The 64,520-nt window shown below is 38.1% G+C and overlaps 5 protein-coding genes and 1 long non-coding RNA gene across 11 annotated transcripts; 2 read left to right on the forward strand and 4 right to left on the reverse strand.

Moving 5' to 3' along the window:
- Positions 1–14,385: 14,385 nt before the first annotated feature.
- On the forward strand, positions 14,386–20,799 carry LOC103946592 (tetracycline resistance protein, class A). Of its 2 annotated transcripts, XM_009357320.2 has the most exons (15): positions 14,401–14,565; positions 16,517–16,628; positions 17,508–17,620; positions 18,025–18,147; positions 18,241–18,452; positions 18,543–18,618; positions 18,696–18,782; positions 18,984–19,064; positions 19,442–19,474; positions 19,580–19,633; positions 19,734–19,775; positions 19,993–20,071; positions 20,185–20,255; positions 20,339–20,418; positions 20,549–20,799. In XM_009357320.2, coding segments are annotated over exons 1-15 (1,329 nt in total). In that variant the 3' UTR covers positions 20,550–20,799. The 2 variants fall into 2 exon arrangements, with proteins under 2 accessions (XP_009355593.1, XP_009355595.1); XM_009357318.2 differs by having other exon boundaries at positions 14,386–14,565; positions 20,339–20,799.
- A 709-nt stretch (positions 20,800–21,508) lies between these two features.
- Positions 21,509–23,328, reverse strand: LOC103946591. The gene is made up of 4 exons (XM_009357317.3): positions 23,142–23,328; positions 22,861–22,958; positions 22,331–22,585; positions 21,509–21,947 (listed from the first exon to the last, which is right to left on the reverse strand). The coding sequence occupies exons 1-4, from the start codon at positions 23,260–23,262 to the stop codon at positions 21,771–21,773; spliced, it is 651 nt and encodes a 216-aa protein (XP_009355592.2). The 5' UTR covers positions 23,263–23,328; the 3' UTR covers positions 21,509–21,770.
- A 556-nt stretch (positions 23,329–23,884) lies between these two features.
- Positions 23,885–25,098, forward strand: LOC125468763. The gene is made up of 2 exons (XR_007251188.1): positions 23,885–24,217; positions 24,402–25,098. It is a non-coding gene; the product is annotated as an uncharacterized LOC125468763 (long non-coding RNA).
- Positions 25,099–25,858: 760 nt separating this feature from the next.
- Positions 25,859–29,453, reverse strand: LOC103946589 (DDB1- and CUL4-associated factor 8). 4 transcript variants are annotated; one of them, XM_018647313.2, is made up of 6 exons: positions 29,246–29,453; positions 28,421–28,672; positions 28,187–28,330; positions 27,117–27,869; positions 26,327–26,501; positions 25,974–26,223 (listed from the first exon to the last, which is right to left on the reverse strand). In XM_018647313.2, the coding sequence occupies exons 1-6, from the start codon at positions 29,354–29,356 to the stop codon at positions 26,210–26,212; spliced, it is 1,449 nt and encodes a 482-aa protein (XP_018502829.2). In that variant the 5' UTR covers positions 29,357–29,453; the 3' UTR covers positions 25,974–26,209. The 4 variants fall into 4 exon arrangements, with proteins under 4 accessions (XP_009355590.2, XP_009355589.2, XP_018502829.2 ...); XM_009357316.3 differs by having other exon boundaries at positions 25,974–26,226; XM_009357315.3 differs by lacking the exon at positions 26,327–26,501 and having other exon boundaries at positions 25,859–26,223.
- Positions 29,454–34,481: 5,028 nt separating this feature from the next.
- On the reverse strand, positions 34,482–48,115 carry LOC103946588 (serine/threonine-protein kinase ATR). 2 transcript variants are annotated; one of them, XM_048565163.1, is made up of 16 exons: positions 47,827–48,109; positions 47,604–47,748; positions 47,288–47,400; positions 46,801–47,135; positions 46,522–46,646; positions 45,676–45,820; positions 44,968–45,543; positions 44,813–44,888; positions 43,923–44,238; positions 42,214–43,470; positions 38,579–41,981; positions 37,916–38,485; positions 36,862–37,485; positions 36,319–36,513; positions 35,518–35,848; positions 34,482–34,974 (listed from the first exon to the last, which is right to left on the reverse strand). In XM_048565163.1, the coding sequence occupies exons 1-15, from the start codon at positions 47,984–47,986 to the stop codon at positions 35,681–35,683; spliced, it is 8,208 nt and encodes a 2,735-aa protein (XP_048421120.1). In that variant the 5' UTR covers positions 47,987–48,109; the 3' UTR covers positions 34,482–34,974; positions 35,518–35,680. The 2 variants fall into 2 exon arrangements, with proteins under 2 accessions (XP_048421120.1, XP_048421126.1); XM_048565169.1 differs by lacking the exons at positions 34,482–34,974; positions 35,518–35,848; positions 36,319–36,513 and having other exon boundaries at positions 37,041–37,213; positions 37,321–37,485; positions 47,827–48,115.
- Positions 48,116–55,044: 6,929 nt separating this feature from the next.
- On the reverse strand, positions 55,045–59,570 carry LOC103946587 (mechanosensitive ion channel protein 6). The gene is made up of 5 exons (XM_009357312.3): positions 57,375–59,570; positions 56,611–56,734; positions 56,144–56,437; positions 55,854–56,056; positions 55,045–55,724 (listed from the first exon to the last, which is right to left on the reverse strand). The coding sequence occupies exons 1-5, from the start codon at positions 59,267–59,269 to the stop codon at positions 55,436–55,438; spliced, it is 2,805 nt and encodes a 934-aa protein (XP_009355587.2). The 5' UTR covers positions 59,270–59,570; the 3' UTR covers positions 55,045–55,435.
- Positions 59,571–64,520: the final 4,950 nt, after the last annotated feature.

Here is a 64,520-nt window from a genome sequence, read left to right on the forward strand (position 1 = left end):
ATTGGTTTTAGGTCCCAAAAGTGGTAAGGTTTTATTCTACTCGTTGTAAGCTTCATTACAAATTTCATGGAATTTGGTTGAGAAATGAAGAAGATATTGAAGTTTGAAGTTTTTCCTAGTTTTCGACGAAACTTTGAGTTGCAGATGGTGGCAACCGGCGAGGCTCACCGAAGAATGAGGCGAATATTCTGTCAGAGTTAACGGAATATTCTAACGACGTCAGGTAACGGCCGTTAACGGAATATTCCACACGCGTGCCAGGCACGTGCTTGCGCATGGTCGGGGCGTCTGGCAGTGCCTTGGCCAGCGTGTGAGGGTGCGTGAGACCTCAGAAAATTATTTTAAAATATGGGGTTATTCGTGAGATTGAGTAGAGCACGTTGGTATATTCAAACACCCTAATTGAGCAATATATGAGAAGTTATTACCTAAGGTTGGTTATGAGCGTTAGTTGACGGTTTTATAGTTGTTTCGCATATAGGTGAGGACTATCCGGAAGACAAGCACAACCACGCGAGGCTCGAGGATCATAACCCTTCTACGTATCAGTGAGTGGGCTTTTGTTTTCAGTATATATATATATATATATATATATTATGATTGGTATCTTTCCAGAAATTACGTTTTAATGATTTTATAATCGAAATAGTTTATAATTAAAATGCCATGTCGAATATCGTCGTTATTATTATTGTGATTGTGTTGGTTATGCTTTGGTGCCGCGAATGCTCAAGTAAGTCAGGTGAGTATATTGTTAATGATAGATGTGGTGTTGATAAGATTGAGTTATAGCTTATATTCCTGCACCTCGATGATTGTGCTCCACCAGAGTAGGGCCTAGCCTTCACGTGATCGTTCACCTCCCGCACCGTACGCTCATCTTGGATCCAAGGCAGGTGCCAGCCTATCGTATAGACCATTATAAGTGATTCTGACTCGTAGGTGACTCGCTATACATCGCACAGCCTTCACGTGATCGTAGCACTGAGCGTAATTAGATACACCAGCCTATCGTACAGACCACTTTAGGTGGTTCCGACTCATGTGCAGGATAATGGTTCATGAGCTATAGTTTCAGCCGTACATATCACTTTAGGTGACTCCGGCTGACGTACTGATATTATCGGTACATTTTGATTGTTTTATCTCACCTGCTTGATGCTTATACAATTTGTTTAGATATTCTAACACGGCATATTCTGGCATGGTATATTTGAGCTTTGTCATTTTTAGCATGATTTGATATACGAGTACGTATAATATTTTCTGGAAAGTATACGGGTTTTACAGAGAGGGGTTATTACTTGATATTGAAATTGGTTTGAAAAACAAACTTTGTTTTTGCTCACTCATGTTTTCTGTTTTGTGCCCTTCCAGGTTTTAGGTAGCGAGGATATGGGTGACGAAAAGGCATCGAGGCATTTCTACACAGAGCACCCTCCATGTAGGATTTTCTAGTTATCACTTGTGTAGTGTTTGTTTTTTCTAGACTGCACCTAGGATACTTGAACTTCTACTTTGCATTTTTCCTTATGTGTTTGTCACTAGCACTCACTAATCTTTTTCTTGTAAATTATTTTATTGACTTTATTTCTTCCTATTTTCACTATTTTACTTTTGCATTGCGCACTTGGCTACATCACCCTCACGTGACGGCCAGCACGCCCCAAATTTTGGATCGGGGTGTGTCATCTAACCCTGTTAGACTGCCTACGTACCCTTGAGCAGGATCAAGCCTTTCGTAGTTCACCATTCATTTTTAGTTCATTTCTGAAAATATTCAAGTCACTCTCTAACCAATGTAGGCCCGCTAGACTTCACTTAGTCTCTTGTAGTACTAATTTTAGTATTTAGAACGTTTTGAGACATGTTGACCAAAAGTTAACTCTCCGCCAATGTTAGGGTCCACAACTCTCCGTAATTCAATCTGAAAGATCCGCATGTCAGATTTTAAATCTGTAACGTCCTAAGGTCCTCATTATGCTCATAGAACATCATATTAAAATCTTACCATGATCCGATGGTTAAATCTTTACCAATCACAATTTTCAGTGGCAGTCAACGTTTTATTTTACAAACTTACAAATCCAATTCGGGAAGATCCATTTCTTGGATTCCAGATCCATAAGTTTCTATGGTCCTCAAATATTATTTACTATAATATATCAAAGTTTGGTGACGATCCAACGGTCAGATCGTTGATTGCTATAGTATTCAAGTGTCAGACCTTAACAAAATTATACTCAAACAATGGAATTTCGTTCATCAGATGGCAAATATGGAATCAGGGCATCAAAATTTATCTTGGGGTGGTTAGGGGATGCCTTGACCCACGCGCCGCCGCACATGGCAGCCGGCCGCTCCGACTCGTCGGAAAATTCAACTAACTCCAAAAATTATAAAATTTTACAAAATTGTATATCTCAATGAATAAAGCAAGTTTCATACCTATGACCAAGGCAATTTTGCCGGGAAAGTCCCCAATTTCACTCGAACTTACCGGAAACCCTAGAAATGGATAGCTTCGATCCGTCACCTCCGGTGCTCCGCCACCGCTATAGTTGTTTAGGCTTTGTTCCAGACCTTATGAGGAGTAGTTTGATGGTGGTGGTTAACTGTACTACCTTAAGAAATGGAGGAATTTAGTCGTACACTCCACGAACCTGCTGGTGAGTTTATCACGAAATCAAACCAATTTAACTCGATTTTTTGATGAAATTGGAAGAGGAAGGGGTGCCAGGTCAATTCCAAGTGGTGTGTGGCTTCTAATCACCGGAGAAATCGCCTGAAAAGGCGTCATAAACCATGTATTTCGTTGGGTCGAGTCACGCGTCAAGGGATGACCTAGTTTGGCTAGGTTGTTACACACCCTCCCCTCGGTTCCTCTCCTTTCTCTCCTTCCTCCTGTCTGTCATTGGTCCCTCCCTCTTCTCTTTCTTCTTCCCTTTTTCGTTTATTTTTTTCTTATTTCCCCTCCTCCCCCCTTTTCTTTTTATTTCTCCTTTTTTTTTTTCTAATTGGTCCTTTCCCAATTTAATGGGAACCCAAAAATATTAAATTTTATTTAAAAACTTCTAATATCCGTAACTTTTCGTTTCTCATTCCAACGGACAAACAGTTTTTGCCTAAGCGCTCATAAGATCGTCCTCTATCCAAATATATCAAGAATATGATCAAATATATGAGGATAAAATACGTCATATAATTAAATTGAGCCAACTAGGGTATTTTCGTCTTTTCACTTATCGAACAAATATCCACTGTAAATATAAATGTGTCATAACCATTAATACGACTACAAATTACTTAATTTAATAATCAAAATCAGGAACGGGATTTCACATTTCCCTATTGAAATATTCTTAACCATTTAGTGATTCATTTCCCTACTTTGCCCACATATTCATAAATATGAATATCAATTTCAAATACTTAAATTTTTCAGGATATTACAGGGGATATCATATCCTCAACACACACATTCCCCTACGATTCTACTAACTCATCTCTCCTTCTCTCTTTTCCTTTGCTATCGGCCCTCTCTCCTTTGTCAGATAAAATAGGCTACAACACGTTATCAACACGCTCTTACCGCTGCGCTTAGGAATCTGACGTTGAAGTTTTTCTACATCAAACCAGTTCATCCATATCATCACGTAATCAGGTTCTTCCAAAACAACGGTTTTTATCTCGATATTTTTGTAGCCCTAATAGCATGACCATTCACCATAATGCATGACCCAACTTTACGTTTTTCAAATATTAGATTCTACATAAATTGTGTATGCATTATATTCATAAATGTTGAATTATGTGAATTTTATATTGCCATGAATTGCATCAGATATATGTACATGCATTACACTATTGAATAAAATTGAATATGCATCAAATTGAATTGAATTGAATTGTCAAGAAAAAAAAAAAACAAACAAACAAAATTGAAATCGGCAGCGCTAGACCTTGATTTGTCCAGGCTCGTAGCTTATGTGGCTGAGCCGAGCCAAGCCAAGCCACTAACCGAGAGCCAGTAGCTTTCCCTTTCCCCAAAAAACCTTCACTCGCCCACAGCCGAGTTCCGACATCAACGCTGACTTCCATAGAAAAACCATTGTAGACATCGAAATTTCAGTAAAACAAATGTTCACCAATGCATTAAAGTTTTGACGTGTCAAGGCATACATGGCATACGCCACGTGTTGTACAAATTGTACACATGGCGTGTGACTCAACAAAATAGGAAGAAATACCCTTGAAGGATTAAACAAGTTTTTCTTCTCATTTTGGGCAATGACAAGGCAAGTACATTTCAATCCATTGAGGATCAAAACAAGTTTTTCTTCTTATGTTGGGCAATGACAAGGCAAGCACACTTCAATCCATTACGGATCAAAGCAAGTTTTTCTCATTTGGGCAATGACAAAGCATACACATTTCAAGTTTAAAATGGTGTTAAGTGGGAAATTAGGCCATAAGTTACACCACTTCAAGTTTAAAATGGTATTAAGTGGGAAATTAGGCCATAAGTTACACCACTTCAATTTCAATATTGCATTAAGTGGGAAATTAGGCCATAAGTTACACCACTTCAATTTCAATATTGCATTAAGTGGGAAAATTAGGCAATGGTGCTTGGAAAGGAAAAAAATATTTTTGTGGTGGTGATTCATTCTCAAAGCCTATAAATAGGCTTCTGCATCAAGGTATCAAGCATCAAGGAATTCACAAATACATTTCTCTACTCCAAAATTAGAAGAGGAATTCCCCAAATCCTTGAAGCTTTGAAACTCCAAAGCTTCCAACCATCCAAATTCCCAAGAATTCCGAAGGATCAAGAAAGCTCTCTTCGTTCTTCGTTAAATCCTCCTTCAAGATCAAGCCCAAAAGCCCTTGAAGAAATCCACACAACCATTATTCAAGATCAAGCCCCGACAGCCCTTGAAGAAAGTGTTCATCATCCGTTCATCCTAAGATCAAGCCCCAACGGCCCTTTGGATCAACAACATCAACAAACCTATACATCCAATCGTTCTTCAAGATTAAGCCCAAAAGCCCTTGAAGATCCGCTCATCCATCAACCTTCAAGATCAAGCCCCGACGGCCCCTTGAAGAAAGTGTTCATCATTCATCATCCGTTCATCCTAAGATCAAGCCCCAACGGCCCTTTGGATCAACAACATCAACAAACCCATACATCCATTCATCCTAAGATCAAGTCCCAACGGCCCTTTGGATCAACAACATCAACAAACCCATACATCCAATCGTTCTTCAAGATTAAGCCCAAAAGCCCTTGAAGATCCGCTCATCCATCAACCTTCAAGATCAAGCCCCAACGGCCCCTTGAAGAAAGTGTTCATCATTCATCATCCGTTCATCCTAAAATCAAGCCCCAACGGCCCTTTGGATCAACAACATCAACAAACCCATACATCCAATCGTTCTTCAAGATTAAGCCCCAACGGCCCTTGAAGATCCGCTCATCCATCAACCTTCAAGATCAAGCCGAAAAGCCCTTGAAGAAATCCACACAACCATTATTCAAGATCAAGCCCCGACGGCCCTTGAAGAAAGTGTTCATCCGTTCATCAATTGTTCATCCTTAGATCAAGCCCCGACGGCCCTTTGGATCAACAACTCATCCACAAACCTACACCCTACGAAGATAGAATCAGAGGACCAAATTTGAGAGAGATCGTAACCCCAAAATCATTAAACACAAAATATTATTTTGTACACGTTATTCTTGTTTCTTGTTTCAAGGAACTTTCGTGTTCACAACCATGACCTGAAGTTGTGATTTTTACGACAAATTCATCGTCTTCAACGATGTTCTTTGAAATTCCCGATGAATTTCATTAGGTTTTCAAGGATTTCGACTCGAAATCCCTATGGTTTTTCACACCCAAACATCAAGAAATCAAATTTTCTCTGTTCAATATAGGGTTCCAGGTCGAACACATGCTTCCCCCGACCAATATTCACCCAAAAAATGGCCATCAACATTGGTAGCGCTCCGACGACCTTACCTAGCAAATGCTGGGATGTTTTGGTTCTGACCCAAGCCCACTAGGGCTCAGCTGCACTCGGTCCCAACACCAGCCATTTGGGCTTTAGTGTTTTGTTTGAAGTCCATTGGAAAGACATAGCAATCTGGGCTCCTAGATTGCAGCCCATACATTAAAACCCGGCCTAAGCATGACACAAGCCTGAGGGCTATGGTGTCCCATCCGCTGCGACGCACTGGATCGCGTCCTCCCTCGATTTCACTATTCACACTGCACCAGATCGTACCCTTTCATGGGCTCCTTTTTGGATCTAACCCCTTTCTTTTTTTCTCTATCGCCTTTGGGCTTGCAGCCCAACTAATATTAACCCAGCCCAATCTGGGCCTGGACCTCAAGGCAAAATACTTGCTCAGCCCACTTATGGGCTTTGGCCTATAGTTTTGGGCCCCGAGCTTTGATTGTTTAATATTTTTAGACAATTTAGGTTTTATATTTTTCACCCACACTTTAATTTTGGCCCGAAGTCCAAATAATTAATTCAATTATAATTTTAGAACTAGAGTTCTATTTGCATATTTCTGTGTGTATATATATATGCGTTTGTCTGCAAGAACATATGAACCTGAAGTTCATAATTATTTTGAAACCTGAAGTTTCGATAAACACGCCTTGTTTGAAAACCTGAAGGTTTTCATTACAAATATCACCCATAAACCTCGAAGCTTTTTCATGCGAATTTAACCAGTACATGTCTATTATAACCTGAATGTTCTACTCCTATGTGAATGGATTGATTTTTTTTCTCCATTGCACTAATCACATCTTGTCCTTTATTTTGTGATAGGAACATGTCAAATTTGAACAAACTCAACTTCACCACTTCGGAGGTTTTTGGAAAAAACTACCTTAAGTGGGTCCAAGATGTGAAGCTCCACCTTACTGCAAAAAATTTGCGTCCCGCCATTGAAGATGAGACAGACAACCATGTTGGCGAAGCTAAGAAGGCCACCGCTATGATCTTCATCAAAAGACATATCCATAATGCCCTGCAAACTGAATTTCTTGCTGAGGATGATCCATGAGCACTATGGGTCTCTTTGGCTGATCGTTTTGATCACCAAAAGGACATCTTCTTGCCTGAAGCAAGACATGACTGGCAGCAGTTGCGCTTCCAAGATTTTAAGTCTATGAATGAATATAATTATGAAGTTTGTCAAATTTGATCATTTCTCAAGTTTTGTAACGAAACTTTGACACAAGAGGATCTCCTGGAGAAGACCTATTCAACCTTCTCTGCTACTAATATTGTCTTGTAGCAACAATATAGAGCTCAGAAGTTCACTAAGTTCTTGCATTTGATATTTGTTTTATTTCTCGCAGAAAAGCAAAACTAGCTGTTGATGAAGAATCATCAAGCTCGACCTAATAGGGCGACTGTTGTGCCTGAAGCACACTATAGTACGAACCAAGACCCAAAACACAAAAAGAGACATGGTATGTGCCGTCCTAAGCCACCTCGCCAAGGTCTACAGAGCCAAGGCCCATCTAAAGGAGGAAACAATGCCCCAAAGCGCCCAAACCTCGCTCTCAAGGCCCCAAACTTCAAGAATAAGGCAAAGCACCTGAAACCATGGATGCGGATATGTGTTATCATTGTTGTTCAAATGACCATTGGTCCCGTGTTTGCCGAGCTCCCCAAAAAGTTGTAGCTGAATATCATTCTAAGTTTGAAATAAACATTATGCAAGTGGACAAACCAGAGAGTTCGAAGATGGAGGCTTCTGACTTTTAAGAGGCTATCAAACCTATGGAAGATTAGAATCTTAGACATAGACTTATTTTTTTTAGTTGAAATAAGACCTTGGGGCTGAATTCCATAGTAGTGGCCGAACCCCCTTGTTTTTTGGTTAATTTTGAACAATTTTCCTTTATGTTTGGATTATTTGTTGGTGATTTATTTGTGGATATTAAGTTTTTAATTAAATTCCATCCTTGAATACTTAAAAATTATTTTGAATGGATATTTCTTTTTTAGAACTTTTATGCATGTGACCGATTGAAATTAATTTTTCATTCTAGGTATGACTAGTGGGATAGTTAGTTGTCTAGCAAATAGTGCAACCACACACACCATTTTCCTTGAATGCATCTATTTCACTAACTTCATACCCAAAAATGCACCCCTGACAACCCTCTAAGGCCCGTCCAACTTGATCGGTAAGGCACGTATAATGTTGTCCAATGATACAATCTTGACCATTGATGAGGCACTTTATTCTCCATGTTCCAGAAGAACGTTGTTGAGCTTTAAGGACATTAGATATAACAATTACCAAGCTAAAACCCACGTAGAAAAAGGAGTTGAATTTATGTGCATAACTTCCTACGAATATGGCCATAAGCGTATTCTAGATAAGATGGAGCATATCTCGAGTGGTCTGTATACTACGACTATACGCCCCATAGAAAGCCACTATGTGGCCAGCCTTATCTCTAGGACCGCGCATGAAATTACACTCTGGCATGATCATTTGGGACATCCTGGACAAATAGCTATGCGCCGTATCCTCAAATTATCACATGGGCATCCACTAACCCGAAGTTTAGGTTTAATTCAAGGAATCGCATGTCAAACATGTTCTATGGGAAAGCTTATTACTAAGCCTTCTTATGACAAGATTCATTTGAATTTTCCCATTTTTCTGCCACGGATTCAAGGGGACATTTATGGATCAATTCCCCCTCCATGGGGATCATTTAGACATTATATGGTTTTGGTTGACGCTTCCACATATTGGTCACACGTATGCTTGTTGTCCACAAGGAACGCTGTATTCTCCAAACAGTTGGCTTAGGTTATCAAGCTCAGGGCTCACCACTCTGATTATCTGATCAAATCTATTCAATTGGATAATGCTGGAGAATTTACATCTAGAACTTTTGATGACTATTGCATGTCAGTTGGGATTGAAGTTGAACATCCAGTACCTCATGTTCACACCCAGAACGACTTCGCACAAGGCATTCATTAAGCGCTTAAAAATGATTGCTCGATCATTGGTCATACATACCAAGCTTTTGATCGCTACATGAGGCACGCAGCCATGTTGGTCCGCCTGAGGCCTGTTGCAACCTAACCATATACCGTCATTTAGTTAGTTACTTGATACAAACCCGACATATCACATCTGCACGTTTTTTGTTGTGCGGTCTATGTGATGATTTCGCCGCCCTTACGTACAAAAATGTGGCCTCAGCGAAGGATGGGAATCTATCTCAAATATGATTCTCCTTCGATTAATCGTTACTTAGAACCTTTGGTGGGCGATCTGTTTACCACTTATTTTGTGGATTGTCACTTCTATGAAACAGTATTCTCATCGTTAGGGGGAGATAAGAACCTCAACGTTCTTGAAGAACTACGTGAATTATAGTGGACAACTCCCACTTTGTCTCATTTAGATACCCGCACCGCTCAATCTAAAACTGAAGTGTACCACATATTAGATCTTCATAACATAGCCCAGAGCATGCCAAATGCTTTCACCAATCTAGCGTGCATGACAAGATCACATATTCCAGATGTGAATACGTCTGCAAAGATGGATGTACCAAATGTACGACGAACTTCCCTCTTGGAGGCCCGAGATGCCAATCTTGGTGATCCATATACATTAGCAGCTAGCCAATCATCTACCCCTACACAAAAGTATGGCAGACCTCTTTGTTCAAAGGATTCACACCCTCGGTAAGATGAAACCCATGACACATGCTTCTAAAAAGCCTATTGTGAATCCGACTGTCGTTTACTTTTATCCAACTCATGAGGAAATTCTAGATTATATAAACGTCTTGAAAAGACGAATCCACCTTCCGAGATTCGTGAGATTTCGATCCATTATGCTAGCTTGAATGATGTTCGGTGTAGAAATGAGATGATCGTTGATGATGCATTAGCATATACAGTAACTACTAAGATCATGTCAAATTAGAAACAAGCAATCTAAGTCAAACTCGATTCGCTTGCGAAACGTAAGGTGTTTAAACCTATAGCTCCTACTCCTCCACATGTGAAGCCTGTTGGCTACAAATGGGTTTTCGTTCGGAAGTGTAATGAGAAGAATGAAATTGTGCGTTACAAAGCTCGTCTTGTTGCGCAAGGCTTCTCACAATGCCCCAAGATTGACTATGACGAAACTTATTCACCCGTTATGGATATGATTACTTTTTGTTACCTTATCAGTTTAGTAGTTTTCGAAAAACTGAGTATGCAGCTGATGGACGTAGTAACTGCGTATCTCTACAAGGATCTTGATACGCAAAGTTCCCGAATAACTTACATTGACTGGATCAAATATTTCTAAACCCTGGAACACGCTCTTAATTCGACTGAGGCGTTCACTCTACAATTTGATGCAATCCGAAAGAATGTGGTATAAATGTCTGAGTGAGTATTTGACTAATCAAGGATATATGAACAACGAACTATGCCCTTGTGTGTTCATTAAGAAGTCATATTCCGATTTTGCGATTGTTGTAGTTTATGTCGACAACATGAATCTCATCGGAACTCCTGAAGAGCTCACGAGAACTGCCGAGCATCTGAAGTTGGAATTTGAGATGAAATATCTAGGAAAGACTCAATACTGTCCTCGGTCTCGAGATAGATCACTGTTTAGATGGAATCTTAGTACATCAATTGAACTACACCCAGAAGGTGTTGCGCCCCTTTAAAGAGGATAAAACAAAGCCTTCGAGTACTCCTATGGTCGTTCGATCGCTAGATGCAAAATGAGATCCCTTCCATCCGAAGGAGGATGATGAAGAGATTTTGGAGCTCGAAGTTCCTTATCTAAGTGCGATAGGCACTTTATTGTACTTAGCTCAATGAACTAGACCCGACATCTCATTCGCTGTTAATCTTTTGGTAATATACAGTAATGCACCAACACACAGACACTGGACTGGTGTTAAAGACATCTTCCACTACCTTAAAGGTACTACAGATTTGGGCATAGTCTATCTCTACAGATCCTCGAGTGATGCCACACCCCCTTATCTCGAGTCGATTCTCGCCTTGTTGGTTATGCAGACCCATGATATTTATCTGATCCGCACAAGGCATGTCCTCAAACGGGTTATGTCTTTACCGTTGGAGGCACAACAATCTCTTGGAGGTCAACTAAACAAACCTTAGTTGCCACTTCGTCTAACTATGCTGAAATTCTCGCCTGACATGAAGCAACTCAGGAATGCTTTTGGTTGAGAGTAGTAGTGGGCTGTATTCGAAGCTTCTGCGATCTTTACCCCGTCGTTTATGTCCTGACGACGATCTATGAAGACAACGCAGCATGCATCGAACAGCTTAAGAAGGGTTACATCAAAGGAGACAACACCAACTACAGTGCGTTGAAGTTCTTCTTCTCACATCAACAACAAGAGTATCGAAAGATTGAAGTCACACAAATCCGTTCACAAGACAATTTGGCCGACCTCTTCACCAAATCACAACCGAATGAGATGTTTCAGAAGCTTGTTCAAGGAATTGGTATGCGTAAACTTTCTGAGTTGTAACATTGTTAGTTCTCTTTGGAATTATGTCAAACTCAGGGGGAGTATCCTAAAGTATACTTGCTTGATCTTAATGTACTCTTTTTCCCTACGATTAGGGCATTTTTCCCACTGGGTTTTTGCTACCTAACGAGGTTTTGACGAGGCACCCACCTTGGGTTGATCATATCCTTGATGACAGCCCGTAGACATTTCATTTGATTTTGTATTTTTCACACATTTTTCCTTAGACTATGGATTTTGTCCCTACTCAGGTTTTTACCATAGCCATAGGTTTTTTGTGAGACTTAGTTCCTTATGCAAGTTCCTACCTTATTTGAGAATAGCGTATTCCCAGAATCAGTGCCGACAAGTCGACTTCCTCAACCTCTCCATAATGTTGAATTTACTTGAGTATTTACACACTCAATGGGGAGTGTTATAAACTTCTTATTTAAATGTAATTGTGTAAATCCTAGATTATATTTTATTTTAGTTATTCTTTTCTATTTGGACTTGTATTCCTTGGAAGAGAAAGATTTCTTCTCTCTTATTATTATAAATAAAGGCACTGTGTAAGGGAATAACATATCCTCTACACAGCTCTACAACACATATATCTCTTTGTATTTTTTATGTGTCGTCGGTCCCCTCTTCCTGTCTGTTAAATATAGACCACAACAGTTACATATTTATTATAATCATTATACTATATATGTGTGTATGTATTAATATTATAACATATCTATTTATTAATGTCAACAAATATTTATCAAAGATTAAGGCTAATGGGTTAGTAAAAATTGTCCAAATGACACGTGAACTTGTTAATTTTGTGTATTTTTATCAATATTTTAACCAAAACATGCGCTTTGGCGACTTTTTAAGCCCTAAAGACTTTCGCACTTGCCCTCCAATTTTTTCGTTCTCATTCCATCACATCTTTAGACGTTATGAGAATGCTCTTGAAAAACGAGTGTTGCTATCGTCACATGCCATTAAATAATGTAAAGTCGAATGAAAGTGCAGTTAGTCGGTAAATTGTAACACAATTTGAATTTTGCGTATAATTTAGATAGTTATTATTACACAACATTAAGAAAAACTAAGCTGTTACATGAATTAGTTTTGTTTGTCGGGGTTGCGGATTTGTTGTCCTCAATCATGTGTTTCCCTTATGTCTTCTCATCTCTAGTTTTTTTACACATGTTCCTCTCCTTAACTTTGAATTTAACACTTTATTTTGCAGTAGTTTAATTTAAAAACTGAAAAATTAAGGGAAAACAAAAGGCGACTGCAAAAACCTGACAGCAATACCGAACCTCCCCACCATTCATTTCGGACGAGGGCTCTTCCTCGTCGGGGCAAAACTACTTTTTCTCTCTTTCTATATTTCTCCCTTCCCCTCTCTTGCTGGCAAAGCTGTTATCGACATTCGTCACCGTCGCGTATCGATCGATTAGATATCCCCAAACTTCAAACTTCACACACTGTTTGTTGTTTGATGAGATTAATGGATCTATCACGATCTAGTGTGAGAATTTGAAGATAAAGAAGGGAAAGGAAATAAAGCTTTCCCAACGGCGAGGAGCATCGTCAGCGGCGATGGGTTGGTGTGGTTGGGTGGTTATCAAGTGTTGTTTTTTATTTTCTTTAATTGTTAGTTTTTTGTTTAGTTTATGAAAATTTAGCAGTGTTAAATTTGGTGTTAAGTTGATGGACAAGTGCAAAAAATTTAAAAAATAAATAAATAAAACATAAAAGAGGCATCAAATTGGAGACACCCCAGCCGTTTGTTGGATAGTCTTCATCATATGTAGATAAATTGAGTTGCGCGATCAATTTATTTTGGGTAAATCTCAGTTTATTATTCTTAAATTTAATGGTTTTTAATATTTAGCACATGAAATTTTTTTTTGTCTCAGAATCATATCTAAAATGTTAATTTTGAGACAATCTCATACATTCATTAGTCTGAGTGTTAAGTTTCCCGTTAATTGATGATGTAGTGCCTATGTGAATTATGATTGGACATCATGTGTCATTAAGGATCCACGTGAAAATTATAAATTCAAAAAAAAAAATTCTCGTCAAAATTTAAAATATTAAAATAATTAATTAAATAAAAATATTAAAATAAGGGGTGCGTATTTCTCCCTGGCCCTAACGACTCTTTAATTCGTTTCAGTTTTGTTTGTCAAATAAAAGTATTAAAATAAGGGGTGCTTATTTCTCCCTGGCCCTAACTACTCTTTAATTCGTTTCAGTTTTCTTTGTCATTGACTTGTTTGGTTGTATTTTTTGATTTGGTGATTGGTCGGTTAAAATAAGGTCCCCACAACCTTATACATGGAGGACTTTGATTGTCTGCCCTCCTTATTCCATGTCCTTCTATTTCTGTGATCACGATTAAGCCACATCAACATTTTATATTTATATTACTTTTATCTTATTATTTCTAAAAAAAAATTAATATAAAATATTAACATAGTTTAACCATGATTACAAAATATAGAAGAGAATGGGAAGAGCATGGAATGGAAACGGCAGATAATCCAAGTGCATGTATGGGGACCTCCCATCTCCTTATATATGGGGACCTCCCATCTCTCTCTCTCTCTCTGTGGCTGCCCACTCACGGTAAAAAAACAAAGCCAAAGTAAAAGGCAAAAACACAAGCGTATGCTTAAAAGCAAAGCACAATTAGCGTGTTCACTGTTCAATCTTCATCACCGTTAAGAAACAAGAGAGAGAGCCACACTGCTTTTTCGCTTTTAAGCTTACGTTTACTGTATTTGGGATCATCAGTGAAGTGGTAGTTTCGAGAGAGAGAGAGAGAGAGATGGAGGGCATTCGAGGATTGTGGCATCTGTTTGTGACCGTGTTTTTTCATGGGTTTGCAAGCTTCGTGGTGGTTCCAGCCATAACTGATATCACCATGCTGGCTCTTTGCCCTGGTCGAGATGAGTGCTCCCTTGCCATTTACCTCTCTGGTTTTCAACAAGCGGTATGTAAATGCATATATATAATTATATATAATATATATGTTAATTAATTTCTCGTTGCCTTATGGTTTCCTTTTTATGTATAATATATGCTAATTCTTCATACATATGCATCATGGATATATATTAATTTCTACTTTCATCTCCCTTAGTTGATCCCTCTTTCAATTGATTAAATCCCTCTTTCAATTTATTAATTCCACCGATGACATCGAAGAGGAGCCATATATAAAAAGTTTTGATTTTGATTTTGATTTTAGCGTTTGTATTTATCAATATACTCGAAAATTTTCTATGCTCTCTCTCATGCCTGGTCATGTATGGTCATGATATTTAGTTTAATCCACCGATGATATCATAAAATTTCTTAGTTAATTTTATGGGTTGGACGTTGCAAATCCATTTTATAAAAATTATTCATTAAAAAATAGGTAGTGCTATTCACACTTTTTTTTAACCTCCAACACTGTTAATTTCTATCATTTTATTATTTTTAATTCATTCGATTGGACAGCCGACAATTAAAAAGTGTGTGTGTGAAAGGTTAAAAAGGTATATGGATAGCACTATCTTAAAAAATAAGTGGAATCAATTTCATTAAGCACAATTTTATATGTTAGATGGTTAAAGTAACTAAGCACATTAATAAGAAGAAGAAAAAAAAGTAACATAAGAGAAAACATCAAACTTTTGGTAGGGTTCAATGGATTTTTTTTTCAACCTTACCTTGTTTAGGAAAAGAGTAATAAGTTACCCTTATTACTTTTACCTGTATTTTTATTATTTCAACAAAATAATTTTGTTGATTTAATGCATAGCTAGATTTTTATCTCAACTGGATAAGTAATTAGATGCGTGCCTCTAATATTAGTCTAAACGTGTGTACGTGAACTGAAGCTTGCAAACTCTAAATACATCTTCCCAACTAAACTTCATACCTACCAAACCGGCTGTCCATGTCCATACGTTTCAGTTATGTAATCGTTAGTACATTTAACCATTTGAGCTCATGAATTACTTTAAATATTACATGCTTTTCTTTTTTTTTTTTTTTTTTTTTTTTGAAAGATACATGCTATTTAATTAGATACAAACAAACGAAGCGTCGTCAGCACTTTGCTGGCAACCAAACAAATCTCCGTCGCGGTCCTAATAATGCTGCAATTTCTAATTTTTGTGTGTACTACTTAGAGCCTATGTGTTCATATATGAGATGTGTTATCCACACACCTTTTTTTACTTCACATATATCTCTTGTTAATTTCTGTCTCTTGATCTTCTTCAATTCATCTGATCCAATGACCGAAAATTAAAAGGATGTATGAGAAGTAAAAAAAGGTGTGAATATCATACCCCTTTATATATATATATGTGTGTGTGTGTGTGTGTGTATGGTAAGTAAAAAAAGGTGTGAATATCATACCCCTTTATATATATATATGTGTGTGTGTGTGTGTGTGTGTGTGTGTGTGTATGGTCAATTAAGGTAATCCCCCATCTTGAAATGAGGAGTAAAGCAATGATAACACTTATAGATCACAGTATTGCGTGGGAGTTATGTCCTCTTAAGTCGTTTAGCAGTACATCGGTTTATATGATTTTGATTCTTATATAAACAAATCAAGCTGTATGAGTTTGATTTCGATAACAATGTTTTTGTTGCGTGCGTTTCTAATAGTTGTGTGAGACTTATTAAATTAAACGATTGAACTCCCCCTTATTAGACTCAAACTCAAGATTTCTAACCCAGTATTTTGGCAAACAAAGTTAATGTTAATCGGACTATCAATTACAAGATTCAACGCAACGTTTAGACAAAAGTGAACTTAATTAATAGTTCAAATACACTGTATCGCAACACAAAAGATTAATTAGACATAGTCGAATTAAGGACTGTGTGAAGATATTTGGTGTAAACTAATGGGCATACGCGTGTGTGCGTGTTGGATGCAGATCATAGGAGTGGGAACGGTGGTGATGACTCCAGTAATTGGGAATCTGTCGGATGTGTACGGGAGGAAGTCGCTTCTCACGATCCCAATGACATTATCCATTATTCCACTAGGTTTGTATTCCACTCATCAGTAATTTTTATGTGTATAGTTTCTTTGATTTTCTTCCTTTCTCTTTTGCTTGATGATAACTATGTTTCGTTAGTGCTGGCCTTTAAGGAAAATTAACGAAAATAACTTGAAAACTTTGAGTTTTAATCAAAATGACAAAAATGTGTTGTAAATGAATAGTACCATAAGTGAATTTTTAGAAGTAAAAATATGGTTTTTCATTAAAGTGAACAGTACCAGGAAATGTGTTGTAAATGAATAGTACCATGAGTGATTTTTTAAAAGTAAAAATATGATTTTTCGTTAAAGTAAACAGTACCATGAATGTTTCGTTAAAACTCTCCATACTTTAACTGTGGTACCAATGTTATTTGAGCTAAGAATCTTCCACCTCTTCACTATATTAATAATTCCTACTCAGTTTGAATTCACATATTAAAAATGTGTACTTTAATGTCTAATATTAATAAATTAATACAAGCATGATGTGACAATTTTAAAACAGTCTCAAAATATTTTTGACATCTTAAGAAGAGTGATGTTATCCATACCACACTTTTTATGTTTCATACATTCTTATTTAATTTTAACTATCAATTCAAATGCATTAAAGAAGATTAAAAGATAAAAATTAACAATAATTACGTAAAAAATAAATGTGTAAATAACACTATTAAAGTTAAGAATCTAGTAGATATTTGTTTTGGCTAGACTTTTGTCTTTATTGTCGGGTAATGGTTATGCTGGTCAAACACTCAATCTCACTGTCCACTTGTTGGTGGGCAGCGATGCTCTACGTAAATTTTATTTTTTGTATTTCAGCAGATGGCATTAATTCTGGGGTTAATTATATGCCCTTTCTGGATCTTCTTTTTTGGTAGTGATAATGGCGTGTAGCAGGGAGACAAGCTTCTTTTATGCCTACTATGTGCTGAGGACAGTTACCGCCTTGGTAGGCGAAACCAGCATCAACTGCCTCGCTCTTGCTTATGTGGTAAGCATAAATATGCATTCCCTAAAACTTGTGTTATATTACTATTCAAGCAATTGATTACTTGAGTGTAATATGTTGGCCTTAATTAATTGAGCAACTTCATATTTGAGAATCTAGCGCTTGTTTAACATACTATTATAATTCTGGTTTAACGTGCAAAATTAAAATGTACTAAAAGAATGATATCAGTTTGATATACATTGTTGTCTCATTTCTTGACATGTTAAGTTTTTTGAAAGTCAATTAGTTGCGTAAAGCAAACAAATCCATGATATGATGTATGATTAAGCAAGTTATTGCACATTGTTTTTCATTAGTTATGAGCCATGACATAATTTGACGAGGGGCATTAATTTGATCTCTCGTTGCTAAAATGACATATAAAATTGCTTTCTTAATTCCAGGCCGACAATGTTTCAGAGAGAGAACGAATATCTGCATTTGCAATTCTTGCTGGTATTACTTCAGCAGCAATTGTATGTGGAACCTTAGCAGCTCGTTTCCTCACCACCGCGTCAATATTTCAGGTTTCCATTCCCAACCTCTACCAATAAGTCCTACTATACCAATTAATCTTCGTGATAATTCTAATTAATAATCCTTGTTTATGTATGGTTTAGGTTGCTGCCTTTGCATCAATACTGTCAACTGTCTACATGAGAATTTTTCTCAAGGAGAGCTTGCCGGGCGGCGATAGTTCTTTGAGGCAGCCTATCTTGAAAGGAGGAGTATCAGAAGTTGCTGATGAAGGTGATGTCCACTCACCGAAGACGATACAAGTATTTAAGAAAATTCCATCTCCAGGAGAGTTGATTTCCCTACTGAGGAGTAGGTAAGAGTTTTGTAAATTTGTGTCAAAAATCATCGTAATAAAACCCCGTATCTTACGAAGCTATAACTTGTAAAACCCTGTGCGTTGCAGTAAGATTCTGTCACAAGCAACAGTTGTTTCCTTCTTTCAGAGCCTGGCAGACGGTGGCATGCAAGCTTCATTATTGGTACAATTTTCATTTACCCTAATTTCGAACTTTCTTAGTCTTTTTAGTTGCTCAAAATCCAAATTTTTACCGTGCAGTATTTCTTAAAGGCTCGTTTCCACTTCAACAAGAATCAGTTTGCTGATCTAATGCTGATTTTTTCGATATCAGGGGCCACATCACAGGCTAGCAATACCTAACCTTCTGCTGCTACATTATACATATAATATATATATACACACACACATACACATATATATACATATAATATATATATATACACACACACCTACACATATTTATACACATATATTGTATAATATACATACATTTTTATATACTTCTTATATATAGACTCCTTAATTTTCTGTTTGTGAATTCTGCAGTTGCTTTTCATGCCTATGTTTGCAACTGCTATAGGAGAGGAAAAGCTGCTTACAATTGGGCTCATAATGGGCAGTATGAGTGTATGTGCCTTTGCTCCAATTCTTCCTTACGATCCTATAATTAAATGTGTCATTGTGAAGTGTTAACTAATGATTTTGAGATCGTAACATAGGGTGATAAAAATGATAAACCCTTCTATCCCAAAATTGCTAAAGTCAGTCGTCCATGCATGTTTGCACATGTGACTTATGAGCATAGATCGAATGTGGATCCCATAGTGATCTATGGTTAGAAATTGCCATGTGCATGTGTGATTTAAGGTCAAGCATGATTCCATAGTGATCTACAATAAAAAATCACACATGCGCACGTGGACGACAGACGGCCTATAGCATAGCTCTCACTATATATATACTGATTCAAAACATTTCTGACTCTTAGATCTGGCCTTGTGCAGATGTTTCTTAACAGCATTTCATGGGCAGTTTGGGTAAATCTTCCATTGCTGAATTTGCAAACTTCCTTCATGTTTCTTCACATATTTGCGTTTCCTCTGTTTTATAAAGTCGTTGAAAGAGATGTTCAAATGTTGCAGGTTCCTTATGCTGCGACTCTGTTTAATGTTTTCGGATATTTAGTGCAGCCAAGCGTATGTTTTTTGCTTTAATCTTTGGTAAAAACTATTTTCCCCATCTTCGCTGGTTGAAGAACTATGACTAGTTGACGGTGAAAATCATTTACTTTCACAGATACGCAGCATTGCATCAAAACAAGTTGGACCCCATGATCAGGTAATTTTACTAAGAACTTTAGTCGACTTTTAGGGCATGTACGAAGCACTTCTCCTCATAAGCTCATTACGTTGGAATTTTTATTAAAACCCTGAAGAAGAAAAAAGCACTTAAAAGTGCTTCTGAAAAACGTTCCAAAAAAATGGTTTTTTTTTTCTTTGCTCATGTTCATATATGTTTAAATCGACTTATTTAAAAAAGCAAAACTCATGTTCAGGGAAGGGCTCAAGGATGCATTTTAGGCATAAGCTCCTTTGCCAACATTGTTTCTCCATTACTTTTTAGTCCTCTAACAGGTATTTGTGGAATTTATCATTTATTATTATTTTTATTTGTGATTTTTGGGTAGATAAATCCTGTAATCCAAAATTTGACCAATTTGTCCTATCAAAAATACATATATATCCAGCTTTATTCCTGTCTGAAGAAGCTCCATTTAATTTCCCTGGCTTCAGTATTATGTGCATTGGCCTGGCACCGGTACGTATAATTTCCGATGGATTTTCTTGACATGTATAATTTCATTTTTCATTTCATATTTATTTATTTATTTATTTGTGCAGCTGATTGGCTTCGTTCAGAGCCTAATGATAAAGGCTTCTCCTAAACAAACCATCACCAACGTCTGCGTGGAATCTCCCTAGTAAGAATTCAAATTATACATATTTCTTACTTACACCAATACCTTTTCTCAACAGAGAGAGAGGAAAAAAAAAAAAAAAGTTTTATCTTAAAAAAAGTTTTATCTTATGGAGCCCTTTAATTCATACAAGAAACCTAAGAACAAGATAAAGCTCATGCCTACCAAAATCTCAAAGATAATGGGCGGCCGGAACCCGCAGCGCCGGCCTTGACAGAACGGTGTGGCATTTTCACGGTAAATGAGATGACGCAGACATATATGGTTAAATTCAGTAAAAAACAGTTTGTAACCTGGTGTTCTTGTATACTTCTTTCTTTAGTGTTTTTGTAATTATAATGTTACAAAAATTATTATATATAAGTTGGGATTTTATCAGATAAATTATTTCTAAGAAGGCAAATTCAGTAAGTGATCTCTGTGCAAGAGAAAACAGGAACATAGAGGATTATATAACCAAGAGGAAGACTAATTTATCTGCAACCAGAAAACTCGAACTAATCTGATTTCCGAAGGCAAGTATACAAACAAAGAAACATTATAGCTGGCGAAGCTCTTTTGGCAGTGTATAATACATTGGCCTCTATAAAACGAATTTCTATCAACCGTGGATGGAACTCTGTGCGGTAAAGGATTCAGTCAGTGATATAGATCATTGGGTGGCCTTTACGCCGATGCTGGAGGGCCGTGATTCAACTCCTAAATGCAGGAAACTGAAGTGGGTCTGGGTGTTGAGGTTGCGCGAAGGATTGATCGTGCAACCATTGAGTGACATCGTCTAGCAAAGTTGGTCAAGACGGTGATGGAAAAAAAAAGCAAAGAGAGAAGAAAAGCCTGCTCAGTTAAAGAGGATGGGAGATCTCAACCAAGAAAAAGTTTGTTCTTTCGAAGAAGTGGATGTCGGAATGGAATCATTCAAATAAAAGGCAACGAAATCATGCAATAAAAATAGAAAATAAAAACACCTTAAGTTAAAGACAGCACCCACAACGAATTGCTCACGTTTAAATATATAGCACAACAATTTGCAGCAGACAATCACACAACAGTATACTAAATTAGGATAAATCATTCCACAGGTTAAGAAGAGTCGTTGAAAATTCAGGCATTGCATTCAGATTTGCACATTGTTAGACTATACTATACATAAGCTCCAAATAAGAATCATCTTAATAAGCGTTTCTGCCGTTCAAACATCTCCTAATAAGCCGTAAATAATCTAGAGAATACAATGCTGAATTTAGAAATGTGACATCAAGGAGAGACCCAGACAGTGACATATACATGTGAAGACTAAGCAAAGGTTCCAACACATTAGCCTAGAATATACATACTCCTGAAGCGGTCGATCCACCTCATTGGATGGGAAATATGTCATCATTACCTTTATCATCATCCATCTCCAGATATTTGAAGTTAACAGCTTCCCACCCGTTACCTTTGTAATTAAAACCTGGACTCACATAGCACTTCATCTCATGAAACAGGTTCAAATGATCCACAAGCTTATGAAATGCATTGCATCCACAACACTGCAGAACCAGAAGAAAACAAGCATAACCGTTAGCTTCTTATCAACCATATCTTTTCCTTTAGTGCAGTACATTCATAATACTTGATTAAACGCTTAATTCAACTGCAATATAATTTATTATTAAAAATTCCAGAATTACTTGTCCAAAGTCACAGGCAAAAGATGTTCAGTAACGTATTATATACGTCTACCCCAAATTTGATACTCACCTCCCCTGAATTGCATTGTTAAAAGTTCTAAACCAAATCTTCTTTTTTTTTTTGTTTTTCACCTTTGCCTGCCTAACTTTTCCCCATTTGAATCATATTAAATACACAAAAATAAGGACTTAGAAAATAATCACTCAATCTGCAGCACCATGATTAAAGCCTAAGTTACTACCTGCACAAAGACGGTGCCATCAGTGTAAGCATGGGGGTTAATTGCCCGCGTTGTCCTTTGCCCACAAATGTTACAAGTGAAAGCTACAAGCATCCTCCGGCGAGGCGATTTGGTGAAGAGAGACCAGGGAAAAGTGGAGACATTCTCTGTGCTTTGTGTCTGAACCCCAGCAGGGGCAGGAGGGCCTTCCATTCCAGAACCCGTAGTCCACCCTCTTCCTGTCGCCGCACCCATCACCAGTCCCATTGCTGCGTCCTAACATCAGGTTTTCGACGAATCAATTTTCATTCAACACAAAATGCACAATCAAAGCTTTTACACAACAAAATTCCATCACCTCAATCACTCAGACAAGTTAATTTATTATTAAATGCATAATTTTGCAACAAAAGCACATACATTTTGTAATGTCAAACATCTGACATGAATTTGGTTTCTGATCTTTCCCTGCTTTCCTCCACCAATTTATCCAAAAGAAAAGTTTCAAAAGTAAAAGCTTGTGAATATACATATATATATATATATAGTACCTTGGAGAGTGGTGAGAGGGAGAGGTGGCGATTACTGAGAATCGGAAGGCGATTGATTTCTTTGGAATCCGACTTCGGATTTGATTCATTCTCGTTTCCTGAAACCGAAAATTTCCATTCCAATCAGATAAAATAACAAATTGCCGCGTTTGGTTGCCGGAAAAAATCCAAGGAAACTCGGAATCTCGAACCGCTCTCATAAAACTTGAAAATTTTGGAAATTTCATCGATCAATTGGCAACCAAGCGAAGCATAAGAGGGAAATAGAACGAAGATTTTACCTTTGGAGGCGAGCGGAAGCTGAAAGGGCCGTGAAGGGAGGGACTTTCGGGGAGAGAAAACGGAGAAGGAAGAAGCGGACGACGTGATTGTAGGAGAAGACGAGCTAATCAGGGCTTCCATGGGAATCTGCAGAAAGCAGCTGATTCCAGAATCTCAGACGAAGACGATGAAGATCGAAGAGGGCTCGGTGAGTCGAGTCGGGGTTGATAAAACTCGTCGTTGAAAAATATCGCGGGAGTTACGTGGACGGGAGGATTTAGCATCAGTTAGCTCTTCCTGGACTGGATCTGTTTGGGTCGGGTAGGTCCGGTTCTCTGTCAGAATTGGAGGCCTAACCGGCTCATTTTGCCTTATTTAGGTCATTTGACGTTTCATATATCCGATCTCCGATGCTGAGTTCATTGAAATACTTAAGGTACAAGCGTCTTACTCAAATTTTTTTATTGATACAAATGATATTAGAGAAGAGGAAAGTCGAACACAAGACCTAGATGTAAAGGAAGGGCAACCGGCCCTAAGAATGGGGCAACAGTGGTTAGTGCATAACTAGGAAATATCAATGTATGTTTTGATACAAAACATACATTGATTTTTTTTTTTATTGTTATTATTTTTTTTTTTTAACAAACGATAGTATCTAAACTAATAACATAAATTGATATTTCCTTTAGAATTACATTGTCACTGCTTCCCATAACGTTTGATATAAAAACTTGAAATGTTTTTGGATGATTGAAGCACTTTCTGAGTTGTGCTTCTAATGAAACTGCTTATGAGAAAAAGTACTTCTTGTACAGGCAGTCCCATACAAGCCCGGGTTTTTTAGTTAAAGATTTAAGCTTTTTGGCAATTGAGAATTGGGATCTTTCATATTTTGGGTCTGCCCAATTGGGCTTGATTTTTCATGGATTGTTGTTTTAAGGGAGTATCAGACTGGAGACAACATAAAGCCATTGGATTGGACCCCAAACCAAAAGTGTGCAAAGCGTTGTTCATATCCACCAAGATATGAATGTTTTACAGTCAGCCCTACCCTTTTGAAGGCCTCCAAAATTACACCGTGTTCGTCTCACAGGTTTGATTTTGTTCGCTTCTTCCTTTGCTTCAAAGTATCAACTTTTAACTTTTTAAACTTCAGAGCACGAAGAATTACAAAGTTGGGGTTGACTGAAATGAATAAGCTTTTAACTTCCCCAGCATAAGTTGTGATGGAAATGCGAATCTTCTGATAAGTTGATTTAATTTCTGTTTCGATGTAGGGTTGAGCCGACCACATTTTATTTCTATACCTGCAACGAGTGAAATCCACCATTTTCAGGACGGACCATGCCAGTTTCTGGTCCTCGGAGCTACCAGGAGAGAATAGCCCAACTACCACAATAAATCACTTGATAAGTAACAATCCTGATCGCGTTCTATCGATTGGTGATGTTACTTATGCAAACCTCTACCTCACAAATGGAGCTGGCTCCGACTGCTATTCTCGCTCATCTCCAAACTCTCCAATACACGAGACCTATCAGCCTAGATGGGATTTCAAGTTTGTGTAGGTATATGCAGAGTTTAGCTTCCAAAGTTCCAATAATTTCGGTCCAAGTGAACCATGAAATAGAACAACAGGCTGAAAATAAGACATCTGAAGAAAGCAGATCCTTGTCCACGTTCTACTACTCATTTAAAATGCTTGGAGCTTACATTGTACCTATGGCGTTGATACAGTTTTCAGTTGCAACATCACGATCAAATCACTCAGCGCAATATTTGTTCATATGGGGACCCGAGTTCATGAAGATCCTGTGACTGACTAGAATATCGTCGTTGTGTTTTGTGTAGCAGACATACAGGTCTAGGCTGCGGTCTGCAGAGAATGTATGTACTAGAATTATACTAGTTTAACCACCTGGATTATATTCTAACCGTGGGATTCAATGTGCATAACTTGCAGGTGAAGAATGAGACTTGGGCTTTATGGACAATGGTACACTGCATTTATACACACACGCACGTACGTATACAGGCCTTTTAAGATAAGGGATCTCAATTTTTTTTCAAAAAATATAGATTAGTTGTGAGATTCACTCTACATCGAACTTCAACGATCCAAACGGTCTATTTTGTAAGTCTCGATTCATAGATCATCTTTACAAAAATTCAACTCAATCCAAAATCATTTGCCTATTTAATTATCACGATGAAATTTCTATATTTCTTAGCAAACAAAGTGTTCGTCAATTTCTTTAAACTCAATTAAATGCATCAAATATTTCCGATTTGGCTAATATTTTACAAGGAGCAACTTGAAAAATAGATAGTTCGAATCGTTAAATTTCGATGTGATGTGAACCCCGCAAATAATTCTCTTTTTATTAAAAATCGACATCCCTTCCATTAAAAAGCTTCCTATCTAGAGAGAGAAGCAGAAGAATGGGATGACGGTTACCAGTGCACCGCTTGGTCCTCCCTCTCATTTTCTTATTTTCTTCAACTTCTTAATGTCTTAAATGCAATAAGGGTGTCCAAAGAACTCACTGATATAATTCACCTGCTAAAATCTTTAAGACTAAAATGAGATAGGACATTCTCTCTTCTAATCCTACCATTGTAAAGAGAATTGAAAACGATAAGTTTCCTTATTGGTAAAGTGAGACACTCAAGGAACGCTAGATTAATACAGAAAACAAATACATAATCTCAAAACTCATGCACAAATAGAAAATATTAGAAAACCACTTATGAATAAAGAAATAACATGAAATATAAAGATCCAGTACACATGATAATTATCCAAAGAGTATAACTTAGAACCTAATTATGTACAATTACTATCAACAATTCATAGGCTTCATTGCCACTCATGACTCAACTAAACACATCATCCAGGCTTGCCGCGTCTCCTTCATCGCCTGAAGAATCATCATTGTTTGGCTCAAATGAAAGTATTAGCTCTAGAAGGTCCCGACCGGAAGATGAGTTCTCCCCCGTGCGATCTGGGCTTTCACTCTGCCTTTGCAGTGAAAATAGTTGCATCATCAAATCCTGGGGGGATGATAAGCGGTACATCCAGCCCCTAGCCTTCGGTTTCTTCTGGACACAATTATAAAATTACGAACATCATTAGCATCATGATAACCATCAAGAAAACTTCTAGCGTTGTATCATCAACATGACATTCAATCGATGCCACCTGCATGGTCATCTAAATCATCATCGTCATCTTCGTCGCCATCATCATCATCGTCATCGTAGTCGTAATCATCATCATCAAAAATATTGTCTTCTGAAAAATATTCATCATCATCCTCATCCTCCTCCTCCTCCTCCTCACTAGCATACCACATTATTCGGCCAGGTATCACGACCTTTACCACACAAGTAACAGCAGAGAAATCAGTTCCTCTGCTGCCCATATAGGTTCTAGCATCGGTAATATAGCCCTAGTCTGTATCTAATTGTTTATTAACATCATAGTACCAACATTGGCATACATACAGGCGTTTCTAGGACTACCTAGTAGGGTCAGCAACCACGTGAAGCTGCACCAAATCAGCTTTATAGACCCCACCTGAATCTCTAAGCGATATTGAGGTTTAGAAAGAAGAGTTCTCTCCAAAGCATGTATTAAACAATAAATGCCTAAATGTTGAAAATGCAAATTATGGTCTTTTGAGCAAACACAAAATAAAAATTACCGCAAGTAACAAACAACTAATTTTTTTGGAATAAATGAAAATGCCATGTCCTGAGCCTCCCACTCCCATCCCATTTTCCACTTTCCCTTGAAGAGAAATGTTAATTTCAATGCCATCAACATCATCATCCGAGACTCAAAAGAACAGGTGATGCAAGCACCATATAAAAGAAGGATGAGAAAAATTTACTTTTCATAGGTCATGCAAGTTGGTCCATGAAGCAAAATCTAAACCTTAAAAAGAGATTTTAAAGTAAACGAAATAGTTTAGAATAACAAAGCATACCTGCTCGATTTTCTGAGGCAGAATAGCTCTCTCATTGGCCTTGGGAGTCCACATCTTTATGTCATTTTCAATTCCACTACTTGCAAGAACTGTGGTGTGAGGATGAGACTCGATGCAATTTACCACATGCTTATCTGCTTCCATAACACGAATCAGCTCCCCACCCTTTTTCTTCCATATGAATATCCGCCCACAATCAGACCCGCTCACAACATACTCACAATTAGGCCCAAAGAAGTTCACACCTTTTACTGTCTCACGGTTCATATGACCCTTGTAATCTTGAGGACCAAATCTTTTATCAACATCCATAGTTGATGGAGACTTTTCACACTGATGATCACCACTCGTTTCACTTGCATCACTTCCCATAGAAACTGGAGAGGATGGAATTGGATTAGGTCCCAATCCCATATCTCGAGTAAAAAGATATATGAACTCATCATTATATGAGACAAGAAGTTCGCTCTGTTCTGAGAAGGCCAATCCTGTAATTCCCACTTGTGCATCATCAATCAAGTGTGGTGGGCAAAAGAAATCTGTGGGTTGGCCAACATCAGATGACCCATCCCAGTTATACTTACGGATATCAAAAAGTCGTGCACATTCATCAGCACCTGCCACTGCAAAGAAATTTGGGTTTCTTGGGTCAATTGCAATTGCATTTAGATGGATGGCTGGCATGTAACTCCTCCTATTATCAAGAGGTTTGCACGTGAAAAGTTCTGTGGCAGCATCAGTCCTCAGATCAAACTGTAAAGTAAAACCCAAGTCACATGGTTGTATAGCACAACAGAACAAGGAAAAAAAAGCCAAACATTTAAAACAAAAGCACTACCAACATCACCACCATCATTAAGAATTGTAAGAGATTACCACATAAATTTGCTCATTCTCATCTAGAAAGACTCAATGAGCCATTAAATTTTGAAAGTTTTGAAGTCAACAAAATGCTAGAAACGGACCTCATCCTCTTGAGTACAGTTTACCAATTTTCAGGAACACATAATATCGCAAATTAAAAGATTCCATATTAGTGTTTACGACTAGCAAAGGAAATTATTACTCACATGTTGCACCAATCCATCTTCACCACAGGTGTAAAAAATATGAGGACTCCCAGGCTCAACGGCCAACTTATGAGCGCGGCCCATATGTCTGCCCAACAATGAAGTATTCACTTGTCCCCGCTCTAGAATTTGAGAACGTCTCACCTATATACATCAAATACACATACTAGGATTATTTTAATGAAACTTGGATGTTCCATGGCATGATGACACTGCTTTAAATAAACAAAGTACCTGCCCATCAGCAGCACAAGTAACAATTGTGCGATCATCGGTATAAGGCATGATCTTTGCTTGGAATATATTATTATTATGACCTGAATGGAAAGAAAGCTGAGCTTTCCCAGTTTCCCAATTCCATAGGATAACCCGCCTGTCATCAGAGCCCGAAACCAGAATATCACCATCGGCATTGAAGCTTACAGTGTTCACACATCCTTTATGCTTCTCTAGCTTCCGATAGATTTCCAATCGGAGCACGAGATCCTGAAAAATGATATCCACAACCTTCAGTACAAAACTGATATGAGCCTCTTCAACTCCATGCATGACACACCACACTCAAATTCTCCTGAAGAGATTAGAGCAAGAACTCATATCCACTACCTTCAATACAAATTTCACAGCCATAACACATCGAATTTCGCTACTATCAGTGAGTTCCTCAATATAACATAGCAAGAAAGAATAAAAATCCAACTTTAATCTAGCATCACACAAATATGGTCTTAATTTTATCCATAAAAGCAAAACACACATAATCCAAAAACCCAATGCATGAATTAGCCTATCATTTCAACTCCCATATCAGAAATCACTAAACCCAAAAGAAAAGAATAAGTTAAATATCAGAAGCCATAGAGATTGTTCTTTTTGTTCAAAAAATGTTCAAACTTCCACTAGCAAGGAGACGAAAAGCTTCTTCTGATTTTGAGGAGTGAATCTATATCACTTCTTTTCCCTTGTCAGAAATAGATCGAATTACTTCCACTGTAAATCCGATAATGATAATGATAATAAAAAAAATGGCGGGACAAGATTATCCAGAGGATGAGATACCTCAGAGCCGGCGAGGCGCTGCTTGAAATTTCTGGCGGAGAGCTGGCCGACCTCCCGCTGCCAAACATTGACGACAGCCTTGTCGATACTTGTTCGATGCCTCGTGTTCATCGTCGGAACTCGCAGCAGCAGCAATCAAATCACTCTGATCGAATTGATCGATGATCGGTAGATGATGACTCGGTGGAATCGGAGCGAGTCGCGATTGATGAAGGAGAAGATGAGATGGCCTGAGGAGAGAGAGTCACCGGAAGAGATGAACTCACCGCCAAGATGAGAGACGAAGTCGCGAGAAAAATATGAGGGTAGGGGAAACTGGAAACAAAGAGACGCTGAGAAAGATTGAGATGCTAGACTAGTAAAAAGTAAAATACACAATAATAATAATTTATATATATATATATATATATATATATATATCATGCCCTTTATTCAAAAGGATTTTTATTTTTTTAAATTGGAATTATATGTGGATCTCACTCCACGTCAAACTTCAATTATTGTAAGTTTCGATTTATAGATTATTCTTACAAAAATTCAATTCAATCTGAAACTATTTGCCTATTTAATTATCAAGATAACATTTCATTATTTCTTGTATAACAAAGTATTCGTTACTTTTTTTTAACCCAATTAGATGTCTTAAATATTTCCGATTTAGCTAATATTTTGCAATGATGATTTATGAGGTGTAACTTGAAAAATAGACGGTTCAAATTATTAAAGTTCGATATAGTGTGAACCTCACAACTAATCTCTATTTTTAAAGAGAATGTGTATCTTTTTACCTAAAAGCTTCTTTTATATATTCGGTACCACCGGTAATGGATTTTATCTTTTGTATACCCTTATGTATAGTTTGATACGAATACTTTACCATTATTAGTTGGTACAAATTTTTTCACAAATTTAATATAATATAGTTGGTAATTCGGTTTATACGATAATTTGACAAAAAATCTCACCCCTAATTGTACAAAGGGCACTTGATAGTAGGATCTGTGACCCTTTATTGTTAATTTAGTTATCTATTGGACTAGTTCACTTATGAACTAGAGTTTATTTTTAGTTGTTATTACATTGATTATTTGATGTATCCTATGTATGAATTTCATTTAATTCGAAGCGCTACATTTACTCGTCAATCCTTAATGTCTTTCTTTATCACGCTCATAATTTGAGTTTATTTTCAGTTGTTATTTAATTGATTATGTGATATTAGGGATGACAATTCAACCTGTTAAATCCTATAACTATGGATAATTGTCCGAATAGGTTGGATTTGGGAATGAAAACTTAATTATTTTTTGGTTATGGGGAAAAACCGTGAATATGATTCGGTTACAGTTTTGAATATGGTTATACAGGTTCTCAATCTGTATTCATCCCTGAATCCATCCCAAATAATATATATATATACACACACACACGCATACATATATGTATATTCACAAGTATTGAAATTATTTGATAATTTTTTTACCATGAACACTTCCATAAAATATTGTTATGTTTTTGGTTGTTTGGATGTGGATATTTGATGACGGGATTAGTATCTATTAAATTATAATGCATAAGTTGAACAAATAATGTTTTTCTATTGACGAAGATGGATATAACCGTTAGCTGATAGAGAATCTGTTACCTGGTGGGTATGGTATGGATAATCCACGATGGTTAATTTGCAGCTATGAATATGATTAATTTTCAAGTTATGAGATGGATATGTCATTTCCGTCTCCAAACCAACCATTGTCATCCCTATGTGATATATCTTATGGAGGAGGCACAAATGGAATGAGGATCCTCTCCAGATCTTCATTGTGAGGATCTGGAAATCCTCAAATCGTGTCTGTTCATCATACATCGTGCTGTCATAAATCATTTTAAATACTTTTATTTAAAATTAAATATGAATAGTATCTGACGAAAATTGATTACACGATGTATAATGAACGGACATGATTTAAGGATCTTTGATATCCTCACAAAGAAGATCCGAAGAGGATCCTCATGGGTATGACCGGAGTATCATCATTCTGATATTTTGTCTTTTGCTTAAGCGACATCATTATTATTATTCTTGGTTACAAGTTAATTTGCGCCTCGTCCTCCTATACAATTAAACCTTTATAAATGAATAGCCTTGGCACCAAGAAAAATCTATTAATTTAGTGAATATTAAATAACTGATAATTAATTAATTATTAATTCATTCATTAAATAAAAAATTGGGTAAATTATATTTTATTCTTTCATGTTTGAGTGCAATTGCAATCTCATACAATGTCATTTAAACATATTTCAATTGTATATATTTACCAACTTGTTCTTTATTTTCTTAAATATTGTAAATTATTTTTAGTTTCTCGTTTCATGAATGAATAATTTGATGTATTCCTTCTCAAAAAAAAAATTGATGTATTTGTTTAACTAAGTAAAATTCGTAATCTATTTATCTTTTCTAAATATAGATTGTTTATTGTATCAGGAAATTATTAATTCATATATTACGTGAGATCTATATGAATTTTTTATGATGAATTATCTTATAAATTTAGCAAATTATTAATTTAGGACGTTATCTCTAAATCAAGAGTGGCCAAAAAAATTATTTGACTGACGTTATTAGTATGTTGGGTATTAAATTATCGAGGTTATGCTGTATTATCCACACCATTTCATCGTTAAGTGAATCACAAGTTTATCATTTTTATCCTTGTGGAATGTATATGGCATGTCAGCCTGAAATTCACACTTACTTAGTGAGATAAAGAAATATAGTAGATATTTAAGTATTCTATATGGATCACAACATACAAGTAATATTAGAGAAAATGTTCTTCGTTTCTATAGTTGTTTCGTCTATTAATTGTGATGGTATTGGTGTCAATTTACATTTGTGATGGTATTGGTATCAATTTACATTTGTAATGGTTGTAGTCGTACAATACAAGATATGTTGGAGGAGACCAAAAAGATTGCAGCTAATTTAGTTTTGGCACAATGTTCTGGAAGTAAGACTCAATACGCACGTACGAAGTATCATGAACAAATCATAAACTCGTCCTTTTCTGTTTTCAGAAGTATCACTAGATTAAGGAAACAAACAAAGAGCTCCTACAAGTGGCTTCAGCACAATGTTCTTGGAAAAAAAGAAAATATTTTTGAGTTGTAACTTGTAAGCACAATCAAACTTCTAAATATGCCAAAAAAACACAACAATCAAAAACAGCAAATCCGTTGTGTGAAATTTACTATGTTCTCACATTGGGACTCCAATCAATCAAACAAGCCAACCCAAACACTCAACTCACCAATTCCGAAAACTCCAACCTCAACCAGAAGAGGAAAATGAATCCTAATTTATGATCCAATAAATTCAATACCAAATTTTACCCAATGACAAAAAGTAAACCACTCCACAATTTATCGCCAACCAAACCCATAAATTCGATCAACCAACAAACTAAAATTAAATCTGTTGTTCGGGTATCGTTAAGTGTAAAAGGAAATTACTTTGCATAAAGAACAATTTACATGAAAATAATTCAGAAGCTGACAATCATTTAAGACAAAACCATATTCATCGAGGTCTCAATTTCGTTTTTCATTACAAAGTAACACTTAGGTTACCAAAGAAAATAATAGTAGTTATATCTTGAGAAACAGACTGTATTTTCAGCAACCTAACGTCTTGTCTAATGATTTTCGAATATCTAACAGTTTCTTCTTGGCTTTTCTACGCAAATTTCTGTCATCCAAACAAGAAAGTAGAATATGTAACTCCAATATTCTATGAACAAGAAAACCGTTCTGATCAGAAACAACAAAGTTGCTTGAACATCAAGCGCAAAGAAAAACTAAGTTCATGGTTTCACGTCTGCTTTTTTCTGATGCCCTTTTAAAGTAGAATGGCCGGCGAAAACTTCATAAAATTGCTCCTATAACACAAATGTGTTAGTCCACTCAAATAGATAATCCAATTCAAAGACTGTTGTTGACCACTTGATTGAGCGGACTAACACATTTGTGTTATCTATTTGAGCGGATGAACCGAGAAGCGCCGATGAATTCTTGATCAACTAATTGTATAGCCAGACTACCTGAGCAGTATCAAAGTAACAAAACCCGACACCCACGAGACTTTTCCCTCTATTGACGAGTAAAAAAAAGCATTCTTAAACTCTGGATGCATAGCGCAGATCCTATCCGAGAGGAGGGTAAAAGGAAAATGCCTTTCCTCTTGCATCTCACTCGAATCTGAAGAAATTAGGACCAGAAAATACAGTTTGTCAACTTCCAAGGTTGAAGAGTAGATAGACAACATATTTACCATACTTCGCTGATAAGGACTTGGCAGAGGTTAAATTAGCAATGTACCTGCTTCTCACCTGTTTCCGTCACTGACCACAAAATTCATCGGTTACTCTGACTTGTAGGCCAAATAGGAAGAAACAGCAAGGTGTTCGTAAACATTACAATAGCAACATGTGTGCTTCATATCCACCAGATTGGCACATGATAAAGCGTTCACACTAATCATCAAATCTCATTGTATAACACTACATAAGCTGGCCGCAATGGTTCTGTGGCTCCGAAAAATGTAAAATGTGAGCCTTTCCTTTCTCTATTAGGACTTGCAGTTCGGTCTTCAATTCCTGCCCTATGGTCATGGCAATGCTACAAGACTCGAAGGTGTTCCGTGTTCAATTGAAGAACTCAATGGGGTTTCGAATGGTGATGAGGGTACGGTGGTTAAAGAGTTGGTTGGATCAACGGTTTTGGAGGAGTCGATGGTGTGGGAGTCCTTGGAGGCCAAGTTGGATTTGCATGGTTTGCATTTGGGTTCGCTTTACTTGATAATGTTGGAGTGGTTTGAGGCAATGAGATACAAGTTTAACTGTGGGGAATGTGTGATCCCGACAGAGGTTGTCGTCGTTTACAGGTTGGGGAAGCATAACAGTGTTAGAGGGGAGCTGCCGGTTAAAGTTCTGGTTAAGGTGATGATGCAGGAAGTCCGATGAGAATCAACAGGAAGAATGTTGGTTGTTTCATTGCCAAGGGGAGAGCTGTGAAGTGCTGGTTATGTTTGAGTGGAGTTGCTCTTGTGGAAACTTATAAGTGCTGCTGCTAAAAGTACTTTCAGTAGAAACAAATCCAAGCAATTCCTTGAAGAAGCATCTAACAAGTGCTTTTTCGAAGAGCACTTCAAAGTGGTCCTTAAACACCTCTCTAGTTGAAAATCTAATCAAGCTTTTGATACAGAAATATTTACTCTAGAAGTTGCAGTAAATTACATGTTTGCATCCACAAAAATTGGATAGCAAAACTGGCTTTTTCAGCTTCATCCAAAAATACCATCAAAGGAGCTTGATAGGGATACATGTAGTAATTGTCAAGTGAAAGTACGCACGAAGTATACACATTATCGTCGATATCTCCAAAACAACATCACATATGCAGAGAATGGTTTATGCTCGTCGAATCCTAACCCCTACACCACACAAAATGGCTACTGAGCAAGCAAGCTGTCACAGTAAGGGGATGATACAGAGCACATTCATCTGTTAAGAGTGGAAAAACTGTACAATTGAGGCCTCTTTTGATGGATCTACTGAACCATAAAGCCATAATACCACCCAAACAATAATCTCTGTCTAGTTTTTTGCCGTTGGCCAACTCCGGGGTTGTCAAGTTCAGTCGGGCCGTTCAGATTCCTCCAGTATCTGGTAGCAAGACAACACGAGAATGGCATTTCTTATCACAAAGCGTCATCATAGCAGAATAGAAATCAAAAACTCATTTCCGAAACAGAACATCATTGTAGCGAAAATGCAAAAACAGAAAGTTTAAGGAATACCAAAGATACATTAAATATTGTCTTCCATGTGGAATGGCGATGCCACATTTCTTGGTTAGTTTGTTACAAGCCCTAGTCTCCGATAACATTGTAAGAAAATTGTATTTTGTGCGCCTACAATCTATTGGTGTAGCCTCCTTAACCGCACAGGCATCAAATCCTGATGCTAATATTACATTGATACCATTCCCTAATCAATTTTACTTCAATTAGCTATAAACAAAAATTCATGATCTGTTAGTCATCCACGCTGATCTAATTCCTTCACCTCATGTGTGATTAATGTAAAATAGTACAGCAAACAACACTATGAACCTAATGTCTTCCGCATTCCATTGTCGATATCAAAGTCATTATAGCTATAATAGCATTGAAAAAAGACCTTAACAACAGAGAAATAAGAGCATACCTGAACAAAAAATACGCTGGAGGAATCTTTAGCAACGAACCCTTGAAAAGCCAACTGCATATTTCTAAGATTTTTCGTAAGGCTGCTTGAGAAAATATCTGATGAAGCACAAACGCTTCGTTGATTCAACTATAAAACAGGAGAACCCTTTATCAATTACACTTCAAAACCAAGGCATCCACCAGATATACATCTTTCCAAGATTTTTGTGGGCGACTGCTTCGGCTATTAATCGACGAGCCTGACCTTCTACTGCCAGTGGCAAAGATGGTGCCGCTCCGACACCAACAACTACTCCCTGCAACCTTGCCTCAATGTTACTGATTGCTCGCTGAAATGTTGATATATATAACACAATTTAGTGATTGTTTCACAAACCATGGATCACAAATGCAACTTCTGATCTTAAATCCCTATGCAGGGAACTTTAAAGAAAGGGACATCAAAACTTATCAATTCGGTTTAAACGTGCAACGGAACAGCATCACTACCATAAAAAATTCCTTACTCCCTCCCAACCCATTAATATCTTTCCACATTCATCAGTTGGATATTATTTAAAAAAGATGCATAAAATTTAAGAAATTTCAGATTATAGTTCAATACCAATGGCCATTGCATAAAGAAAATCCTTGCTCCCGTTCTATCAGGCGGATATTGCTTATGAAAGAAAATCCCAACTTAGATCAATTATGAAATTATAAGTCAAAGCCATTACTAACTTTACATTTAAAAAAAAATATGATGGTTAAGGTAAACCTGTCACAACAACGTCAATAGGAGATAACGAAAGATTGAAACCTGTGCATGTGGATTCTGAACCTCTACTCCACTGGACTTGTGTGATTTTGTCCATTCCACAAGAGGATCGTGGACAAAAGTTTCAAGAACGCTCATTAAAGTCTCCCTATGCATCCTCAGTACCGAAAGTGTGATTTCACAGACCCTCAAAAAGATTCCCTCATAACCAGTGATGCCCAAGCCATCAATCATATTCTGCAGGTGTCATAACAGTCCCCATGAAAATAAATACCAGTAATAAGAAACCATTAAGACTGGATATGATTATATAACAATCATTAGTGGATGAAGTATTAACTGTGCTCAGACTACAACACTCTAGTCATGTTACATAATTTTGATAACCAGCACACAATGACTTTATTTTTATTTTGGATACAGATGTTATCTTTTTATTTTCTTTTTGCAGAAGGAGAGGTACTCATCAACCAATGTATAAACAGCCCAATAAAATATAGTTTACTTTTTTCCTCCAAGAAAAAAAGAAAAGTATTAGAAAACTTGCCACAGGGGAAACAACATTTATGCATACGCTTCTCTCACCTGAGTCAACCTAAAAGGCACCAGCTCAGGCTTCTCTAACTGCAAGCCTTTGTCAAATAAGCAACTGAAATCAACATGAACACAGTCTCCTGTTGTAGAATCAAAAAGAATGTTTTCACCGTGTCTATCACCCAGCCCTACAATATGGCCAACCATGGACCAAACTGCAGTGGTATGTGCATAAGCAATCCGAGCCCTAAACCAAGCAGCTGGCTCAGAAAAAGTGGTCAAGAACCATTTGTGGAATACTGGGGGGAACATTGGAAGAATTTTGTCCTTCAGCATCACATCTTCTGGTATTTTACCTTGGCATTGATCATAAATCCGTTTGATATGAGGATTTGTCTTTTGCCTATCAAATTTTCCACAGTTTATGTATATGTCTTGAAGTATATGCCGAAGTCCACGAGTGTGAGGCACCCATTCTATCATACCACAGTCCTCTGTCAAAGGAATTACCGCAAAGGTGCGAATGTAGAGTTTCCTCAGACGGCTTTCTGGGTATTTAGACAGCAAACGGTTTATCATTGCAGTGAACTCCATCATGCGGGCATCTTTCCTAAGGTCATCCTTGGGTTTGCAGAGGAATGGGCGTTCAATGCCATCACTGCCTAATAAAACAATCTGAAATGCCAAAGAGAATGATTAAATATTACAAAGATGATGTGTAATGACATACATAATAGACAGTTCACAGGACATGCCCAAGAGACAATAGGAAAAAGATAACTCGCCAGAAATATTCTTCAAATCCACAGTTTTTGCACTTTACCACAAGTTATTTTAGAAATCTATCCGGTCAGTGTTTGGACTCTGCACGTAAATTTAGAATTGATTTCCAGATGGTGATTGGTGATTTTAGCTTTTTATTAAGTTAGAAAAAAAAGGGGTGGGAGGGTTTATTCTGCTAGTTCATAATTTTAACAGCATTTAGGAGGGCAAACCAGCATGCATAAGAAATTTGGTAATATGATGCCTTCTCAATATATTCCCTGCTATGGCATACCACAGATTAATCACTTGAATTACAAGTATGATAAGATATAGAACCTACTTTTTTAGGCCGTTGAAGAGATGAAAGAATCTCAGCCTCATCACCAATTCCTGATATTGTAGGAAGATCAGTCGCCGAAAAAATATCAGATCTAAGTGAGTCACTGAGCTTCCCGTCATATGTTGGTAGGCTAACAGTTAGAGACTGCTGAATTGGCATGATAATGCCCAGTGGCATCATCCTCTTTAAGGCACTAAATTCAGTTGAGATATTAATCGCTTTTGCCTTTGACTGACCAGGATGGAAGCACAACTTAATTAAGTGATCAATCAGACTTGCAAACTGAACAAATAGATTGCTACCCGTATTTCCTTGGGTGAACCCTTTTCGTGCAGCCTGTAGGATTTCTGCAGCTGCCTCCCGCCTTGAAGGAACAGTCGATTTTGAAACTGCCGCCATAATCCAGAGCGCTTGTTGTGGGTATTGCCGGAGAACAGTTGTTATTATGTTTTTGACCAATCGAACAACTTCCTCATTCTGGTGGCAAATTCTGGAAACCAACTGGGGTAGTACTGTTAACCACTGGTACGTTGGCAAATCCTTCAAACATCCTTGCATGATTTTTATTACCTAAACAAAATAAGAAAGGAACATACAATGGAGAAATCAAAGTTTAAATGTAACTAAACAAATTTAAGTTCGTCTTCGACATACAATAGTTACCTTCTCATGAGTTTTTTTCAACTCTTTACTGGATGCTGTGCCACATGTTAGATACATACTTCCAAAGTCAAACCATAGGGTTAACAATCTTGGAAGTGCTTGAAAGAGATTTTTGTGACCCTTAAGAAGCCCCCTTGCATAAAATAACAGTACATCAGGTACATACGACCACCAAGGCTTCTCAGTGCTTAAATTTGGAGAACCAACAATAGCACTATTTGATGGCATTTTCCTTGCACTGAGTTCTATATTTTCTTCCTGGCGTTTCCTGGCATCAGCAAGCAATTCCTCACAATACTTAGCAATGTAGAAATATCCTTTCTCCCACTTAGGCTGCAGTTCCCTCACCCTCGTATAAAGACATAATACATCTTCTTTCTGCTTTTGCCTAGTGTGTTGGATCCACCTAGTATAGAGGAGTAGGGTCTTTGCAATATCTCGATTCTCATTCAAAGCTTGAGTATCACAAACTAACAGCGGCTGGTTCAGTGGAACCAGTGAAAGACTAGTAATTGATGAAATTGCAGAGGAACCAACAATCTCTACAGGCATGTTCAGGAGAGACTGCTGCAACTGTGCAATGGCACCATCAGATCGCCGGGTGCTCCATAGAAGTTTAGCCTTCTCCATGTGGACATTAGGTCCACCTGTAGCTTGAGCTTCTAGAATCGCCTGGTTTGCTGTCTCATAATGACCAGCCATGCGACAGAGCTTTGCATATTGAAGCCAGCAGTTCCCAACTTGAGCACCCAAAGCACTGGCAGCAAAAACTAATCTGCGGAAGGCCAAAAGTGGCTCTCTTGCCCAGAGTGATGGCTGTGTAAACCTGAGACGGTTTTCCCAGTTCTCCATCAACTGGGAGAACCCATGATCACCCAGTTGAAATGATTTCTCCAAGAAAGAATCATCAACAAGAAGAGAGTGAAAGTCCTCAAGCTCTCGTAGAAGGTGAAGTTTTACAACAAATGGGTAGGCCCGTACATAGGAATCCATGCCTGCAGCAGCGAGAGGAGCAATGAGCGCTTGCTTTGAGAGGGCAATTTTTTCAGCAACTGAGAACTGATCCTTCTTCATCATTGCCTGGAGAATCTTTGCAACATCCATATCAAATGAGGCATTACTTTCAGAACTGCTACAAAGTAGACCTTCTTCATCAGCTCCACTAAGATATTCATCCATCAAATCCCACCTGCCAAGCCTCCATGCTGCCTGCACACCTTGCATGCACCATGTTTTCTTGTACTGGGGAACCCTAGAGATTAAGCCATCCACATGAGTAACCATTGCCTGAAGGTGACACATGTTTAACAAACAGTTAAGGACATCAGAATGCCTTTGAACTGATGTTGGTTCCATTTGCAAAGCTTGTTCACAAGAAGTTAAAGCCTCTGCCCAGTTTCCCGCTTTTTTGTTTATTAAGAGCTGGTCCTGTAATTGTAATCCCATAGATTTACGTAAACATGCAAAGCCAGAAAGACCATCAGGCTCATCTAGGCAGCTGTATATTTCCATTAGATATGTAACGTCTTCATCATCAAAGATGCCACTTTTATCAGATGCAGGGTTGAAAGAACCTGACTTTCCCCTCACGTATGACTCAAAGTACATTAAAGACCTTGCATAAGCCTGGCACCTGAAGGAGGCCCTGGCAAGGGTTACCTTAGGAATTGCTGACAACAGTTCTGAAACATATTTACATTGTACAAGGAGATGCTCCTGATCTGCAGAAGAGTTACGAGTTTGATCCCTTGTCTTGGATGCTTGTTGCTTAGAAGCCAGTGATTGAGAAGCCTGGGAAAGAGCTAATTCTTGTTTAATGTCATCCACCCATTGACCAAGATTATCAAGGAGAGTGAACACAGCTTGAATGCAAACTTCAATTTTCCCACCCTTCACTCCATGAGCTCCATCCCCACTGTTATCAGATGCTGCAACATCAAGAACATGTAGGATTTCTTCTGTTATGCCATGACGTGCCTCCTCCGTGCCATGACAAACAGCATTAAGAACCAGATATGGAAGCAGATATATTGCTGTCTGCATATCATGACGCACAATACCTCGACAGGAATTGAAAATGCTGCTACGAGAACCAGTGGCATGTGCAGTCAGCTTTCTTATCCAGGAGAATATCCATCTCCTGAATGACATAGATGGCCTGTAAATTGGGCCGACAAATGAAGAATCAGCAAAATTGGGAAGTTGAAACCTAGAGGTTAAGCAAGGGGCAATTATCTCCTTAACATAATTGGAGAATCTATCCCATAATCTCTGACCCCTTCTATTCATCTCACTGCTACCATCAGTACCCTTAATCCCAGATGCAGCAACATTTAAAGGCTCTTTGCCCTTAGGAGTCTCTGATGTGGATGAAGAAGCATTCTCATCTAAAGAGGCCTCACAACCTGCAATCTTTAACAGTTCCTGTATAGCCAATGCAGCTGAGTCTTGAATTACAGTGTCAGGTGCAGCTCTAAAAGCCCTTGCAAGGTGCTTGTGAATTAACTCATATATAAGGTCATCATCGGAGCATTCAATTTTAAAGCGTTGGCATGAAAATCCTTTCAGTTTAGCAGGATCAACCGCTCCCAGGGCCCCAAGGCAATCAGCACAGACCAACTTCAGCCGCTGTCCAACTGCGGTCCTTGATTCTTCTGCGCATCCTCTTAGTAAGGATGTAATTAAAGAACTCAAAATATCCATATCTGTACCACCTTCAGCAGTTATCAGAGCTGTAACCTCTTCCTGTTTCAGGCTCAGCAACTTGCTCAACTCGCAAACTACCATATATCTCACATTTAAGCTCTCATGATTCAAACCATCAACGACATCACGCAATCGATCCTTCAATTTCATTGACCCTCGCACTTCTTGTATAGCTTTGTTCACTTCTATTAGAGCTGAAATGCTGGGCAACGGAGGGAACTCGCGTATATGCAGCTTTAGAACGGCCCTGTTATTTAGTACAAGTTCTTCCAAAATGTTTACCACTTTATCTAGATGTATAGGATTTTCGTCATGTCTCTCTAAAAAAGGAATAAGGGCAGCAAAAACTTGAGAGATAACATGTTTAGTGCTATCTGGCGATATTTTTACCAGCTGCACAATGAAAAAATGCAGCACAGAAAGACCCTCACTCTGGAGGGCTTCTTTACCAATAGCATGCATGAGAAGAACCATCAGTTTAGGCACATAAGTAGTAAGGTGAGAACCCATCATTTTAATCAGCATCTCAATACGTTGTAAGGCTTGTTTATGCAATGAAATGTCTTCTGCATGGAGCATCTTTCTGTCAATACTGTTAAGAAGGCCAACAAAATGATTCCTCAAAAAGCTTGGAAGATCTTCACCACCAGTCAGAACTCTAGCAACCTCTTTTATCATCTCAGGAACTCTTGCTAACCTGCAAGCATATATGAAATGTTAATACGTTGGCAGAATTCTTGCATCTGTTGCAGCACAGAAAAACTGTACTAATACATATCCCTGCAACAGATATTCACAATTTTGCTAGTTAGTAGCCGAAAGCAATTAAAATTTAAAGTATTGAATTGCTTCGGCATATCTGAGTGAAAAGAACATTATAACCAACAGGATGCACTTGCAAAAACAACGGGGGAAGTACAACTCTATACCTTCTGTTTATCTCATCTGAATCACCTCCATCTAAAAAGCATATGAGTTCGTCCAAAAGGGCAGGTAATGCAGCTGCGAAGATTTCTTGTTTGTCAGAACCAGTCTGCGTATGGTAAAACTGCAAAGCAACAACTAACTCTCGTGCATCTACTTGATGGAGAGCAAAAGCTAGCACTTTTGGTAGCCAATTAACTATAAGAGGCACCAAATCAGTGTTTAAACACTTGGCCAGTTCATATAATGTTTCAAGTGCTTGATCATCACCCTGCTGAGACACTACAAGTTTCGGAAGAACAGTAGGAATCATTTTCTTGACAAGTTCTTCTGTTGCAATACCAAGAACGGATTCTGTAAACTCTTTGACCATAATTGGACGGCTAGACAGCCTCACAGATAAATAATCAAATAGTTCATTTCGAACATGAACAACTTTTGAAAGGATTAGTTCAAATCCTCCTTTAAGATGAAAGTAGCAAGATTTCTTTATCAACTTTGATGCCATCAGTCTCACTGTCATGTGTGGATTATCAAGCTGATCAACCAACAATAATACAGAAAACAAGAACAATTGACTGTGAATGTCAACTGCAATCATTATTTCTGCTGTAGATTCCAAAAGAGTCTCAAAGATTTGGGGATCTTTAGTTTCTGAAAAGGCATGCTTCATTATGTTAAAAAACTCTTGTTCTTTACTTTTATTCGATGCGTCCTCAACAGGAAATAAGCAGCTCAAAAAAGAATCCTCAAGGAATGAACTAATCTGAGTGCAGAATGCATCCCTTACAGCCTTCTTCCCATTAAGGAGTAAATATTCCACACATTTAATCCATTCAAATCTAGACACAATCAGATTCCTTATGCTCCCATGTACAAATATTCGGCGAATATTTTTCACACAAGCAACTTGGACCTCCTGCGATGATTCATCATAAAGAAGTTTGAGAAACAGAGACTGCAGATGGGCAAAATCACAATCCAAACTCGCTTCTCTGTTGTGCATATCAGGTGGATATATCACTTTTGAACATGACTCAGTATTGAGTTGAACACTTTTGTCACACTCCGAACACCAGAATCCTTGCAGAAGATAATCCACTGTTTGGCTACATTTCTCATTATTCATATTTAAAACTAATTTGCACCGACTTCTATTCATACCATCTCCATCATTACAAGAACCAAACAGGCATGACAAAAAACCAAGAGAAGAGGGAATAATATTCTTAACCTTCTCACTTCTCTCTCCCCCCAAGAACCTGTAAGTGCGATAAAAATGTAATTTAAGGAACAGCAGAGTTAGTATAACATTATTACTTCTATAATCACATCATCAGGACTCTAGAACTTATTGTGCAAGTATAGGGCAAGCCAAAACTACAAAGGCATTGCAAAGCATTCCACTCCCAAATACCCCAAGTAGTTAAACAGAATACCATTCCAAATACAGTTTACATAAGACTGTAAGAGTTGCCAGTTTCCCTGCATATGGCCATCCCTGATAACCCATTTCTGTGATTATTTTTCAAGCAAGAAGAGAAGTTTCATAATTTTCTCTTTTTTCACCAATGAACATTAATTATAGAGTCCCATTTTCTATCTCCGGGCATTATCAATGTATTCATACATTTAAGAATTTTAATTACATATATTACTAATAATGTATGTGAAAATGCAAGACAAAATAAGTGAACTTATAGTGTTCGCTTACTCAACAAGCCTTCTTGATATATGTGGCAGCCAACCAACACCAGACCACATGACAATCATAGGCATAGAGATTATAGCTTCAATAATAACTTCTTCAAATTCATCATGAAGGCTCAAATCCAGGACTTCAAGCTGAGTTTCAGTACTTGTTATATTACCAAGTTTGCATGCAACTTGAACAGAGATGCATTTAAGTTTCCACAGAGGATGTGGGTCAGGAACTACACGAGGATAGGTCCACGGAAGCTTTAGGATGCATACAAGGTCTACAGCAACATTCTTATTTTTGAACCCCATACTCTCCATCATTAAGGGACCTGGATACAAACATAAAACTATTAACATTCACAATGATGGAATCACAACTTATGCCTGGAACTCCAGTATTTAACAGTCAAACCCCATAGAATGGGGTGTTAGTAAGAATACAGACAAAAGAAAATTCAGTGCAACAATAGCACACCATTTCCCAGCATCACTGAAAGAGAACTATCAAACACACACACACTGGAGTTCCATATGGGAGATCTCGGTCATTGGTGCATCTCTGACAACTAAGACTCATCTTCAGGGGAAATTTTAACCAAGAAATGAGATTAATATCCAATGTGAAATCATGCCTCTTTTCTGACTTCAGAATGGGTACCATTTATTAACCAAGAAGGTGCACAAAATGAGATGATCAGGCTTGGATACTCAGCATTTACCAAAAGACAACACCCAATGTACTTCGAGAAAAGATGAAAGAAAAGGAAGAAAGACTTCATCTGGAAGAAACATAGAACTCTCATAAAAGATTATCAATTATCTTGAAATAATTTAAGAACAAAAACTGAGGTAACACATCAATATGGCAAAAGCAAGACCCTTCTTGAGGACCCATCTACTTACTCTGCAAAAGCAGCATGCTGTTAATTCCTTCCAGGTAGATGGAAATATCAAGTGCAACTGAAATTCCTTGCTTTGCCTACATAATATAACTCTCATTTAGTAGTAGGTGAAAATGAGTACGCTAATGAAAAGTCCACAAATCTAAACCAACATACCTGCTGGAATACCCGTGGCATCCATGTGTACATCTGACGAAAGATGCTTAGTGACAGGTTGGTCTCTGGATAACTACAGAAGGCAATGCAAAGCATGCTAAGAGCTCTTAATGCGGCATCTGGTCTTAAAGAATCAGGATGGACACCAGGAGGTTCTAAAGATTCAACAAAAGAAAGTACCGATTTATGCATATAATCTGCATAATTCTCTCTTTCACAAGCAACTGTATGAGTACGCTTGTGCTCCCCCTGAAAATTAGAATGCAAACTCATAATATCTTCATCTACCCTTTGCCGTTTATTCTTGAAAGTGTCCAAATCGTCTATAGGCCTTTTTTCTCCAACCCTCAAGTTTTCATTTGATTTGTCACTTAGTGATGATAAACTCTGACAGTTACTGTTTGTAATTCTCCATCCAACAAGATTGGGACCAAGTATAGAGAGAGCTACTTGTAGGCAATCTATCAATGAGAAGCAGGGTTCTGGATAAGAAAGCACATAAAGGAGAGATTCTGGCCTCCAGATATTAGGAGAGCATATTTTTGCAATCCGTATGTATGCATTGCACAGCGCAACCTGAAATAGAAATTATTTTCAGGACCCTAGAACAAAGCAATCCCTCAGATCTGTTACCAATCCACAGGGCATGAATGGGTCAAAAGAATAAATAATTTTCTCAAAGACAGCAGACGAAACATGATTATTAACCTTAAGCTCCTGGCTTTTGGTTCTCCCCATTGAATGAGAAAAGACATCTACTAAATCGGCAGCTGTTAGCTCAACAACATCTTCAGGGCAATTACAGTGTAATGCATCAAGGCAACCACCCAAGGACGAATCATAAACGATGTTTCTGCAATGTAAGCCCAAGTGTTGGCATGCCAAGGTAAAATTAGAATAAATACTGGATGTGAGGATTTCATTTATAAGTCACATATACAACAAAATAAAATTCCCCAAAAATAACACTTATTATGCCACAAAGACCACTAATACATAATAATGACCAAACGCACTAATGACTCTTTGAACCATGTGCTACAGACCACATAAATGCCTGCAGGTTTGCCTATCTATTTATGATATCTGCCACAGAACATCATGCATTACCTGTCTTTACAAGTCTAAATTCACTTCTCTTCTGTTTCATGCATAATCAACTTGAAACCCAGCACCGTACAGAGTGTCCCTAAACATCAAGATTGTGTACAAACCCAACTCGGAGACAAGTGCTTCTCAATCATCGAGAATTTTAATGGAAAAGTTCAGCAGTAAACTCACAAGACCCTAAGAAACTCACAAGACCCTAAGAACTACACATGATGTTTCTAAATGCAAAAAAGAAGATGAACTAATGAGAGAGGTCTACAACACCGTGATGTGATTTAATGGGATAAAAGTTAATACTAATCAATTTGACCCAAAATAGTATCATAATTGTAACAAAATGAGAAACATTGCCTTGAAAGTTCATTCAACAGGGTGATTTTCACTTTGCACTCCAATAAAATTTTAATAGCAAACAATCAAAGTTTTGAGCATTCAAAGACAGACCTGAACACAGGAAACCCCTCTTTGTCCTCCCTTAAGATAGTTGATATCGACTGAATAATATTCTGGTGAGGAAGGATGTCATAATTTATCCCTGATCCAACGACACGTGCAAATTCAAAACATGCCTTGCATAAAATTCAAATAGTTAGAATTTTGCAGAACAAGGCTGCTTACATATCTGAAACTGAATCAGCTTTATAATATTTCTTTCATGTTGCACCAACACCATAAATTTGAATTCTATACTAAGAATGCCAGCATAAAGCAATCAATGCTCACCATCTGCAAATCAGCATCCCCATAACATAAGAGGGAACATGCGTCCAGAACAAAAGGCATATTAATGAGTCCTTCCACATACAGAGTTCCTTCGGTTAAGCATTTACCAAGAAGCTTTATCATCCAGGTTGCAAAAGGTTGCCATCTTGTTTTGCCCGTAAGGTTAATCAAGACACCAATCCCATCATCCGGTTTATTACTTGCCGGAAGATCCCCAAGATGATCAGGGTCATCAAAAATTCCATTGAAGGACTCACAAAAACACCTTAAAGTCAATTTCGTCAAATCCGTAATATTTGAAGCGTCTGCACAGACTGATGCCACACACAAAATATCTGAACAAAGACAAAGACATATGAGCTTTCTTGTGTGCATACAAAGGTCCAAATCCCAAACTACCCCATCTAATGGATCAGTACGAAAAACCAAAAAAAACTTGTTAAATACTCAAACTATAACATCTTGTTGAACAACATTGCGTTCTTACCTCGAACAACAAGCATGGAATCAATGAAAAATTGACGGTAGGCATCCCGTTCTCCAGTACGAAGTAGCGCTAAAAGTGGTCCGACAGTCTCAAATATTACTCCATGCCTAGAACTAAAACAACAGAAACTACTCTTCAGCATAAAATCACAAAGAAAAGCGATCTAAATAACCACAATCACATACTGTTCGCGCGGAATGAGCTCATTTTTCAATCCCCAAATCCGTTTTCGCAGTTTTCAATTTCCCAAATCGAAGCAAAAGAGGCTGAAAAGCAATTAAACATTGGTGAATGAAAATTGAAATCCTTCGCTTACCGGAACGAGGGCTCTGCGAAGAAAGGCAAGATGCGACCGAGCAGAGGAAGAATTGCGGTGGCCTTTCCATGATAGAAAACTCCGGGCAAATGCCTAGCAGTGATAACGATGAGCTTCAAAACAGCTATCACTTCTCGCTCGTTCGCTGCAAACAGTGAAAAGTTACACTCAAAACGCCGTCGCATTGTACTTTACTACAGAGAGAGAAGGTGGGAATAGGTACCTGGGGGAGATGGAACGACGGAGGCACGGAGGAGGTCAGGGAGGACGGCGCGGAATCGGATCACCAAGTCGTCGTCGTAACGGTTGCTAGGAGGAGTGGAGGAGGCCGCTATGCGCTCTCGGAGTTCGTGGACGAGGCTCGACAGGTTCGCCATTCCCATTCTCTCTCATGCCCTCTCTCTCTCTCTCTCTCTCTTCTTTCCCTCCTAATTTCGAAGTGAACTGCAAGAGTAAAGCCACCCGCTTCACTCTCGCTCTGTCAGAAATCAGCCGCCTCCCTTGCCATTGGACGGACCCATTTGTTTGTGTATCTGAGTTGGCCCAGACCAAACTGATGACATCATCTTTTTTTGTCACCCATGGATTAATTTTGGGGTAGATTAGGTCCAGGTTCGAGGCCTGGTGTGGGTGGGGTGGGGTGGGAAGGGAAAAAAAAAAAAAAAAAAAACCACTATTCCATCTTCCTATCAAAAAGAAAAGAAAAAAAAACCATTTACTTAGGATTGTTTTAATAAAAATATTTGTTTTTCCACGGATGTGTGGTTCGGTTCTGACAGGAATGCAACTTCGAATGTCTTTTGCGTGAAGAACTAGAAGGATTGGCTATGTAGGAAATTATGAAATTTTGACACAACAATCGTCATCATCTTAGCTTTTGTCTCCAACTGACTTTGTGTCAAAATTCATTTGGGAAGTTAGTTGTTTTGAACAAACAATATATTCAACACTAAAGGGGATGGGGATGGGGATGGGGATGGGTTTAGCCTTACAATGAGCTAGCAATAATGTGGTCTAAATTCACCTTTAGAGAGAAACGAACTTAAGACCTCTTCCTTACAAGTGAAGAGGAATACCGCTAGATTGTAGTACTAAGTGGCTTCAGGAAATCAGTTGTTAAAAATCATTCGAGTGTGCGGAAACGGGGTTTAGGCATGATTACATTGCCCCCAGTCGAAGTGTTTGAAGGACTTGGGCTGAGTTGCATGGAAAGTTGATTTTAAACTTCAGACGAGAAGTCCATGAGTCGAACTTGCGAGGTGTTGATCTGTACAGAGGCAAACCTGCCTTTACTTCCTGGTTGGGGAGTATGATCGTTGCTTTATTTTGGAGTTGATGTTTGTGCTTTTTCTAGGGGTGACTTGCCCCTAGTGAATTTCTTCCCATCAGACTTTGTCATTCCCGTCGGATCAGCCGTATCATTGTTGGAGTTACTGTCTCCACCAGAATGATGTTTGACTGAGTTAGTCAAACACTGCAAGATGTGAAAAGAAGAAGGGATGTGTAATCAGCATATATCCCTTTTGTAAGACGATAACAATTAGTCATATTGTGTTCTTAGTTGTTTCATGATAAAGGGATTTAAATTTTTGAAAGCAATAAGATATTGAAATCAAATAACTAAAGGTATTAGAAACCCTCCTTTTTTGTATTTGCTGGGAAAACACAGTCCTTGATCATGGACAGTAGTAGCAACAAATCCATACAAAAAGCATTGTTTGTGTGAGTTATCATAATTGGTAGTTGTTACAAATTGCAAGAGATTTGTCCTCTGGAGCATTAATCAAAGGTTCCATCTTTAGAATTTTTTTGCTTTCATCGTCGCTCGTGGCAGGGGTCTCTATCTAGGGGAATATGAGTTCATTCTCAATGAAAGCACCAATTGTTGGAATCAAAATCGCACACATCTGCAGACGAAGGCGAGATCTAGTTGGGAATCGCCCATGATCTCCAGCGAGGGAAGAAAAAGGTTGATTAAGGGTGTGATTGAATCTTGATCGGACTGCCCACATATCTCCAGGAAAGAGAATGAAGTCGCTAGTGCAGTTCTAAGAAAGAATGGTATGATGTGCAATACATCCTAAACCATCCTTGATGAATAACCTATGTCGGGGCGTTAAGGAGATGATGATGTGTCTACTCATAAACAGCAACGTATATGAGAGATAGTATGTGTATGGTAGTCTTGCAGATCGTCTTATAGACAATAATATACTAGAAGGAGATGTGAGTGTGACTGCAGCTATGTTTGATTAGAGATATAAATGCCCAAGCTAGGGTATTTGTAGAGATCTTCAGAGTCCTTGTAGAGAAAGTAATCCTAATTAAATTGGGAGACTATTTAGGAAGAAATCTAGGATGAGATATCCAATCCTCCTAGGATTGTGATTATGTTGTCTAATCCCCAAGATATCCTAATTTAACTTTAATTAGGATTTCCTTACTTGGGAGACAAGTAATACAGGTTGCAGAATGACTGTTTGTGTCACGTCTCAATCCCGACATACGTCCATAATTGACATGTGACGTCACCAAAAATCCTTATCTATCATACCCCATCCTCCGGAATATGGGCAAAGCACAACTCAATAATCGAATCACATAGTAATTTTTTGTATACTTTATGGCTAGATCTAACCTCCCCGTTAAACTGCCTACGTACCCTAAACACGGATCAAGCCATTCGTAGTTCATCATGCACAATAATTGACATATACCACAATCCGATTAAGTCGAAAGGCATAACATTTCTCAATCAATCAATAGAACTTGACAAGCATGAAATTACTAGACTCAGGGTTACATAACAAACCCACCTGAAAATCATGATTTCCCCTTCATCTATATATAGGTCATTATGTCGCAACATGATACCGCAATTCACAACATATATCATTTCAAAAAACCAACGAAGCACAATACCATTCTCTAGCCACATTTATCAACAAGTCTAATCATAACAATAACAACGATATCCAACATAACAATCCTACATGACGATTAACATTTCCACTTCATCTATCACATAATTCATCACGTTTCCCACATAAAATCGCATTTCATAGCATGTAACATATTTAAGAATTAACAAAGTACATATTTTTCTCTAGAAATATTAATCAACTAAAATACTTATAATAACCACACTCATATCCAACGTCATTCCACAATCCCGTCAATTAATCAATTCATGAATCTAAGATGAACGATCTTAGCATTTAATTACGTTAATCAAACAGTGCGATAACATAACATTTCACGAATTAATCAAGAAACTCTATATAATTCCCCACTTGGATTATGAGTAATAAACATGGTAATTCTAATTTATTTCACAATATCTATTGTGGGTAATTCTCATCTACTCAATTTAGGATTCTAAGATCACCTTATGGAATGAACAAGAGCAAAGATTCCGGACCACTCAACGGAATCCAACAACATCGGGTTCCGGACCACTCAACAGAACCAAAATATTAAGCGGTTTCTCATAATCTACCCAGACCTGTTATATGTAAAGTCAATGCCTACATTATGGGATTGGTGCTCTGGCAAATCAGGCACTCAGATAAGCTGCGAGGCTCGGGTGAGTGACAATAATATAAGCATGTGATACAATAATAAAACTAGCCATCAATCACAATTTATAAACCTTGAATATAAATCATTCATAAGAAATCAATACCAAACCTTTGAAAACTCTGAAGAAGTCACTTAGACATTCAACGGTTCGTCTGAAACAAATCACAATATCTCACAACCATAATCTCATACAACACAATGAAAAGTAGGGCTAGAAGGATGCAGTTTGACCGAAGCCTACATAAGTAACCAAACAGGAAATGGTGCCCCTAAAGCGGATTAACCAAGCAGAGTCACCCCTAAGAAAGTAACCAAGCAGGCAGTGACCCCCCAATGCGGATTAACCAAGCAGAGTCACTCCTACAGTTGTTAGGAAGTGATCACCCAATGCGGATTAACCAAGCACGATCACTCTGAAGCATACATGGCTATAAGGATCGCCCAACGCGGATTAACCAAGCGCGATCCATGCATATAGTATTGTCCCCCAATGCGGACTAACCAAGTAAGACCACTAGTGACCCCCCAATGCGGATTAACCAAGCAGGGTCCTAGTCCACTACTAGCCCTCACCTTTCATCAAATCAAGCCAATCATATAAAACAAACCATATTTCCAATATGCACATCAAATCTCACTTCATAAACTACCTCGATGGCTAAATATAAAAATTAACAATTTATAGGAAACATAATTATAAAACCAATTCATATTCACATATATTAAAGTCACTCACATTTCATCATATCATATCATACCATCCATGCAAATCAACCACCTTTCAATATGCACGTCAAAACACATATCACGATCATCATCAGTACACAAGCCAAATCATGTTTAATAAACATAGGTCTATGGCTAAATATATACATACATATATATATACATACATATATATATATATATATATAAAATTACATTTCAATAGAACTCACATTATAAAACCAAGTCATATTCACAAATGATACCAATATAAGAAATTAAGGTAATAACCATATCACATATGTTCAAGTCACTCTCTAACCAATGTAGGCCACTAGACTTCACTTAAGTCTCCCATGGTACTAATTTTATTATTTAGAATGTAATGAGACATGTTGACAACAATTCAACTCTCGGTCAACGATAAGGTCCACCACTCTACGTAATTCGATCTTGAAGATCCACACATCGGATTTATGATCCATAACTTCCCAAAGTCCACATTATGTTTCTAGAATAACATACTAAAATTTCATTATGATCCAACGGTCGGATTGTCGTCAATCACACAAACAAGTGGCGGTCCAAATTGATCACCATACCAAACAATTGAATTTTGGGAAACCGAGCTAGACATAGGTTCACAAGGTCACTAAAAGGTATTTAGAACCTAGACAACACTCGTGAACGATCCCCACGCACCGCCACACGCGGTGGAAGTCAAGATGGATGGTTTAGAAACCCCAAATTTTCAACATTAACTAGATGAACTCAAATTTATGTGGTAACTAGAGCTCAACAAGGGAAACACTTTTCACAACTAGACCGACGATAAATTCTAACCGGAAACCGTCCAAATTCACCGGAGAAAACCAGATTTCTAGGGTTCTAAACCCCTAACTCTAAAATGAATACGAAAGCATCTCACTCGAAGGAAAGGGTTGCCGGAATCACCGGAAAAATGATAAAACCGCCGAAAAAGTCGTGGGCTTTGTGGCTTCGAACTGCAAAGATGGAAAAGAAATTGGAAAATCTAACACCACAGAGATGTAGGGTTCATCAAAAGCTTTCCATGGACACCAAAATCACTCAAAATGGAGCTCGGATGAAGAAGATACAAGTGGGTCAAGTTTGTGGGTTAATGGGTCCAAATCTCCCCTAAAACGGGTTAGTAACAGCTACCCCCTTCCATTTTCAGAAACCTCTCCCTTTTTTGGAGGTTTCACTCCCATTTATAGCATTTTGGTAAAATTACCAAAATGCCACCAACTTCAAACAACTCTAACTTCTCAGTTCTGACTCTGAAATAAGATCTGTTTATGTCTACGCACTCATGGGATCGAACTATACCTAACCAATTCAAGAGTTGACCGAAAAGGTCGAGAAAATTAGAAATAACTAAAGTACCCCTCACTTCATTTTTCTCAAATTTGAAGAAATAAAGAACTAGTTCCAATCAAATCTTCGAAATACGTCAAGAATAAAATAAAATAATAATTTTGGAGATGGGATATCACAGTTTGACTACACATCTGACTAGCGAGCCCATTGGAATAGCTTACTTTGATTCTGACTAGGAAACTTGACCAGTCCTTGTTGCCACCAAAGGTGCCACGTGTCATGCGCCCAAAAAATCAATGTCCCACAAAAGTGAAATTCACTTGTTTCCCTTTATTTATTTATTTTTGGACAAGAGCTTAACTTCATTAAACTTAAAACAAAATACAAAGCCAACCAACGGCTCACGACAAACAATGGGATGCCCAATTCCACAACAATAGAGGCCTAAAAATGAAAGCACAAGACAAAAAGAAATAAAATCTAATATCCATCACATAAACGCAGCCCTCCACAACCGAACTTTTGCCAGCAATCATCGGAATGACAACCATATAGAAACTGGAATGAAGTAGGATCCACAAAGAGTCAATCACATCAAAATTAACCAAAAAAAAGAGACAAAATCCACATAAAAAATCAGATCTCAGAGCTGTGCAATCTACTGAGCCATTTAGATCCGTACCACCAACCACCACATCTGCAAGAAACGAACCAAGTTGATATAACACGAGGTGGGGAGGGCCAAGGGGATGTGTAAAACACCCTTACTACGACGGAGGCTGCATAACACTTCACCCAAAATTTTATACATGCTGGTAAAGTAGAGGGCAGTAGGGTAGAGGTCCACATCGGAAATCGAGTCCAAAACTCAAAGATCTGATTTTTGGTAGGGATTAAGGGGAGGTGAAGCAGGGTCGGAGATGGAGATGTAGGCAAGGGAAAAAAGGGAAGAAGGGAGTGAAGGAATAGGGCTACGTAAATGGAATTAGAAAAAGAAGCATGGGCAACAAGGAGGATGAGAAGAGAGGGAAGACAACAAAACAAGAAAGCCATAGATAAAACCGGTAAGATGTGTCGGGAAAACAACAAGGACGACCGAGACTGTGCCCTCGAAATCGACAACCATAGGTTGCAGAGGGTAGGACACAGACCAAAGATTAAGGAGGAGAAGAAAAAAGAGAAGGTAAGGGGTTGCCTGCCGACCCTAACCAAAGGAATGAGTTAGCAACAAAAAGCAACGAAAAAGGGCTTCTGCTGGAGAGAAAAGAGAGGGAGTGGCTAGGTCAGAAGGGCTTCTGTTTATCCACCATCCACACCCAACTCTCAACTCACTCGCTTGTTTGCCTCAATTAGAGAAATGACACATAAGATGATCACTTGATAGCACAAGTAGAATAACTCATAATTTTAGTTATTAGACTGCCAAAATATAATAATTTTCTCAACTGACCATTCGCATACGATGTTTTAATAAAGTGAAAATTCACTCGTTTGCCTTTATTAAATATATGATACAGAAGATAATCACTGGAGTAGCACAAGTATAATAACTCGAATTTTAGGCATTAGATTGCCAAAGTAGTCGACATGTAAAATTTCAATGTAGTTATGGGAGCCCACCTGTTTATATGAGTTCGAATTCTCTTTTTAAGTTAGTGTAATTTCGAATACCATTTTGTCATGAAGAAAGCTATCATTAGCACTCCTACAAACTCGTTATGCACATCATGTGCACTTTCTCTCATATTCTTTGTAAGGGAAAATAGCACGGTGACCTTTCCATAGTCCCAATAACAATTTCTACTTTGTTAAGTGCAAAAGACATTCTCCAATATTGGTTGGTAATTTTTGAGTTTTACAAATAGATAAGCAGTTACACAAAAATGCATAGACATATATAGAGATGAAGATATTGAGAGAGATTGAGAGTAATAACAACTTCACGAAAAATCTACAAAATCAGAGAGAAAAAATGTACACCATTGTTTGCCCTATTTCAAGACTGAAGGCAACCAACTTAGAGAGATCAACCCATCAAACCATATCAGATGGATATCATCCTTTCCTTTTCTCTACACGATCCTACTGCATCCGGACGATGTTGATTCCCTGTGCTTCTCTACAACTTGCCTGCCAGGGGATGTAGAAGTTTCTATGTGCTTCTTGGCAAGATCGGATAAGTTTTCATGGACTACCTTGTTCCCTCAATCGGCTTTAGTTGCCGTGTAATTAGAGGGAACCTGGCCAGTCATGCCAGGCATGGCTCGGACGTTTATGTCAATAGGCAGAAGGCGGAACTGGATGTCAAGCTCCTGGAATATGCGTACCATCTCTTCGACCAAATAGCCTCTCCTTACAAACCTTTCTCCTATGTCCTGGAAGTTCATTCTATGTTGAGGCCAAATTGCAAACCGTACCCTATTTAGTTCTTCTACATCCTTCGTTATAATCATTGGTGCCGGATACCAGTGCTCCTTCTTGTTCTCGATGTAACTGTAATCGCAAACCACATGAAATAATTTATTAACCAGACATTACAGTTAAGAGTTGAGGTTTTCCGCGTTTTCACAAAACTAATACAATATTTTAAAGTACGAAGTGACAAAAGATAGTTCTGCATACCTGATTATTCTTTGCCTCATTAAAACAATCCTATCTGGCGGAGTTGATACATGGATGCAGAACTCAATAGCATCTCCCGTGTCAGGACTACGATAGTAGTTAAGGATGGGCAAAGTCGCGAGGATGCTGTTTGGGTACACGATTTTTGTGTTGTCATACCTTAGGAAAACTGTACTCAAGATGTTCATTTCTTCAACTACCATCTGAGAGTGATTGATAAACAAATTAGGCACCACACATTGAAAAGAAAAAAACTTTCGCATGTGACACAGATAAAGATGGAAATGTACCTGAACTCCGTCTATTTCGCAACGATCTCCCACGTCAAATGGATGCATCACGAATAAAAATATGATTGCTTCAAATATCGTCTTGCAGGTGTTACCAAAGACAAATGCCACAACCACAAGCTGAGAACTCACAAACAAGAGAAATTTGCTGGTGGCAGTTCCTAGAACCAGAAGCCATATAACAATTATAACAATGGCAACGATTATGTTCACCACGCGATGAAGTGTATTCACAGCTGTTTTGGTATCATTCAGCGTCAGAGCAAGTGCTCTCCGTTCTCTGAAGGCACTGACCTGGAACCAATTCAGCACGTTACTTATCAAGCTAATAAAAACAACGTTCAGGCATTGTTTTGATGACGTAGGGGGTTTAAAACACTCTAACATGAAACTCTCCTGCAGAGTTGCATTCACGTTCATACATGAGGGTTTGTTTCAGAGTCCAACACTTAAAATATGAAACTTACCACCCAATTTTTCAAGGCAGATTTGCTGATTCTCTTGTGCTCAGATGCCCCTTCAAAAAGACTCATGGTCTTCACAGCCTCGTCTTCTTCCATGAAACGCATCAAGTCCTCCAGGTATATGAACCTAAAAGAAAAATGGGTAAGTCAGATTCGATCAAAAGATAGAATGTAAGGGAGACAAAATCAAGAGAAAAAAATGAAAAAATTAAAATGAAGATTACCCACTTTTATGTTTCTAAGGGTTTCTATGGTCTTCAAAACAATAAGTGCAGAAAACATTGGCATATAGCATTTTTTCACTCTAGGTTGTATTCTTATTTTTTATTTGCTCTCTTACTTCCTCGTTGACTTAGAAGTGTCTCCTCGTCAACTTAGGAGCATCTCCTCGTTTCCCCTTTTAATTTCTCAAACATATTATCATCCCTTGATATGCGTGGCACAAAACTGGCACCTTAACACAGATGGCATACTTGCACAAATCATGTGATATGAAGTAGTCAACTAACAGTAACATGGCATAAATCTATATCTTCCATACAACAGATGGCATTGAATATCTAAAATTAGAAACAAAAACAGCTAATAGAATTCACTAGGCATTCCAAATGTGAAGAAGACAATAACTGATGGAAAATCAGGACCACACAAGAAACAAATAGGAACCGAAGTTTAGAAACACCATAACAAGGTAAAACCAAGTAACAGTCCAGATCAACTCGTAAACCCGTGTGATTATAACGAAGATGGGAACATTCGAAACTTACTTGGAACCAGGCCTAGCCACATTCTGGAATATCTTTCTAGCAGCAGCCTTTGCCTCAACCTCACTCCTGATCTGAGTATCAGCTTCATCCTCACCAGTGGCATCCAGAATCTGCTCATCAAGCGTCTTAAGATGCCCTTTTCTAACAATATTCATCAGCCTCTTCATATTCCAAGCAGACACATTCTTGGGATTGAGCTTATGCAAGTGATCAATCGTGATCCCGGTCTCCTCTGCCTTCTTGGAAAGTGGCTTAGAATACTTGGTGCACTTCCCAATAAGCCCGCTACCCGCAATCACCCTCCCACTCCTTATCGAACCACTCCCAATCACCCTCCCAATCCTAGCGGACGGGAATACATTTGCCTTGAGGTCCGGAGGCATAGTAGCCCCGGCATTCTGCAGCTTCCTGACCTCATCCGCCAGCCTATCGTCCTCCTCCTCCGCATTCTGCATCTCAATCAAAGGCCGCCCGGACAGCGTCTCAATCACATACTGATTAAAAAGCGAGTCCTGAATCCGATCAAAATACGACCTCACATGGAATGACGAAGCCAGCACCTTCACAATCAACGTCTTCACCAGCCACAGCAACACTCCAATCAAGAGACAGAACAAGATTTTCGTCACATAAGCGACCACCTCGCTATTGGTCTCCCTTTCCACCTTCTTATCAAACATGAAATGCCATGCTATCAGAACCAGGCCGAGCCAGAGGCAGTTCTGCACCGCCTTTCGGACTCCATACACGAAATACAAAACTCTCTTCCGCAGAAGGAAATTCCTCTCCACAAAAAACACTATGATCCTAATCCCCCAACCCGAAACCAATCTCCCGCATATCAGAACCAAAATCAAGACCTCCCACTTCCACAATTTCAGTTTCCACAAGCTCTTCTCCCTCAGAACTGGAATCGTCAGCGTGCTAACCACCGCCCCAATGATCAAAACCAAGCTTACCCACTGAAGCAGCGTCAATGCGTTGAAGTTCGCCCTCTTGTACTCGTGCGGCACGTCCTCCTCCAGAAACGGGTCGTCGTCGTCGTCGTCGCCGCCGCGGCTCAGCAACCCGGACCTCATCTGACCCGATTTCGGGATCTGTCCCGACCGCGGGATCCGGCCCGACTTGAAATCGGGCTCCTCGGGCGGGTCGATTAGTCTGGACTTGGTCTTTATTCTCAACAAATCGGACTTGTTCGAGAACGAAGGCTCTCGGCGGAATGAGGCGTTGGAAGTGCACCGGACGACGTCGTCCTGTCCGTTGCTCAACCTCTCGCTGCGGCGCCACTCCTCGTCGGGGGATTCCCTGTATCGCCTCCGAACCGACTCGGTTTGCGGCGTATCGGTGTGGTCCGACGCCGGCGATTGGAACGAGACTTTGAGCTCCTTCGAGTTGCGCGAGTTCCTCGGACTCGGCGACTCGGCGAGGGGCGGCAAATCGCGTTCGTTCTGCAGCTCCTCCATCTCCAAATCCATATCCAGCGTCATGTCGCCGGAGGCTCGCTGCTTATGCAGGAACTGCCCAATCAGCTTCGACGGTGGATCCTCCCCAGTCCCCTCCTCCGTCTTCCCACGCTGCACGAAATCAAAATTCTCGGCATTGCCCTTGCCGTCCCCGTGCCAGAAATCGATGCTGGACTGCCGCCAAATCTTCCTGCCATTTTTGGCAGGGTCGCTGGTGCTTGTGGACGAATCTGCGCCTTCGTCGATTTTGACGATAACTTCCCGGCGGTCGGCCAAATCGACGTCCGTCATCGGCTGGGTGTGGTGGCGCTGGTCGTGATCCAGAAGAATGGGGAGCTCCTCGTGGCTGACGTCTTCTGCTCCGGCGGAGATCTTCCTCATATGCTTGGCAGAGCCATGGGATTTAAACGGTTTCTTGATGGAGAACTCCATTACACGACGACACCACTGGTAATTATAATAAACAATCTCCTCCCAATCAAAAATTAATCTTTTTTTTTTCTGTTAAATTTAAATAAAAAACAATAAAAATAAACTACAAGTGAGAGAAAAGTTGAAAAAAAAAATACAGAGAGGTTGGAAAATTTGGTTTTGATTAGGGTTCGCGGGGATTAGGTTGACGCGTGTCCTCGTATAACAAGACAAAGCTTCTTTTTTATGAGTTGATTGAACACACGAGAGAGAGAGAGAGAGAGCAGAGGAGAGAGAAAGTGCAGAGGCGGGGGGAAAGAGAGAGTGAAGCTGCAACAGAGAAACGTGTGACGGCGACGAGTACGGCGTTATTGAAAGGAGAGGGACAGGGATGGGTTGGGCCGCTTTGCATGGGGAAGGTTTTGAAATATGCATCGTTTAGTCCAGCTACGTAGAAATGACACTAAGTTGGGTGTTTAATTACTATTATGCCATTTGTGTTTTTCTTTGGTGAAAAATCCAAAAAAAAAGAAAGAAAGGAAATTACCTTTCATGAGAATACAAAAAGATTTACCATTACTAAAAAATTGAATTACCATAGGCTAGTAGTAATTTTAGCACTCATCCAACACGTAACAAATGATTGCAAGTTGCTTTTTATCATAGTAGTGGAAAGATGTTCATCTCTTGTATGACGACATAGGTTCAAACTTCATCGATAGCTAATCTTACATCTAATTCAACAAATCTATCGTTTTGGCAAAAAAAAAAAAGAGAAAAAAAAAGTAACAAATGATTCAAAAATCGTTATTCATATCATAAAACATGTAAAGAAATTGATCATAGAAATCTCCTAAAAAAAGCTTGGCAGAGAACTTGGTGTAATCGAGTAAACATTAAAGCTCATGTGTTGAATTTTTCTTGTAACAAAGAAAAAAAAAATCTCAAAATAATGGTATTGGTGCAAGAAAACCTACCGTTTTTTGTTGAATACAACTTAATAAAAGGGAAGTAAGGTATTAAAATGACCGAAATAACCCTAAACAAAAGTCATGTGTGAGGCACATGACTTATATTGGATGGAAAACTGAACAGAATTAGGGACATATGACAAATTAATGATTTCAAAAAGTTGGTATGATAAATTGCTTAAAATTTTAGTTTATATGGCAAATTGAAAAATGCGTACAAGTTCATATAACATTTCAAAATTTTTTCCATACAATTATATATATTTTTTAAGTATAAGTAGATATTTATTTGTATGTTATGTAATAAATTTAATTAAAATTAGAAAAACCGCCCAGCCTAGGATATCAGGCATTAAACCCTTAAAATTTTCTTTCATCATCACATTGAGTGGCATCACCGTTTGGTAAACATTCGCAGGAGCTACTACATAAAAAAATTTATTCATATTTTTCAAAAGTTTGTTTGTACAAATGAATCATGATAAAAATAAATAAATAAAAAAACCAGCTACTTTTATTATATTTCTTGTAAGATTTTGTAAATTTGGGTCGACACGCTACGCGAGCTTGAAGGGTAAAATGATAATTTTGCAGCGCACTGCCTCGACCTTGGCGCGCTTGCTTCTCTTCTCCCAGTCACGTGGCGCCGTTCCATTCAGACCCCACAAAAAGCCCGCGAAATCTTTTCAAACGACACGTCGGTAACGCACTCGAACCCGCATCAGCACAACACGCCCATACAATCAACGATACGTGGCACGCATCCAACGGACTGTTTCTTAGTCATCAAACACTCAAAGTAACAGTACAACTTTGCAACCATACGACAGCAATATACGCGCTACGTGTCTCGGACACTGAGTCTACGGCAATGTTTGGTAATTAATAATTTAATTGTATTGTAAACGACATGGGCCGGAAATGGTGGAGGTAACAAAACGCCGAAAGGGAATGTCGTTGGGAGGAAATATCGATTGATTTAGTAAGTATGAACGGATGGTATATTTTCGTTGCTTGCGAAACCAAAACCAACCAAAAGAAGGGTGGTCACTATCTACAGCTGCATGCTTTGCGTGACACAATTGGTGCTTAGGTGTTTGCCTATGTTGGGTTGGAATCTGGATACAAGAATTAGTTCCAACTTATCACCCAATTAGATTAGACTTGTAGTCGTTATCCGGAGAAAAATTGGTAAAGTGGCGTGATTCTTGTCGCTAGGCAGTGTTCTTAGTTTATGTTTGATTTGACTTTTAGTTTTTGTGTGCTGATTTATGCAACAAAACAATGATAATAGCGTGCATAGTTTAGTTAAAAGATGGAATGTGTTCAAACTTGATGAATAATAATGCACATAGAAAAGATCTCACACCCTAAGCCTCCGACCTATGACTTTTGGCTTTTGAGTTGGCGGCAATCCTACCGTTCCTTCCCCCTTGTTTTTCTCTCATTTCTTGTTTTCCAAGTTTCATTTGGCTTGCAATGGAAGCGTTGTGGTACGTTGTTTTTTGTTCTTTGGTCTTAGGACTATGGCTTTTATTTTGGTGGGTCGATTTGTTTCAATCATAGGCTGTCTTCTTTGTAATAATATCACAATTTGTTGTGTTTTATAGTCTCGCTAGAGCCGATGGATATTTATCTTGTTATGCTGATTTGCATCCGATATGTATTAATGACCAATGTTATTTTAGTGTTTTTTTTTTAGTCAAAGTTATTTTAGTGTTTGAACTTGATATTTTATCTCTTGTTGGTTGCGATTCTCTTCAAATCATGCCGATTTTGCTTTATGTTTGTCTTAGAAGCTTACTGATCACTTGAGAAAGTGTATCCATATTTAACGTCATATTTGTTCTTCAATGCATGCCTCTTCCAGTTGGGTTGAAGAACCTGTTATCTTCTAATGGTGGGTTTATTGCACCGGACGATCTTGGACTGCACTAGATTTATGGACTAAGCTGGACTGGCTTAGACTACAATAAGCTGGACTGATTTAGTGAAGCGTTTAGTGCAGTGTCGGACTAAAAAACAGAATAATAAAAATAACAAAAAAATAATCTTTATTTTTCTTTCCATTTTTTGGAACTCTCTATCTGTCTTTTTTTACCCTTTCTTTTTTCTTATTATTCCCCTAAGTTAGTCAAAGTGCACAAATTGATAAGCACAAAATGAAGACATGCCTCACTTTCAGTTCTCAATTCCTTATTTTTTTTTCTTCCCAAATTTCCAATTTCCACCAAAAACCCAAATGACTGCTCCTTCCAATTTCGTCGGCGGCCATGGTGAGTTTTCCCATCCGACAACCTATCTCTTTTCCTTTGTTTTCCCGTCTAAATCCATCTCGCCAAATCCCTCTCTCTCCTAATTTCGTCGGCGGCCATGGCGAGTTTTCTTGTCTGGGTGGTTCTATTTTAGGGGGTTATGGGTCGTAATCAGATTCTGGGTGGTTCTGCACTCCCTCGCGATGCAAGCATGTGGTGGTGGGTCGAGGGGTTCTAGGAAGACAAGAGGCAATGACATAGTCATAACTAATACTAAGGTTTCAGTCATGACTAGCTAGTGACGCCTAGGGAAGTTCGGAGTTGAGGCGAGTTCGACCTAGCGACATTTAAGTTAGTCCTTTGCTACGCCAAACACAAGATTACACAGATTGTTAGTCCAGTATTGTCCAGTGAATACTAACGATATCAAACAAACGTCCCCTAAAGTTGTATTGCTTGAGTTTTGCATTATCTTCTTTTTGTCTCAATAATATTGTATTTAATTTAAATACAATAAAATAAAATAATAGAGTTTAGACCCTGGTGTATAATGTCTCATGTAAGGATCCTCTTCGGATTCCTTCCACCTAATCCTTCTCATCGAACAATTCGAAACCTTGAAATTTGATCAAACGGCTAAAGTTATTATAACTTTTAGAGTGAGCCCGTATTTATAGTCGTTTGATCAAATTTTAAAAATCCAGATTGTTTGATAAGGAGAATTAGGTGGAAAGGATTCAGAGAGGATCCCTTTCCTAATGTCTCATCATAAAACTATCACACTCAGCACATAGAATTAATTATTCTCTAACAAAATATCTATTTTATTCCGTTGAAAAGATTTTTTTGTTTTTTGTTTTGTTTTTTTTTTTTAAGAGAGACAATCGGTGGTAAGTTATGATACTTCATTTCTTTCGGGTTTGGAAAGGTTATGGGGAATTTCACCCTACCTATAATCACAATCAAACAAATTCATCAGCTTTGAACATCGAACCCGAAACCTCCCACATTATTTTTATTTATTGGGAGGAATGTTAATTTTGACGTCATATGGAAGCAAAGAAGGTGGAGAACCAAATAGTCTCTCTTCTCAGTTCCCAACTGTAAGCACTAGCATGCACTTGACACATAAGTACAAATAGACAGCCTCTCAAATCCAGGTTGTTAAATCTACCTTTCCAATTTTAAATTCTAATCAGCTCCGAGAATTGTCGTTTATGAAAAACATCCACTTTGCTTATTTGTGATAGTGAAAGAGAAACGATAAATAAATGGTTGGACATATTAAAATAGCACTGTGCAAAAGCGGTCCTAATAAATATTTTATATTAAGGGAAATATAAGTTCGATTAAATCACACAATGAGTAATTTAATTTAGTATCGTATTCGTCGTTTTGATGTATTTTTTGATCTAAGATCAAAATACGACACTACGTCATGTTGTACTTCGGCTGCATGAGAATAGAATTCGGTTGTCATCATTGTGTGATAGAATGTATATATATAAATAATACACACACACATATATATATACAATTCGGTTGTCATCATTGTGTGATAGAATATATATAGGCCTTTTAAGAAACGCGATTTCTATTTACTTTTTTTAAATGAAGATTAGTTGTAAGATCTATTTTACATTGAATTTTAACGACTCAAACCGTTTATTTTGTAAGTTTTGATTTGTAGATTATCTATGCAAAAATTCAATTCAATCTAAAACTATTTGACCATTTAATTATCATGATAAAATTTTAATGTTTCTTAACACATAGTGTTTGTCAATTTCGAACTCAATTAGATGCCTCAAATATTTTCAATTTTGTTAATATTTTGTAAGGATGATTTATGAAGTGCAACTTGAAAAATAGACGGTTCAGGTAAATTCGATGTGGCGTGAACCCCACTATTGATCTCCATTTAAAAAAAAAAACACAAAATAGGAATCTATTCTGTTAAAAATCTGTATATATATATATGTGTGTGTGTGTGTGTGTTGGGGTCCTAATAACTAATTTAAGACCAAATTAAAAAAGAATGATTTC

This window comes from the organism of the source record quoted next, unplaced genomic scaffold, assembly GCF_019419815.1.
Source record: "Pyrus x bretschneideri cultivar Hongxiangsu unplaced genomic scaffold, Pyrus_bretschneideri_v1 Contig10, whole genome shotgun sequence".
NCBI lineage: Eukaryota > Viridiplantae > Streptophyta > Magnoliopsida > Rosales > Rosaceae > Pyrus > Pyrus x bretschneideri.

Excerpts from the sequence above, each read along its gene's own strand:
- LOC103946592 (XM_009357318.2), top strand. The coding sequence starts at position 14,401 with ATGGAGGGCATTCGAGGATTGTGGCATCTGTTTGTGACCGTGTTTTTT. Across the intron at positions 18,619-18,695 it reads GCATGCAAGCTTCATTATTG|TATTTCTTAAAGGCTCGTTT; the intron begins GTACAATTTTCA and ends TTTACCGTGCAG. Across the intron at positions 20,072-20,184 it reads ACTTTTTAGTCCTCTAACAG|CTTTATTCCTGTCTGAAGAA; the intron begins GTATTTGTGGAA and ends ATATATATCCAG.
- LOC103946591 (XM_009357317.3), bottom strand. The coding sequence starts at position 23,262 with ATGGAAGCCCTGATTAGCTCGTCTTCTCCTACAATCACGTCGTCCGCT. Across the intron at positions 22,959-23,141 it reads GCTTCCGCTCGCCTCCAAAG|GAAACGAGAATGAATCAAAT; the intron begins GTAAAATCTTCG and ends TTTCGGTTTCAG. Across the intron at positions 21,948-22,330 it reads ATGGCACCGTCTTTGTGCAG|TGTTGTGGATGCAATGCATT; the intron begins GTAGTAACTTAG and ends CTGGTTCTGCAG.
- LOC103946589 (XM_009357314.3), bottom strand. The coding sequence starts at position 29,356 with ATGAACACGAGGCATCGAACAAGTATCGACAAGGCTGTCGTCAATGTT. Across the intron at positions 28,673-29,245 it reads AGCGCCTCGCCGGCTCTGAG|GATCTCGTGCTCCGATTGGA; the intron begins GTATCTCATCCT and ends ATCATTTTTCAG. Across the intron at positions 28,331-28,420 it reads CTTGTGCTGCTGATGGGCAG|GTGAGACGTTCTCAAATTCT; the intron begins GTACTTTGTTTA and ends TGATGTATATAG.
- LOC103946588 (XM_048565163.1), bottom strand. The coding sequence starts at position 47,986 with ATGGGAATGGCGAACCTGTCGAGCCTCGTCCACGAACTCCGAGAGCGC. Across the intron at positions 47,401-47,603 it reads TTCGCAGAGCCCTCGTTCCG|TTCTAGGCATGGAGTAATAT; the intron begins GTAAGCGAAGGA and ends CTGTTGTTTTAG. Across the intron at positions 43,471-43,922 it reads ATATCAAGAAGGCTTGTTGA|GTTCTTGGGGGGAGAGAGAA; the intron begins GTAAGCGAACAC and ends TCGCACTTACAG.
- LOC103946587 (XM_009357312.3), bottom strand. The coding sequence starts at position 59,269 with ATGGAGTTCTCCATCAAGAAACCGTTTAAATCCCATGGCTCTGCCAAG. Across the intron at positions 56,735-57,374 it reads GTGGCTAGGCCTGGTTCCAA|GTTCATATACCTGGAGGACT; the intron begins GTAAGTTTCGAA and ends TTTTTCTTTTAG. Across the intron at positions 55,725-55,853 it reads ATGAGGCAAAGAATAATCAG|TTACATCGAGAACAAGAAGG; the intron begins GTATGCAGAACT and ends TTGCGATTACAG.